At 37.2% G+C, this 72089-nt stretch overlaps 2 protein-coding genes across 2 annotated transcripts in view; both read right to left on the bottom strand.

Moving 5' to 3' along the window:
* The window catches only part of LOC149794229 (uncharacterized), a 7240-nt gene extending 1153 nt beyond the window's left edge, over positions 1-6087 (bottom strand). Inside the window, exons 1-4 of the mRNA XM_089968349.1 lie at positions 5172-6087; positions 2139-2305; positions 1041-1261; positions 642-705 (exon numbers count right to left, since the gene is read on the bottom strand). Of these exons, the coding sequence (XP_089824475.1) occupies positions 642-705; positions 1041-1261; positions 2139-2305; positions 5172-5636 (917 nt within the window). The 5' untranslated portion in view covers positions 5637-6087. The remainder of the gene's footprint in view (positions 1-641; positions 706-1040; positions 1262-2138; positions 2306-5171) is intronic.
* A 6583-nt stretch (positions 6088-12670) lies between these two features.
* On the bottom strand, positions 12671-70841 carry LOC149794228 (protocadherin-like wing polarity protein stan). The gene is made up of 9 exons (XM_089969092.1): positions 70680-70841; positions 69305-69420; positions 50276-50435; positions 48814-48978; positions 47202-47339; positions 24531-24641; positions 23482-23673; positions 21412-21599; positions 12671-12715 (listed from the first exon to the last, which is right to left on the bottom strand). The coding sequence occupies exons 3-9, from the start codon at positions 50400-50402 to the stop codon at positions 12671-12673; spliced, it is 966 nt and encodes a 321-aa protein (XP_089825218.1). The 5' UTR covers positions 50403-50435; positions 69305-69420; positions 70680-70841.
* Between the last annotated feature and the right edge of the window lie 1248 nt (positions 70842-72089).

Genomic DNA, 72089 nt, shown 5'->3' with positions numbered 1-72089 from the left:
AGGAACGTCTAATGACAAACTATAAGGACAGAAGACCAATATATTAAGTGATATTTACTATTGAATATTATAATCATCTATTACATAGTTATCATCCGATACAGTCCTAAAAATAAAAATGTCTTTGAGTAGCAAGTATGTGATCACTGATAATGAATTGTTTCAATGCCAATGTTTAAGATAAGAGAAACTTATTGAAAACCGTTTTGATTTTTTTGCCCGAAAGATGAATAGATGCACATGGATATTTATTTCTCTTGATCCATCAATAAACTTCTCAACTTTGAACTTTATAAGGACATACGTTGATATGGTCTGACATCTTACTGAAACAAACTTTCAATATTACGGCTCAATCAAGAGCGTAATCATTAGTAAAGGGAACTAACTCTGATAAATTAATGTTTCAATTGGATGATTTCTACTGTTCCTTTGTACTTTGACTTTCGATTGTTTATTTCTTGAATGCCTTTAATGCATTAATCCGCTGACGAAGTTTTGTGCAAAGTCTGATGAAATTTACAATAGATATTACAAACAATAAAGATTTTCAAAACGTTTACAGTTGGAGGGACGCAGGATAACGCTGTATTCGCAATGTCTAGCCAAATAAATTCATACAAGTTACAATTCGGACTTACACTGATAATGGTGTTATTACTTCGTTCTTTGTTGATACCTGGGGTAGTATTTCTTGATTAGGCTCTGAAACAAAGAATAATTCTTGTTAAATTTACAGTTTATTATACAATCGATGCAACTGAGTGTCTTTATTTTAATTTGCACTGTACATTAAAATTTGATTATTTTGCTACAATCCGCTAAGATGTTACATTTTTTAAAATTATCAATCCATGTTTTTGTTCAGATATAGAGAATAATATTATCGGAAAGATAGGAAAGAACTAGTATTGTTTATCATAAAGTAGTTGTCAACAGAAACCTGTTGTACAATTTGTTAATGGAAAATAATTGTCTAAATTTACACTGCCAACCAAAACAAAATTGGTGCCAGCTTTTTAATTTGTGTATTTTTTCACCTTTGCTTTCAGTTGGAGCTGGTTGAGAGTCCAGTGTTCTACTTTTTACTTTGCTGCCCGTTTCAAACACTGTCTTCGTGGGGCTTTTAGTTATTTCCGTCTTCGTAATATCTGTAGATTCTAATTCAAGAATATCGAGGGGCTTTTTACCGCCATACCTCCCCGCACGTCTCGGGGGTCGCCTTTTTTGATAACGGGGGCTTCGAGGACGGTTCCAGTTTCTGAATCAAGAAGAATACAGTAACTCATTCGGATATATGAAATGATTTACTTTGGCAAGAAAATGTATGTGCTTCCTACACGTGTCATTGCTGATAACAACTCTTCAGTTTGGAGAACAATTACGACATAGAGGTTACCATACGTAATGACGAAAGTATGCCCAGCAAATCTCGTAGAAATTCAATGTTCAACTAAGATTTACCTTTACAGTGAAAATGTTTAGAACTGAATAATTCTAGCAATGTACAAACGGCAATCACTTGAAACTCAGACGCGGGTAGTAAGTTTTCATGGACCCTAATGACATAGAAAAAAATCGCTCTCAAGCATATTATAAAGCGATCAGGGAGGTTATTTGGTAAAGTCATATATTTCACTCACAACAGTATTTGGTAAACAGTATCACACATGTCATAAAGAATAGTGATACAGGCAGATAATATGCCGTAATTAGAGGAGACAATCTGTAATGGCTAATTACGGTATTGTCAAAGTTGCGTATTGACACAATACGAGCTTATTTGTCGTAATATAGTGTCGAGTGACAATTAAGTAATGAAATAAAATAAAATTCCTGTAATCTTTAGGAAGACAACGGCTTGTGAATGAAGGTACAGTGTGAAGCACAACGTAAACATCATTACCATATCAGATCAGATAAAAATACTGGACTTTTTCTTATGCAATCCACTCTTCCAGGGATACTATGGTGAGGATGTAAAAGTATAGATGCAAAATATATGACAGTGTAAGATGGATATGAAGATGTTCATTCTTTAGGGTCTTGTTTTAATCGACATATCTGGTTTGGGTTTCCTTAGATACACATTTTAAACAGTGTTTATGACAGATAACCTAACAAAATGTTAAACATACGTCGGAGCACAACATTGTTTTATAGCTTCAGTCCTAGAAAGAATGCAGATGATGACAACAAGCAGCGTAAAAAGTGCCATGCCAGTCAATGTCATCCAAACCATGTTCCGGCCGTCTTTCTGGAACGGGATTGGGGTGTCAGTCGTGGTTGTAGTCGTTACCTGCTCCTGAAGACGAAGAAAGAAAACCTGGTTAACATTCCAACATTATGGAAAGAAAGATTTTTCACGATATAAATATGGCACCCATTAGATTGTAACATTTGGGATGATTCGGCAAACAAAATGATAAATGCAAGTCATTTACTAATTAATCTTAGACATAACCTGTTCATTCATGTTATTTACCTAAGTGTTCGGAGACATGGTCGATATTACCTCGGTTATTTACTGAATATTCTAAGTCATAGCCGATACCTACAGGTTATTTATTGATTGTTCTGAGACATAGCGGAGACATACAGGTTATTTACTGTTTGTTCTGAGACATAGCGGACACATACAGGTTATTTACCGAATATTATTAGACATAGCCGATATATTTGGATTATTTACTGATTTCTGCGACATAGCCGATACATACAGATTATTTACTAAATATTCTGAGACATAGCCGATTCATAAGGTTATGTACTAAATATTCTGAGACATAGCCGATTCATACAGGTTATTTACTAAATATTCTGAGACATAGCCGATTCATACAGGTTATTTACTAAATATTCTGAGACATAGCCGATACATAAGGTTATGTACTGAATATTCTGAGACATAGTCGATACATACAGGTTATTTACTGATTATTCTGCGACATAGCCGATACCTACAGGTTATTTAATAATATTCCGAGACACAGCTGACCCATACAGGTTATTTAATAATATTCCGAGACACAGCTGACCCATACAGGTTATTTACAAAATATTCTGAGACATAGTCGATACATGCTGGTTATATACTAGTATTCTGAGATAAAGAATATCGTATCAACAAGTAGTACAGTCATGAGTATGAATAATGTATTAGTGAATTTTTCAATGTTACACTTAAGACTTCAATAGCGACCTATGATTTATAATCAAGTTCAAAAGTCTTGTCTTTTTGCGTACGTAACTTTCGGATTAATGCTGCCACGTTAACTATTATGTGTTCACAAGTTGTTTCTGGAATACTAGCACATGTTGCAATATGTTAGTTATTCCAGTCTGAAGATCTGGGTTTTCAAAGTACATTGTTATTTCATTTGGTATATGAATGCATCCTTCCCAGGACTAATTTTAACAATGCAAAACCTCGTCTTGTCGTGTGACGACGAATATAAAATTACACCAATATATCGCTGAGTATTGCATCATATTCAAAATTGCTAAACCCACGAACGAAAGGTAATTTAGGAAGTGAAAGTGACATAAAGCTAAAAATTGGAGAGCAAGCGCATGGAACATTAAGCTTCTTTGCTTCTGAAGTAAAAGACAGTAGTTACGTATTCGACATGGTGTGAACAATCGGAGCACAAAAATCCCTATACATCAGCCTCAAACCCTGTATTGGAGTGTTGCTGGTTTAGGATCTGATATTACCTAAAAATACAACATTTAAATAATTGCAGACAGATCAGTGCACATGTCGACCAGTTTTCGTATTATTCTCGGGGCTCATGATTTACAATTGGTTGAAGGGCCTTTCAGGCAATTTTACAGCATGTTTCCACTGGAAATCTTTTGTTTGACAACTTGCAAATCCACAACCCTACCTGTCGCCGACATTTCAATTTACGTGCCTGCATCAGCGGATGATCGGCTGTTCAATGACTATCGAGAAAACACTAAGATGTGACTTCGTCCATTCAAAATAGCTGTTTCAGTCATTGGACTCGAGCATCTGTAGAATTTTCATGTGACTGTTGCGTGAGAAACAATTAAACATGTAACTATTGTCACGGTGAACAATGCGCCCAATTACAAAATGTACTGATTAGTTTTACATTATAGCCCATATTGCTCAGAAACACTGTCATTTAATCCGTCTATTTGTAATTGGACACGTTGTTCAGCATTGTTAATTGTCTCGGACGAAATATTCATCACATGAGAGTCGTATTACAAATCCAAAGACGCTTGAGTCACATGACCAGAGCGACTTTTTTGAATGAGTGAAGTCGCATCTGAATGGTTCCTCGATATTGACTGAATGTTCTTGCATGATTCCTCGATATTGACTGAATGTTCTTTTATCTTCTTCTGCAGCTAGGCAATGGAAAGGGCGATATGATGTATGGTTTGTGTTATTTAACGTGAATATACACATTGTCAAACATTGGATATGATGCGAAAGTATGCTTTACAAATCGTCAAGAGATCCTTTCAACCAAATGTACGTTTCTGAAAAACGGGCGATATGAGCACGTGCTGCATGCAGATCTACGTGCAATAGTCTAGAGGTTTTATAACTAGGCAAGATCAGACTCTAAACCACTAGCACACTAGCACACCAATGCAGGTTTGAGGGCTGGTTTACCTATCTGTGCCTAGAACAGACGCACTATCGAAGAGTGTGCAGATATTTTATATTCTGTCTTCATACAATGTTGGACCGGCATCGTCTCTGAATTATGGAGACGGAACATTGATGATAATTGTTCGCTATGCCGACGTCAGGCATTGTTTCACCATGTCGACCGTGTATGAAGTTCAAAATTCATTTACTGATGTGTTATAGAGAGGACTATAAGACACTTTAATGGTCTCAGAAACAAATCAGCAGTAAATAGCCAGAATTTAATCTAATGCATTAAATTAAAACGAGCAATCTTCAGATTGTGCTTGTCATGGCCATTAGCAAATATTTAAAAAAAATATTTAAAGTCTACTGGTAGAATACTTATATCTTTTCATACATAAAGAAGACAACACGAATTTTTTTTTCCTCATTCGGTTCTGTTTGCGGCATAAACCGAAACAGAAACAAGCTGTAACTACTTAATCTAGTATCATATAATGTCCAAATATTTTCATTGAACTATACTTGTACTTACAGCTTGAAATATAATTGAAACAGTACAAGTTGCAGCATTCCCACCCGCATCTTCCACTCGGAGTCTAAAGCTCGTGTAGCTTCCTTTGTCAAAGGTCGTGAGAGAAGAAATGGTGCTCAGTAATCTCGATGATGAGTTGATGTAAAAATATGTACTAGCAGAGTCAAGCAAAGTGTACGTGAGGTTGCCGTTAGTTGATCCGTACATGTCGCTGTCAGCGTCAGAAGCCGACACGTCACCAAGTGATGTAAAATTGGCTACGGAATTGTCCAATATGAAGAAGTAAGTATTCTTTCCACACACCGGACTATGATCGTTTATTTGGTTGATGGTTATTGTGAGATTGGTAGTTGCAGAAAGAAAGCCGGAATCTTTCGCCGTGACCACGCAATTTACGGTTCCCGGAAGCCCACTATCACGGGAATAGTCGCGAGCAAAGGTAACCTGGGAAGTGGTTATTGACATACTGAAGTATTTTGTGTAGTCACCACAATCCAAACTGTATGCTATACTATCTGCAGCATCTGGATCACTAACGACGAATCCAGGACTACTGAGGGCACCACCATACTAAAAACAAAATAAAAAGTATATAGTCATACATAGCATTATTGATCGAATACGTAATGACTCAGAAATAAATCACTATATTTTCATTTCTCAACAGAACACCCTCTTAAGTCACGATGCAAAAATAAGTTACCAAACACCATTAATTCAAGCTTGTACAAGGTCTAACTTTTTAAAAAACCAACAACCAGACAATAAAAATGAAAGGTTGTCTGTCTGTACACAGTCTAGCTCAGGCCACCATATTTATATTTCAAAAACCTATATATTAATGCAAATGGTTATCAACTTTTCTAAAGAAATCATTAATCAGTGTCATTCTCGAGTCAGGGGTAGGCCGGATATCCTTCTAGCGCCAATCTCGCCCATAGTATGGATGAAATAATTAACAGAGTATTTGCGACCAGATCTGAAGCTATAACTTACTTTGTAAAATGAAAAATTATTAAAATTAACACTCTTCGACCCCAAATAAACCACGAAATGGTCGTTAACGAGAAACCACATGTCACTCTTTAGTTTAAAAACATAATTGTGTATTAGTGCATTAAACCATAATCTATAATAACATTATTTTATACTCCCAAATTTACAACACCCAGAAATATTTTTATATAACGCACATTAAAAGAAAAGAAGTCTGGTTAGACGACGTGATCAGTTCATTGTGTATACTATACAGGTAAAGTGTCAAGAGATCAAAACACTAAGTATACTATACAGGTAATGTGCCAATAAATCAAAACACTATGTATACTATACAGGTAAAGTGCCAATAAATCAAAACACTATGTGTACTACGCAGGTAAAGTGCCAATAAATCAAAACACTATGTATACTATGCAGGTAAAGTGCCAATAAATCAAAACACTATGTATACTATGCAGGTAAAGTGTCAGTAGATCAAAACACTATGTATACTATGCAGGTAAAGTGCCAATAGATCAAAACACTATGTATACTATGCAGGTAAAATGTCAAGAGATCAAAACATTATATATTATACAGGTAAAGTGTCAGTAGATCAAAACACTATGTATACTATGCAGGTAAAGTGCCAATAAATCAAAACACTATGTATACTATGCAGGTAAAGTGCCTATAAATCAAAACACTATGTATACTATGCAGGTAAAGTGCCAATAAATCAAAACACTATGTATACTATGCAGGTCAAGTGCCATTAAATCAAAACACTATGTATACTATGCAGGTAAAGTGCCAATAGATCAAAACACTATGTATACTATACAGGTAAAGTGTCAAGAGATCAAAACATTATATATTATACAGGTAAAGTGTCAAGAGATCAAAACATTATATATACTATACAGGTAATGTGCCAAGAGATCAATACATTATGTATACTATGCATGTAATGTGTCAATAGATCAATACATTATATATACTATACAGGTCAAGTGCCAAGAGATCAATACAGTATGTATACTATATAGGTAAAGTGCCAATAAATCAAAACACTATGTATACTATGCAGGTAAAGTGCCAAGAGATCAAAACACTATGTATGCTATACAGGTAATGTGTCAGTAGATCAAAACACTATGTATACCATACAGGTAAAGTGTCAAGAGATCAAAACACTATGTATACTATGCAGGTTACGTGTCAAGAGATCAAAACACTATGTATACTATACAGGTAAAGTGCCAAGAGATCAATACATTACGTATACTATACAAGTAGTGTGTCAAGAGATCAACACACTATGTATACTATACAGGTACTGTGCCAAGAGATCAATACATTACATATACTATACAGGTACTGTGTCAAGAGATCACACCATTATATATACTTTACAGGTAATGTGTCAAGAGATCAAAACACAATGTATATTATACAGGTAAAGTGTCAAGAGATCAAAACATATATACTATAGAGGTAATGTGCTAAGAGATCAATACATTATGTATACTATGCAGGTAATGTTTCAAGAGATCAATACATTATATATACTATACAGGTAAAGAGCAAAGAGATCAATACATTATGTATACTATACAGGTAAAATGCCAAGAGATCAAAACACTATGTATACTATACAGGTAAAGTGTCAAGAGATCAAAACACTATGTATACTATACAGGTAAAGTGCCAAGAGATCAATACATTACGTATACTATACAAGTAATGTGTCAAGAGATCAACACACTATGTATACTATACAGGTACTGTGTCAAGAGATCAATACATTACGTATGCTATACAGGTAATGTGTCAAGAGATCACACCATTATATATACTTTACAGGTAATGTGTCAAGAGATCAAAACACTATGTATACTATACAGGTAAAGTGTCAAGAGATCAAAACATATATACTATACAGGTAATGTGCCAAGAGATCAATACATTATGTATACTATGCAGGTAATGTTTCAAGAGATCAATACATTATATATACTATACAGGTAAAGAGCAAAGAGATCAATACATTATGTATACTATACAGGTAAAATGCCAAGAGATCAAAACACTATGTATACTATAGAGGTAAAGTGTCAAGAGATCAAAACACTATGTATTTCTATGCAGGTAATGTGTCAAGAGATCAAAACACCATGTATACTATACAGGTAAAGTGCCAAGAGATCAATATATTATTTTCACTATACAGGTAAAGTGTCAAGAGATCAAAACATTATATATACTATACAGGTAATGTGCCAAGAGATCAATACATTATGTATACTATGCATGTAATGTGTCAAGAGATCAATACATTATATATACTATACAGGTAAAGTGCCAAGAGATCAATACAGTATGTATACTATACAGGTAAAGTGCCAATAAATCAAAACACTATGTATACTATGCAGGTAAAGTGCCAATAAATCAAAACACTATGTATACTATGCAGGTAAAGTGCCAAGAGATCAAAACACTATGTATACTATACAGGTAATGTGTCAGTAGATCAAAACACTATGTATACCATACAGGTAAAGTGTCAAGAGATCAAAACACTATGTATACTATGCAGGTTATGTGTCAAAAGATCAAAACACTATGTATACTATACAGGTAAAGTGCCAAGAGATCAATACATTACGTATACTATACAAGTAATTTGTCAAGAGATCAACACACTATGTATACTATACAGGTACTGTGTCAAGAGATCAATACATTATGTATACTATACAGGTACTGTGTCAAGAGATCAAAACACTATGTATACTATACAGGTAAAGTGTCAAGAGATCAAAACATATATACTATACAGGTAATGTGCCAAGAGATCAATACATTATGTATACTATGCAGGTAATGTTTCAAGAGATCAATACATTATATATACTATACAGGTAAAGAGCAAAGAGATTAATACATTATGTATACTATACATGTAAAATGCCAAGAGATCAAAACACTATGTATACTATACAGGTAAAGTGTCAAGAGATCAAAACACTATGTATACTATACAGGTAAAGTGCCAAGAGATCAATCCATTATGTATACTATGCAGGTAATGTGTCAGTAGATCAAAACACTATGTATACTATAGAGGTAAAGTGTCAAGAGATCAAAACACTATGTATTTCTATGCAGGTAATGTGTCAAGAGATCAAAACACTATACATACTATACAGGTAAAGTGCCAAGAGATCAATACATTATGTACACTATACAGGTAATGTGTCAAGAGATCAAAACACTATGTATACTATACAGGTAATGTGTCAAGAGGTCAATACGTTATGTATACTATACAGGTAATGTGTAAAAAGATCAATACATTATATATACTATACAGGTAATGTGTCAAGAGATCAACACACTATGTATACTATGCAGGTAATGTGTCAAGAGATCAAAACACTATGTATACTATACAGGTAATGTGTCAAGAGATCATTACGTTATGTATACTATACAGGTAATGTGTAGAAAGATCAATACATTATATATACTATACAGGTAATGTGTCAAGAGATCACAACATTATATATACTATACAGGTAATACTATACAGGCAATGTGTCAGTACATCAAAACACTATGCATACTATACAGGCAAAGTGTCAAGAGATCAAAACACTATGCATACTATACAGGTAAAGTGTCAAGAGATCAAAACATTATATATACTATACAGGTAATGTGCCAAGAGATCAATACATTATATATACTATACAGGTAATGTGCCAAGAGATCAAAACATTATGTATACTATACAGGTAAAGTGCCAAGAGATCAAAACACTATGTATACTAGACAGGTAATATGTCAGTAGATCAAAACACCATGTATACTATACAGGTAAAGTGCCAAGAGATCAATACATTATGTATACTATAAAGGTAAAGTGCCAATAGATCAATACATTATATACACTGATTTGTATGCAGATAATTATGAGCAGTATACACGTATTTCTATGTACATTAAATAAAGCCCGTAAAATCTGTTTATTGTTTAAAATAAAGAGTAACCGGCTAATAATAATTTCATAACAGAATAAATAACGTGCATAGTTAAAAGTGTTCCAGTGGTATTCCAATAAATTCTGATTTTGAATGTGTTGATGCGCCTGTTGTCTCGAGTGTGCTTAAGTGCCAATGACCCGGAATGTGCTCATGTGTTAACAGTCTTTGGATGTATCACAATAATATCATCCAAAATGCACTTCTCGGAATCAACTATAATTCAAAATTAATATTTTAGTCCCAGTGAACAAAAATTTGAATAAATATATAAATCTAATGCAATTAAAAACTGAACACAACAATAAAACTAATTCTGCTTCGGATGTGTAGGCTGAAATGAATAATCCCAATGTAAACAAGATTGTGTTCCCCTCGACTTGACCTGTGTCTCAATTACCATTTTCTGAAAATACTCTGTAAACTTAATGGGAAATTTCCTTTCTTTGGAAGTTTCGAACGTCAGAATCAAGACTGTATCTTTAACTCAAATTGAAGTAAAGAGTTTACAATTAATAATGATCATACTATTTATTCCACAATCATATACAGATATTAGCTATGTATAATAATAATAATAATAATAATAATAATGAGGACTTTGTATAACGCCTAATCTTTAGAAGCTCTAAGCGCTTTATAACATTAGACAACGTTTATAACATAAAAACATATATAATGATATTATTGCAAAAACAAACACCATAAAATTAAAATAAAACACATGCTGAAGATAATTAAGGTAGGGAACATTATTAAGTCTTTAAGTTTGTTCTTGCAGTCGAAATACATGAGTTTTAAGAGCACTCTTGAGTGGGATCACTGGCTTTGTGTCTAAGTTCAGTGGGCAATTCATTCCACGTTGCTGGGCCCTAGTATGCAAAAGAACGTTGTCCATATGACTTCGTTTTCATAGTGGGAGTAATGAGTATACGATTGTCAGAAGAGGAGCATAAGTATCTTGCTGGTGTGTACACATAGATGAGTTCGGATGGCTAGATTTGTATATTTGTGTGTCATCAGCACACAATGGGTGAGGCACTGGTTGATGATCTATGACATTTGAGAGCGGCTGAGTGTTTATAATAAAGAGAACAGGTCCAAGAACAAACCCCTGTGGAACAGTGGAACACCACAACATAGATTAACTGGGCTGGAGTGTATTCCATTTGCAGACACAATTTGTGTCCTGTTGACGCAGTAGGACCTGAACCATAGTAAGGCTGTATCATGAATGCCAAATACATGCTGGAGACGGTGAAGTAATATATCATGGTCTCTTGTGTCAAATGTTGCCGACAAATGAAGGAGGGTGAGGACTGTAATCTTACCGCTATCCGAAGCAGAGAGAATGTCATTAACTAGTTTTATAAGAGTAGTTTCGGTACTGTGGCAAGGGCGATATGCAGATTGTACATTGCTAAAAAGACTGTTTGAATTTAGATGAGATACAAGCTGGGATAGAACAACCTTTTCTACGATTTTTGATATGAATGGGAGATTAGAAACTGGGCGGTAGTTCTTTAAATCGTTATGGTCGAGTGTTGGTTTCTTCAGCAGAGGCTTTACAATGGCAGTTGTGAAAAATAATGGGAATTTCCCGGCTGAGAGAGAGGTATTAATAACATCAGTTAGTGAAGGCAATACTGGATCTAAGCACTCAGACAGCAGTGATGTTGGAATTGGATCAAGTTCATTTGACTTTGGTGCACTCTTCACAACGATTGTACGTACTATATCGATTGAGACAAGTTCAAGTACTGCTAATGGTTGCCCCTGAAATTCTGTATCCCAACTGTATGGTGACGACGAGTCAATTGAAATTGTTGTGTCAAGCTTATCCCTAATGGTTTGTGCTTTGTCACGGAAGAAATTTGCAAATAGGTCCGGAAGGCCGACTAGAGAGAAGGTAGTTGGAAGTGGAGTACATTTGTTCCTTGACATTAGCTTGTTAGTAATCTCGAAGAGCTCTTTTGCAGTTGGAACGTTCCATGATCTTAGTGCTGTAGTGTTGTTTACAAAATCAATGTTACTGTCAGTTACACCATTAACTTGATTTTGAACAGAGGTCAGGTACAAACTACAGATGTACTTAACTTATACTTATTAAGAAAAGCCAACAAACAAAAGATACATAACACCTCCACTCATTCAGAAAAAGAAAGATTTATACAATAAAGTTTTCTTTTAACTATTAGTCAAATATACATGTGATTAAACATTACATATGGTGAAGTCTTATGATTAACACAAAAAATACCCGAAGCAATATAACATTTCTATACAAGTGAAAGTGCATCTCAAATTAAATCACCAGTTTTCTTGATGTACCTGATGTCATTGTAGGTATTCCTGCAACTTCAAACTCCACTTTTGAAATCTCTAAATTGTTTTCTTCATTTTGTTAATAATTGGAGAAGGAGCCGAACTAATATACACTTCAAAGTGTTGCAAAGACAGTATCAAAACCAATCATTCCATATCTGTTATGGAGCAATTGCTCTCCTGCTTGTCTAACTGTTAGAAAAATAGCACACTGGATGATTTGTACCATTTTTAATCAATGCTCCTTCAACCCCAACATTACTTGCATTAATATACATTTTAAACGATTGACTGAAATTTGGAGCTAAAAGAACTTGTGCACTATGAAGTATGGCCTTTAACTTATTAAAAGCCTCCTGATATTTATCAGACCAATGAAACTTGGTTTTCTTACACAGCAAATACACTGTAGGTCAAAAGTTCAGCAGTTATGAAACAACTGCAGCAAAATAATTTCTCGTAATATCCAGCCATATCCCAAAATCCCATCAGTTGCTTTTTACTGATATGAACAAGGAATTCAGAGATTGCTTTGACCTTAACTTCTATAGGTTTAGCTTGTCTGTGTCCAACAATATGTCCTAGACATGTACCTTAAACACGGCCAATCTCACTTTTAATTAAATTAATTTTCAAATTTGCATCATGGAATATTTCCAAATGATCATTGCGGGTATCATCGTAAATGATGGCATCATCGATGTAAGCGTCACAATTATCAAGACCAGATTTAATCATGTTCATTAAATGCCGGAAAGTCGAAGACGAACCTTTCACCCTGAAGGGTATTACTTTATATTGATAAAGTCCACCTGGACTTACAATTTTCATTTGCCCTTTCCGTGAATGGAATTTGCTAGAATCCCTTTCCAAAGGTCAAATTTAGTTACATGTTTTGCATTTCCAATTTTGTCAAAGCAGTTATCGATTCTTGGCAATGGAAATGAATCTGTTTGGGTCATACTGTTCACTTTCTATAATAGGTGCACATGCAAAATTCATTATATGGTTTCGGTACACGAACACATGGTGAACTAGAGTAACCTTTACTTGCTTCGATGAATTCATTCTCCAGATAATACTGAATTATTTTCAAGCATTCATGTTGGAGATGGTTCATCCAGTAAGGATGCTATTTCACTGGTGTGGAATCTACATTTTCAACGTCATGGTAGATTTTATTCGTCTGTGTCGGAACATCTGGAAACAAGTTTTTAAATTTCAAATAGTAGCTGTTTTAGTTCACTGTTTTCTAGTCCGGATTTTTAATTATTTCTGATTTTCGAAGATTGGTTACACCAAATTCTCAACAGTCTGATTTAATTTCATCGTTATAATCCTCACTGTGTGGTTGTGGGTGTTTTGGATTTTTAATGTACATTTAACAACATTTCAGTCATACCGCTACGATGTGTGCAGTGTGGCAGTTTATAATGATGCACCGGGGCATCATTCCGCAGACATGTAGAATGATGTCCCACCCATACACATTATCCTGACACCAGGACGACAGTCCTAATACCAACATCTTAATGCTGAGCGCCAAGCGAGGCAGCTGTTAGTACCATTTGTATAAGTCTTTGGTATGACTTGGCCGAGGTTCGAACCAGAGACCATGGCCGGCGCTACCATATAGGCAAACATGGCAGCCGCCTAGGGCGCTGATTTCAGGAGGCGCATTTTTTTAAAAAAATTATTGTTTATAAATTCTGAAATTGATATTTTCCGGGGGCGGGGGGGGCGCAAGAATCTAACGTTGCCTAGGGCGCCAGATAGTCTGGCCGGGTCTGGCGCCGGCCCTGCCAGAGACCTACCGAGACCTACCGCATCCAAGGCGGACGCTCTGACCACTAAGCCACCGGAGCGGTTCACTGTGTGGGGCAGGTATAACTACTAAACTGACTGCGCGATTAACACGACTATATCAACATACTTCTTAAACATTTATATGGCAAAGTTGTTTTGGTTTTCGCATCACAGGAGTGTTAGTGATATAATTTAAAGATTTTGAGGTATGGCAAGTGAGCCAGAACTTTATCACCAGGCTGAAAACTCCTTTCCTTTGTATTTTTGTCATACCTTAATTTCAATTTCGAATAAGCAGAGAGAAAATTAGTTCTTACTACTTCAAAAGCTTTTGACAACTTATATTTGAAATCAGAAATATAGTCAAGAAGATTCATTTTCGTATATTTAGTTGAAAGAAATTTCTCTTTTAATAACTTCGATGGTCCACGGACAGTATGTCCAAAACTAGTTCAAAAGGACTGAATCCTAATGATTCTTAGACTGATTTCAAACAACAGTGAAAGATCACCATCGGCCCAATCCTTTCCGGGGTCAAAGCAGTATGACCGAATACTATTTTTCAACCTTTTATGAAATCTGTCCAAAGCCCCTTGACTTCTTTCATGGTGATCGGCAGAGATTTAAATTTCTGTAGGCGTCATTCATGTATAACTGGCTGGAAAATTCCAAATCATAAAATTTGAGCCCTGATCATATTGATTTGGAAGCCCAAATTGTGTAAATAAAACTTTATCAAAGCTTTCACCATGGCTTTAGTTTTAATATTTCTAAAAGGAATTGCGTCTGGAAATTGTTTGGAAGTTATACATTAGTGTCAACAAGTATTGGTTGCCTGGCATGGTCTTAGGTAAGGGACTGACACAGTATATCACTGTTCTACCGAATGGCTCGTCAAATGCAGAAATATGTTGCAGACGAGCCTTCGGTATCATCTGTTTGGTTTTTCACAATATTTGAAAAGTGTAATAAGATCTACTGTGTTTACAAAATCTCTTTTAATTCTCGGCCAATGTAAACATTTCAAGATCTGATGGTAAGTCTTATGAACCCCTAAATGTCCAGCCAAGGAATTTGCATGTGCCAGACTAAGACATTTCTGTCTATACGACTTAGGAACTACAACTCGATAGTTAACTGACCAATTGTCACTAGCGGGTACCTCATGTAGTATCCATTTCCTCTCAAGGACCCCATTTTTCACAAAATAACAAACAGGTACTTCTGTAGCTTTAGTTTCGCTAATATCCCTTTGAAACAAACATAAGATGTCAGGATATTGTTTCTGTTCGATAATGAGTGATTATAGTTTACTCTGATTAGAATAAAAATAATGGGCATTACAAATGGAATCAGTGTCATCAATATCTTTTTATTGATCCATACCAGGAGCAAAGGTGGAATCATCTAAAGCCTGACCAGTAAATGTGTCAGCTAAAGGGATAATTTCTTGATCAACTCATTCTCAAGAGTTATACCTCTCCACTTAACTTAGGTCTCCGTAACCATTTTCTGGAAATACTCTGTCAACTTAACGTGGAATTTTCTTTCTGGAACTTTCTAATGTCATAATCAGGACTTGATCTTAAACTCAAACCGAGATAAACGTGTTTACAATCAATAAGGATCTAAATGTTTAATCTATACTCATAGAGATAAATTATATATGTTACATTGCTTACAAAATAAATGTCACTGGTCATGTACACCATTATCTTGACTTTTGATCAAGGTCACGTACAAGATATATAAATATACATAACATATAATATTGGAGGAAAGCAATAAACAATGCAAATCAATTGTACATAATAATGCATATGAAGCAGCAGATAGACTTATAAATCCAGTGAGAATGACAGGAAGAGAAAAAAAGGTATGTGTGTAAGAGTCTTAATTATTACTACAAGAACACAAAAGATTGGACATTATGATAGAAAATAAAATAGACTTTATACCTGAAAAGGTTTTGCCGTTAAAGTGACAACAATAACATCACAAAAAGGTTCTTTTGTTTTGAGATTTTGAAAATATCATGGAACCAAAAAGTAACTGTAAAGAGAACCAGATAATAAATACAAGAAAGTAAATATTAAATATTATCGGGATTCTGTCTTTATCAAATCAACATTAAAATGTTAATAAAGAGAATTGTTTCAGCCTATAGTTTACAGAAGATTGGAATAAACTGTAGAAGAGTTTGCAATCAATTGCAGAAATTATCTGTGAAATAGCAAGACCAAGAAATGATGATCACCAGTGAGACTAAAAAGTATTGTAATTCCACTAGTATTTGTCGTATTTGTCAACAGGAGCTAAGTGAATAAGTTATAGAAAAACAAAACCTCTGACCAGCAACACCAAGTGTAACATAAAAGATAACGATCACATGAAGTCTTGCACATATAACTGTAATTTAATATTATGACTTCCTAAATATATACTACTAATTATTGGTAATTTCTCTGGAAACGATTTTTAGTTGATCATTACAATGTTAGTAAAAATCATTCAAAAGAACAATAAGACCAAAACGACACGAAGTCGATGTTCCATTCTGCGATAATATTCCTTTTCATTACATCTGAAACATAATTATTTAATCAGCAACATTGATTTGCTTTTAGCCATATCATTATATTTTTCAAGTGAACTATTTTGTTGGCGACTTGTGCTTCTTGTCTTTTAAAATTGTTCTTGTTTCAAAACCATATATAACACAACCTTCATGATTCCAAACATAATACAAGAAACCTATTTTTGACCTTAAGGAACTCATCTTTAGTAAAACTGAATGTAAGAAATGTAGATTTACTTGATTATTTTGAATATTTACCCGTGCATATACAGTCAAAATAAATATACATTTTGTGAGCGTATACATTTTATTTTCTGTTGATCTGCACGTGTATTCATTGCTGATCATTAGATAATATACGGATAATTCCGTGCAATCGATTATTTAAATCCAACCATATACATCCATGATCAGTGTGAAAATGAGAAACACTAAATTCTACTAAATTCCGCATGTTTGTTTTCTTCTTAAAATAAATATTTAATTGATTTAGTAATTGATGGTTCATTTTATATCCCCGTGAATAAAACATGTTTGATAATCCTTCTACAGTAATCATTATTAAATTATTGCTGAATTGAAATGGTTTTCAGAATCGGATTCTCTATCTATTGTTTACAGTTTCAAGACTCATTTTAAACTAACTCCTGGTGAAACAAGTGTGACATTTGTTAAAGTCATAATAGCAGCCACGTCAATAATCCTCTCCCTTATTATGTACTCACAAAATAAAGCAATTCCATTCCTGCACGTTTCGTTTTCGTTCACAGAATTCGCCATTTTATCATTAAGAATTGTACAGTTCTGTAGGCAAATATTTTCCTTTTTATAATGATAAGTATTTTCTGTCACATTAGGATATGTTTGAAACATTTTATGTCTTTGTTAACGTAACCTAATGTTTCGGTTCAGAAGCGAGAGGTTATCAAAATTCACCAGAACTAGGAGCAAAGCAGCAAAGAGTTAATAAAAGATATATTAATGTACCAATTACTGTGTACAATTATGTCAGTATCGGTGAATGTGGACCATTTGAGTAAAACTTATATGTTCATATATACAAAGTACTCAACTAACATTCTACATATACCGGCAAGTAGATATCCTTTCCAATGCTATGTTATATTTTATAGAAATGTAGACAGAAAAACAGGGACCAGTAAAGTTGCAAAGATTTTAATTTTTTCAGGGTTTTGATAATGCATTCTTAGCGTAAGAAATGAGTGACAAACACTTTTCTAACAGAATTCAGAAAACGTATTTTGGATTCTTCATTACAGATCTGGTATAAGATACGCGAGTATACAAAAAGAATATTATTGTCAGTGCAAGTCTTTATCGGAACCTGAGAAACATTTAATATTAGACCAACCTTTCCGTTTCAGAAAAAAACTTCTGCATTTTTTAGATGTTCTAAAAATGATTTAATGATTGGAAGAGGAAGAGATGCTAAAATGTAAAAAGATCAAAGAGTTTGCAAACTATGTCTTAAAGGAAATATCAGACGTGTAGAAGACGAGTATCATTCTGTATGCTGCATGCAGATTTTTTCCGGAACACACCTGCATACACTTTAGACACTTACCTGTATTTGATAACAGCCATATCTAGCGCGAAATTCAAAATGGACAGGACATAAGGTTGTAATAGTCCATGTGGATTTACAAATCGCCAAACATAGGATTTGCTCCGGAAGTATAACGTACATACCACCAAAAGAATCCTTTATCGCAATGTAGCTTAAGAGCTGCGAGAAATACCGGTAAGTGTATAAAATATACACCGATGTGTGGAAAACAAATTTTCTGCAGATTTTTGCAGGTTTCAATAAATAGGTGATATCAGTTCCTTAAACCGCCAGTCAATATCATCATCCATATTTATGGTAGAGGTTACAAATCTCACCATCCTTTTATATAGAAGCTTTTCTTTGAAATCTACAGCAACAAAACATAGCAATATCGTACCAAATCCCACGAAAGCTAGAGGATAATAAACAATAATGCTGTTTCTGCAATTTTCCTCAAGTAGTGGTCGCTATACCCATATCACTTGAAGCTTCCAATTTGCTAACCTATACCCTGTTTAAAGAAAAAGCATTCTTTGTACGTTTCCTAAAACCTTCATAATACTATATCTCTTTTATCAAATCATTTCGGTTTCGTTGAACTTTTACAACGTAATTTTAATGCCATTTTCAGTAAGTCTTAAAATGGAATATAACGGTGGAGCGCGTTGTAAAGTAAGTCTTAAAATGGAATATAACGGGGGAGCGCGTTGTAAAGTAAGTCTTAAAATGGAATACAACGGTGGAAAACTTTATATTTTATCTCCCAGTGAAATATAAGAAATACATAGCGTAGACTTAGGAATTATAAATACTTGTTATCTGGTTGTCGGATCCTATTACTGTTTTCACGACTTTGTTTCCTTTTCTCACAAACTTGCTACCATGAAATCTCTTCACATATTTTGATTTATGTTAATAGCATTTAAATATATCCTCCTTAGGTGAGTTAGTGGTTATTTTTGTCTCGAGTTATTTATTTTCATCATTGTTTTCATTTGTATTAACCCTTGCCCTATAAGGTAACCAATTGTATGCTGGCAAACAGAAATCGGATTACTTAACTTTGTACTTTTCTTTAATACCAGGTTGTATGGAAGATAATGTTCATCATAGTCTTTGTTTTGCTTGCCAAAAACACAACCGCTCTCTTTTAGCCTAGTGGTTAGAGCGTCCGCCTCGGATGCAGGAAGTCGCGGGTTCGAACCTGGGCCGAGTCATATAAATTACTTATAAAAATGGTACTAACTACTTCTTCTCTAGGAGCTTAGCATTAAGAGGTTAGTATTTATGACTAGTCTGCCTGGTGTCAGGATAATGTGTCTGGGTGGGACATCATGCTACATGTCTGCGGCATGATGCCCCAGTGCAAGAAGTAACTGTAAACTGCCACACTGCAGACGTCGTAGCGATACGACCGAAAAAGTTGTTAAAGCTACGTTAAAAATCCAAATCACACACAAACACACAGACGCCACAAACATTAGTAGCATTTTTGGAAATTATTTGCCTGTTCAACTATTTTAACTGATAGTCCTTCAGGTGAATTATCTCCTACAGAAGGTTTAAAAACGAAGAACGCATTGAAAATGTAATAATTCTTAATGCAACACATGCATGAACTGTCAAGTAATATACTTTGTTTCACCCATTTATATCATATAGAGGTCTTTCAGTGAGAAACGTATCTATCCTCCTTTTGCTTTCTACTCTTGTTTTAATTTTTTTGCTTTGAGTTTTTCAGAATTCTGTTAATATTCTTTCCAGCTATTTCATGGCGTATTCCATTCTAATTTTTAATTTATGTTTGTATGATCCTTCTTAATATCATTTTGCTTAGCTTTTGCAAATTACTCGTAAAGCTTCTGTCACTGTTGTTTTATCTTCTATGGAAACCTTTTTATTCAAGCTGTTTTTTTTTATATACATATTGTAAAATAGCAAATGCTGATGTAATGGGACTTACTGATTCTGCTAACAATGCCGATTTTTATGAGCTTTACGATAAAGACGAATACGATGAAAAAATCGATGAACCATATGCTGATTCTTTATCTAATGAGGGGTTTCCAGAATCTTCAACAGCCACCATTAAATACAGTTGATGAATACAAACAACGTATCGAACACGGTTTAAATATAAATGAAGATCAATATAAATTAACGAAGTAACATTTGTACATCAGAGACAGAATAGCGTATTACTTTGAATTAGGCAAAGAGTACAAATTTCTAAATGGGGTAAGCAAAATAAAATCGTTTCAGCTAACTCTGTCGATACACCAAAGATGGAAGTAAGTTTCTAGGGTCATTAGGTTAGACAAGAGAAGGAATACAAAAACATAACCAAATAAAAACCTATAAAAGAACCCCCAACAGTTTTCGATAATATAAAAACGCAAACATAAAAACAAACAGTATAGCCAACAATTAGATCTGATGATACCAGTTTAGCAAGATAATTTTAATGTACGAGAAATGCATATTGCTGTTTACTGTGACATACTATTTCTCCCACTGATATATATTTCAATATCTCATTATGAACTCTGTATAGAAAGGGAACCAGTCATATCCATTATGATGCACTATGTACAGAAAGGGAACCAGTCATATCCATTATGATGCACTATTTATAGAAAGGGAACCAGTCATATCCCTTATGATGCACTATGCAGATAATGGAGATACATTAGAATGAGATTTCCTTATGGTCTTTCCTCAACAACAAGTTTTCCCTCCAAAATCTGTGTTTTTTTAAATATTTTTTCGTAAGTAGAGTACCCAACTCAAATTAATGCTTCCTTTGTTATAGTTGGCAACTATAATTTTCAATTTTGCCAAGTATTGCTCGTGAAAGAAATGGGAGGATGTCAAAGTGATAGGCTGATGAGGCATACCACTAGTAAACCACCTTATTAAAGTCAAATGTCTTACCACGCCCTCATTTCTGCTGATGCTATAAGTGGAGCTCGCGAATGATGGCGCCTCGTTCACATTCTGGATTGCGGTTGCAAAGGTATAGTCTTGGTATGAGGAGCCATCACTGACCCTGAATATAATATTCAGGGTCGTCGACGAGATCGTGTCGTAGTCTATGTTAGCACTGAGCGTTATTACACCAGCTGAAATATACATAATTTTTGTTGACAACAGTAATACAGATGTAGGCATTAAGGAATACGGGACGTCAATTTAATCAGCATGTCAATAGTTGGTCTTACATTGGTTTCAAAGCCCTTTCTACCCTTCTGGGCATAGTTAGTTATTTAGTTTGTTTCTTTATCGTTTGGTCATTTAATATATATGATGGTTATTTAGTAAGTTTCTTTGTCGTTTGTTCATTTAATATGTATGATGGTTATTTAGTAAGTTTCTTTGTCGTTTGGTCATTTAATATGTATGATGGTTATTTAGTAAGTTTCTTTGTCGTTTGGTCATTTGATATGTATGATTGTTATTTAGCAAGCTTCTTTGTCGTTTGGTCATTTAATATGTATGATGGTTATTTAGCAAGCTTCTTTGTCGTTTGGTCATTTAATATGTATGATGGTTATTTAGTAAGTTTCTTTGTCGTTTGGTCATTTGATATGTATGATTGTTATTTAGCAAGCTTCTTTGTCGTTTGGTCATTTAATATGTATGATGGTTATTTAGCAAGCTTCTTTGTCGTTTGGTCATTTAATATGTATGATGGTTATTTAGTAAGTTTCTTTGTCGTTTGGTCATTTAATATGTATGATGGTCATTTAGTAAGTTGCTTTGTCGTTTGGTCATTTAATATGTATGATTGTTATTTAGCATGCTTCTTTGTCGTTTGGTCATTTAATATGTATGATGGTTATTTAGTAAGTTTCTTTGTCGTTTGGTCATTTAATATGTATGATGGTTATTTAGTAAGTTGCTTTGTCGTTTGGTCATTTAATATGTATGATTGTTATTTAGCAAGCTTCTTTCTCGTTTGGTCATTTAATATGTATGATGGTTATTTAGTTAGTTTCTTTGTCGTTTGGTCATTTAATATGTATGATGGTTATTTAGTAAGTTGCATTGTCGTTTGGTCATTTAATTTGTATGATGATTATTTAGTAAGCTTCTTTGTCGTTTGGTCTTTTAATATGTATGATGGTTATTTAGTTTGTTTCTTTGTCGTTTGGTCATTTAATATGTATGATGGTTATTTAGTAAGTTGCTTTGTCGTTTGGTCATTTAATATGTATGATTGTTATTTAGCAAGCTTCTTTCTCGTTTGGTAATTTAATATGTATGATGGTTATTTAGTTATTTTCTTTGTCGTTTGGTCATTTAATATGTATGATGGTTATTTAGCAAGTTTCTTTGTCGTTTGGTCATTTAATTTGTATAATGGTTATTTAGTAAGCTTCTTTGTCGTTTGGTCATTTAATATGTATGATGGTTATTATAGTTTGTTTCTTTGTCGTTTGGTCATTTAATATGTATGATGGTTATTTAGTAAGTTTAATTAGTGGGCAAAAGGACTCTCTTGTATTGAATAATATATATGGAAGAAAAATGTGCAGCATTTTCATTTTTTTCTTGAAGTTTCAAAATGCGGGATTATTTTGAATGAGATTTATTGTGTTGTTCACTATTCAGAAAATTTACTTTTGTTAAGCACACACACACACACACACACACACACACACACACACACACACACACACACACACATCGTTTGTGTGCATGTGCCAATGAGAACTAAATTTAAATATCTTCTCTCACTTATCCACCACACACTTATACATCCCAAACATTTTATACAGGAAGAAGTCGCTTCCTCTTTCTTTTTCTGGAGGGAGAATTAATTTCCCAAATATTTCTGACCTTGATTTGAGCCGCTATGAAGTAATTAAATTAGTATATATGTATGAATATCTGATTGATAATGTTAATTGTTATTGTATTGTTTTTTATCTGGAAAAAAACGCAAATGAGCTAACAGTCTTAAACAAAATTGATCTATCCCTGTTTCTATGGTGGACATACTTGTTGTGTTGACGCTGTAATAGGTAGGCACCCATAAGGGATTGTAGCCATTTACGGAAAGGGTCAACGTCTGGTCCTGGTTTAAGTCCCGAAACTGTACGACATATAGGGTAGTTCCTACTGGTGTGTTCTCCATAACGTGCATGGGATTGCTCAGTGGGAGGTTCATAATTACTGGGACGTCATTATATCCTGTAGAAAGTATTAAAGCACTTGTTAGCTTCTACTACTACTGATGATGATGATGATGATGTGATCATGATAACAAACGACTAACGAGCAGCAGAAACAATAACAATAACAACAATAGCAATAATCATCATCATCATTACCATCATGAGAAGAGAAGGAGGAGATTGAGGAAGACATAACAATAATGCATTCAAAAGTACCAGATAGATAGATAGATAGATATATAGATAGATAGACAGATAGACAGAGATAGATAGATAGATAGATAGATAGATAGATAGATAGATAGATAGATAGATAGATAGATAGATAAACAGAGATAGATAGATAGATAGATAGATAGGTAAGGTAGCTAGGTAGGTATGTGTATATATATATATATATATATATATATATATATATATATATATATATATATATATATATATATATATATAGATAGATAGATAGATAGATAAAGGTAGACTGGTGACAATAAATTCAAAGGCCCTTTTTGCCGTAATGCAGGTATCATTAATGTCACGTTTTAAAATCTAGCATTATTTTCTGTATTATTTATGGCTGACACAGGGTCTTTGCTGTTGTTTAAAACAATAGAAAATTTTGTAGAGAAAAATCATAGCTAAATGTAAAGCAGAAGAAATTGCATTCATATAAATGGTACATTTCTTTTCTTGGCAAATTCCTATTGATAAGGGTCGAAAACACATCAAACTATTTTGTTGTTTTTGCATGAAAAGAATAAAAGGGGTACGTGGGTGGCTGTGGAAAGGTGATAAAGAATGAGATGCGATACTGCAAAAAAAAAAATTAAAAAATCTACGAGCGTGGTTTTCTTCCTTGTAAACGATACAAACCTGAGACAAGTGTAGACAAGTAGGCGGTGATTGTTGTGTCATAATCGCTGACAGTAATCACTAGGTTTTCCCCCACGTTGTAAAGGGTGTTATTTGTTGTGATTACTCCATCTAAAAATAAAACAATGCAAAGCAAAAACAATAAACAAGAGAACAAAGCGAAGAAAAACTATAAAACGTAACTGTTGGGTTTTGCCTAAATATAATAACATTGCATGAATAATCCGCCATTGTGTCATTTAAATTTTGAATCAATTACAACTCATGTGGCTTCGTTTAAGTATAATGAATCAACACGCTATTAGAACCCGTGCCATTGAGTTGCCTTCTTTCCGTGTAAACACGTGCACCTTCTTGCCAATTTCAAGAAGTTCTAACAACATATTACTATGGACAAAACTTCACAAAGTCGCACAAATTAATGGAAATTGTACAAAATATCGAACGCTCAGATGAATGAGAATAAGTTTCAAGCAGTCTAACAAATATCACTTAATCAAGAACATTGATATGACGCGATGAAAGGAAATTTGCACTATACGGTCCAATATGTGTGTCCGGACGAATCCAACAAATATAGGTAGTGGTATTTTAAGATAGGCATCTGTTTCAAAAATATAATGGCGATAAATTCAAAATATCCATCATTATCTGTGCAAGTTTTACGAATCGGTATCAGTATCTCCTCGCATTAGAAAAAATATTATGACTTTCATGTCTCTGTTCTTTTATTTTCAGAGTTAGTCAAGCAAACAAGACAACGAAGAGCGCGAGGAGTCAACTGGAATATCTCATATTTTTCCGCCAATGAGCCAATTAGAAATTAACCGGAGCATCGATTGGGCATTTCCTTCAAGTCGGGCAATAACCTCGAAAGCAGTTGTACGAATACCTATCAATTTGATAGGCATCATGCGGCGTACATCACATACGTTGCGATGGCTGATGCAGAAATTGTACCAGTTGTGACATTTTCTTTTTAAGCCACCATATTGTTTTTTTTTGTGAATGAATGTAGTTCAGAATATAGTTCTCAATTGTGACAAATTGTTTTCGCGGTCTCTTTCACAATATCCGACTTGACGGAAAAGGCCGAGAATATTTTGATTACTAAGAAATACGATTGAAACATCGCGCAGCCGTTTCCGTTAGGTCGTGCAATAAGATCGGAAGTGATTATACTAATGCATATCAATACACTAATTATAACATGTTTAAAAATATAAATCGAGTTGAAAGCTATGCAGCATAAAATTTCTCACTGAATATTTTATATAATGAGAAAAATCATTTTTATCCAGTAAAATGAAAAATAATCGTTTAAACAATCATTATATCTTTAAATATGATAATCTTTATCGAAAGGCTTGGGAAAAAACAACAAAAAAGCATAATATTTTATTAGTTTGATATTTTTGTCATTATTATTTTTATGTGGCTTTGCAGTCAATATGCATTTGAAAGATATGAAATATATTACAGATGCAAATATTAGTAATACAGCGACATTACAAACGATCGATTTCTACACCTTAGAATAATTTTCCCATTCCAATCTAACGTCACATGGCCTTTTTATCAGGTGTATTACCCAAGGACATACTTCGGGAAATATAGTACAAATTTAGACATGTTCGGAGCAAACAGTTACTGTTGTTCATTTTCAATTGCGATTTTAATAGTTTCTCGCAATACTATAATATAAACTTTAAAATTCAAGTCGAGGGCACGAACCATGGCAATCTGATGATACTACAATAGCCGCCATTGCATATATACATGTATCTGTTTACCAAATGATACTATACACCACCACGTTGTTCATTACGGCAACACGATTGAAATGAGTTAATTCCTTTTGAAACATTCCTAAATTTGTTTATTCAAGCCTAAATTCACTAGAGATTGTTTTATTGAACTTGTGAGAAGAAAAAAAAAGCAAAAAAACCAAACAATCTCCGACGAGTTCACACCTTTTTACGTTGTATCATTTAATCGAGGTATTTCCGAGATAGATTTTGTTAGAAGAGCCACTAGGCGTTCCGAATAATATACAAGTAAGTCACGTGTGTTTGCTTAGGTCACACATACATTATGAGTAAGCCATGTTATGTTATTTATCCCTTCCAACCAGAAACAACGTCAACTTCGATCTGCCATCTCTTAATACAGAGATAGAACAGTTCTACGTTATTCGTTTTACGTATAAGTTCTATCGAACACCGTATGCCAGATCTACCGGCTGATCTAGGTTCGCACATGACCTTTCGACAACTGTAAATCAATCACTGTTTATTGGTTTACATTATACCGCTGACCAATTTGATTTTGAATCACCTGACAATAAATTACGCAGTTATTTATATACCGCTTGTGTGTCTAGCAAATTTCCTATTTAAACATGTACAAATTCAGCTAGCTAGAACTTTCGCTTTTTCATCAGATTGTTGCAAAATAATAATAATAATAATAATAATAATAAACTATCTTTAACGAGGATAACACATTTGGTCATGGCCGACCCATCTGCCATGCGGTCCTTAGTTTTTGCAATAAAAAAATATAAATAGAAGATCATGCACATAACCATGTATCGCCGCACACTCATTCGTACATATTTGACATGAATGACTGTGTGACTATACTGGGAAACATACACATATATATCAATTATGGATATGATTTTAAAGTTTTCTATTCAGAGCTTTTAATATGTCATTCCAGCTGGTTGCAAACGTTTCAGAAGTTATTTATATGTGCTTTCGAAGTTTGAAGGCAGCTTTTCAAAACACAATATTTAATTTCTTTAGGTTGATATGCTAACGTATAGGCAAGCAAAGTCGATAGGTCAGTTACTTGGGTATATTATATATGGGTATATACTGTATAAGATGATGTCGGTAGGAGAATTTTTCGAGTCATTTGAGTATTGTACCACTGTCATTTATTTAAAAATTTTGATAGTAACATGGTCAGACCTTGCAGAGTGATCGGAATTCTTTTTTGAGAATATCAAAATGACAGGAAAGCAATTACAAAAGCAATGACACCCACCTGGACACCCTCAAGCTCAGATGAGGTTACCATACTTCGTTACCAGTCAGGCAGCAGCAGGAGGGGCGAACCCGCCACTTTGTAGGAGCGTCCAAAACCGAAAATAAACCCTTTTATCTTTTATATTATATCTTAAGCAAATATATTTGAAACAAAAATATTAACCAACTCGAGGAAGCCTCGAATTGGTTAAATATAATTTTATCCGTGTTGATAGCGATCATATTACAAAACAAATCGACTCAACTTGAGGTTGCGCCCTCCCTGCTGCTGTTAATTAAAATAATTGTTATATCAAAATAATGGTCCATCCAGAATCTCACACAGCTAGATTAGCCCGAGAGCGACTAGAAGCAATTAAAAAATTTCTCCTCGTGAGAGATTCTTTTAGAGAAAATCTGTAAGCTCGACAAGAAGCACAAGTTGAATTCACAGAGGGTGCGGAACAGTTATTTAAACCCGTCACAAAAGTTACTGAAAGAGTTGCAACAGGTACTGAGGGTCTCCTTCCATCAGTTAAACGAATCGCTGAGCAAACTGAAAAAATAGATGCGAGAGCTAAGAAAACAAAAAGGATTTTACGAGACCTTCCAACTGAAATAGTTGTAGTTCAACCCCAACCACAACCACAAGATATTGTTGTTGACCCTGTTGCGGATGATGTTGATAAAGAAGAACCTAAAGGGGGAATTTCCTTTACGGAAAAATTTACCGATGGTGGTACACTGACAATAAAGGGATTTGCATTAAAAAATAAAAAAGGTATAATAGAATTTGGTACGTTTGATGCTTCAAGTTATCCATCACGATACATATTTTTAAAACCCGAATATGGTAAAGGTATTAGTCGTGATAAGTGGGTTGATTGGGTGTATAAAATAAACCAGGGTACCACTCGGATATTCAAACAAGAAGATAATATTTATAAAACTTTTTTAGAGGGAGTAGCATTACATGATAAATTATCATGGGAAAAAAGAACAGAAACATAAAAAAGAACGAAACATAAAAAACAAGAACAGCGAAAAGAACAGAATAAAAAAAAGCAGGATCCTTCTTATCAACTTCCTCCGCCTCTGCAACAAACGGATATTCTTAGTTCTCTTTTTTCATCAGAATCTCCAGAAGAAGAATTTCATGATGCACCTGGTGCTACTGGTAGTGGTTTCGGAGATAATATTATTTGTCCTGATAATATCCTCGATGACGTGTCACAGTTAGAAGTTCTCATAGGAGGAAAACGTGCCGGAAATAATTCACCATAAATAATTAATGAAGCAGCTGATATTTGTCAGCGATTATTTCGCGGCGGTATCATGGATATCGGTGTTTACCGGGAACTTATTGATGAGCTCGTTGATGATTAATCACCGCGATTAGATAAATGATAAATAAGATAAGATGATCATACATAATAATTATCGTAGACCTGTACCGGTCAGAGTAGTAAACTCACGACTACCAGTCTACGGAGCAATTTACGGAGATGGACTTGGTGATGTTGTACGGGCATTATTTAGAAGATTAGCCCCAAAAGTAGCACCTGTTGCAAAACAATTATCGATGAAAGCTATCGATGTTATTCGTGAAAAAGCTCCTGATGCAATTATCAATGTTGCTGGTAAGGCGTTCTCGGCGATCAAAGATAGACTAACACGATTAATACGACGAAAACGACAACCAGTAAAATTACCAAGTACTGAAGTGATGCCCGCAGATGTCAGTAAAATAATAAATCAAGCTGCAAAAAAAGAAAAAAAACTAGCAGAACTAGCAGATCAAGGACTCGGCGAATCGGGAAATAATATCTCAAGTTTAATATCCGGAAATGGAACTTCCCGATGTGGAATTTCCCGAACGTGGTAATCAACGTGTTAGACGAAAAATAATTACAATACAATGTTCAAGCGCATGTCCGACACAGCATTTGACATGGAAGCACCTGTCCTTAAAGATGAGTCTGTACGCGATTATCAGTTTTATTCTTATGACGCACGATTACCAGATCAACGTGGAAGAATTAAACTACAAGTTCATGATAAAAATAGATACATTTTACCCGCTGAGGCTTTTATTGAGGTAGAAGGTGAAATTATAAAAATGGATGATACTGTATACGCAGATGCAGTAAAAATTGGCTTTGTCAACAATGGTATTATGACATTATTTGATAGCGCCACTTATATGATTGATGGAAAAAATATCGAATCGATTCAGAAAGATGTTGACGTTGCTACAACAATAATAGGATTGGCAAGATACTCTGATGATTATACAAGATCAGCAGGTCCCACGATGATGTTTGTAAAAAATAATTCTGATAACCCTGAAAGCGATCCGTATAATATAAGACGACCAAGAAATTTTGCCAATAACGCTGATGCTGATGTGTGGCCAGTGGTTCATGGTTCTAATCCAGATTTCAACTTGGGATTTGCAACACGCCGATCAATGTTGAATGCAGGGAGGAGAAATTTTTCATGTACAATTCCGCTAACGCATATTTTTGGATTTTGTAGAAATGTTAGAAAAGTTATCTTTGGAGCTAGACACACGGTTGCTCTTGTAAGAAAGGATGATGATAAAGATGCTCTGCGGAGACCTATTGGTGATGCTGGTAAAGTAATACTAAATGACTCCAACGATCGCAGAAGAACAAAAATTACTTTCTTTTATGGACACAGGTGGTAAATCCCTGTTGTCATGGTTAACAACAAGCACGGATAGTATACAAAGTAACGCTAACGGTCAGTTTACATGGCATATAGCATCACAACAAGGTGTTTCTGCACCGCTGCATATTTTTATTGCGTTTCAGGAATATGATCGATTAAACTCACAAACTCACTCTCATATGATATTTGACCAACTAGGTATCACAAATATTTCTTTACGGATAAATGGACAACAAGAACCAACAGAAAATTTACAACTTAATTATGGACAAAATCATATAGGACGTGTATATCATCGTTTGATGTCATTCATGGGACGTGATCAAAATGTGGATACCGGTTTGCAAATATCACAACATGATCTTAAAACTTTGTATCCTATTTATTACTTTTCGCTGGAGCATCTTGATCTATCAAAACAATCTGTCGTTGATATACGTCTCAAAGCAACATTAAATACAGGTAGTGGTGTTGATTGTAGAGCTATCGCGGTCATACTCAGCGATAAAGCCATGTTATTTGAAGGTGATAGCGGTCGAATGAGAGTCATTGATGCACCAGTGGAAAATCTTTAATCATGTTATTTAGAAAAAGATATGTATATAAAAAATGTCGTACAGTCATGTTAATGTTGCTCTGACTCCCGGTCAGGTGAAGAAACTTCAATCGAAAAACGCCAACAAATGCGGAACAAAAATATCACTAAAGAGAGATCAGATTTCTAGTGGCGGTCCAAACAAATTACCGTTGACAAATAACCAGATTAAACATCTCAATAAAGCGCTCGAATCAAAAACCGGAGTTCAATTTCATCTTTCTCCGAGTGCCATCAAGGACATGGTTAAAACAGGTGGTATTTTTCCACTTCTCGCGGCCATTCCGGCATTAATAGCTGCTGCTGTTCCAGCCGTAGCAAAAGCAGACACGTTAGGTGCTGTTGGAACAGCTGCTGGAATGGATCTAAAGAAAGCAACAGGAAAGGGGTACAAAAAAGGGACGCGGCCTAAGATTGCCGGGATCTAGTTGGGGAAGAGGTCTGAGGCTTCCAGGATTACTTCATTAGACGGTCCAGCATCAAATTTTGATTTACTTAATGCTGCTAAACAACTAAAGATATCTGCCTTTAGAGTTGTTTTCATGCGAGATCAATTACCGAAACAACCGAATGAACTCGAAACGGGTATTATTAATCTTGATTCGAATTCAGGACCCGGTACTCATTGGGTATCATACGCAATTGATCCACGTGGAATCGTTTATTTTGATTCGTACGGGTTAGCTCCACCTGTTGAATTTATCAAGTATGTCGAGCCACTTCATAAAAAAGTTTGGTATTCAACGCTACCAACACAAACAATGACAGATCCGCCAATATGCGGCCGTGAAGCAATTAATGTACTTAACGCTATATCAAAATCATCCAAACCACCACATAAAGTTGTGCATGATTATACAAGTAACCGCTTCGTTGCGGGCAAGGTGTTTTAAACAGATCAAGTATATCATATAATGGTTGATATTTACGGAAGATCTTCCTCTACATGTTTTAAGAAAAGTAAGAAAAAGTCCGACATCGATTTGTCAAAGTACGCTACTAAAGATGAACTTGCCGATATTATGAATCTTGCTGGAGTTGACCGAGATGAAGTTGTTGTTTTCCAGGACCGATATAGTGTTTTAAAAACGAGTAACATCAAATGGAATGACATAGTTCGACGAGTACTCGGTGCGGTCACGGATAACATCCCTGTGTTTACTGACAGCGGAAAAATCAGAGACTCAAGCATGTCGTTTACAACCATCAGAGATGAAATTGCAAGAAGTGTTGCTAATCGCGTGAAAAACACCGGCGACACAGAGAGAACTCAGCATGAACGGGAATAAGATAGTAGTTTTGAGAGATCCAACATCCGACGAAGACGCAGCAACGAAAAAATACGTCGACGTCAACTATAACACCGTAGATGGTAAATTATCCACGTTGCGGGCCGAGTATGATGTTCACGTACACGCGTTCACAAATCTCCACAGAAATTTTAGAAAAATTAACGAAACCGCAGAGGAATTTTTTGGTACTCCGCCCATCGCTGATATAAAACTCTCTGATATCAAAACTAATATCGACACGATTAAAAAAACACTCGAAGATATCGTGGCGGGGATTCCTGAGATCGTTAACAAAATTAGTTTGAATAAAATTTCAGCGGGAGTAACTTCCGGGCATATTACCAACATCGTATACACGGTATCATCTGGATTTGCAACATGGTCAGAGAAAAATAAAACTATTAAATATACCGCAACAGTCAATGGTGTGTACAGGCTATCTGTGTTCAGTGCTGCAAAATTCGAGATATTTACAACGTATCCATGGCGTCATTCAACTGATAAGTTTTCTGGAGTTGTCTGTTGTATTAAACAAGGGAACCGAAGAAATATTTATTCTGGAAGTAGCTGATAAGAAATTAAGCGCAGCATCTTAGTGGTGGTGTATAGAATTTGTAGCTGATACACCTCAATTACTTACTGCATAAAACATGAGTACCTCAATCGACGATGCATCTTAATACAAGTATAATCAAGCGTGTGAATGCCAAACAGCGTTGAAAGATATCATCGAACAATATACGGTAAAAGTAAAAACATATCGTCGACGACTGGTTGCTGGAACAGGTCTGATATTATCAGCAATGACAATAATGGCACCAGTAGCCGTAACAATCTGTATTTCAGCAGCAACAACAATTGCAGGTGTTTTTAATAACGTAGCAAAAAAAAAATATGCACCTGCATGAATGAAAAAGTATCCGATTACATAATAAAATTACACACAGCGACGGTCGCATACTCGAAGTTATCTTCGTTGTTATCAGCAAGCCTCAGCGATTAAAATATATAACAGTGCTGTTAAAGGTACGAGTATTAATAATGACATCACAGGAGCTACTCCAGCAGATCGTGACAAACACAGCTCCACCAAAAACAACAATGATCTCGGTAAGCTCGATTAATCCGAATTTAGTGTTAATTTTCCAACTGCGATTCGCGCAAATGAAATCGCGTTAGCACAATTACGAGTATATTACAGCTGGCCAAATATCAGATCAAAATCATTTAATGGAACACCAGCAAATAATTCGCTTGTATTTGCTACCAGGAACAAACCAGATGGAACACCTGATTGGGTCGTTGTTGGAATACCAACTGGCAGTTATGAGGTCGAGGAAATCGATGAAGAATTTCATCGTAGAATAAAATCAATACCCGAAAAGAATCAAAAATATCAATTAAAGTTCATGAACCATTTTTATCAGCAACGATTGAAATACATTCACCCGATTAAGGCGTTGATATTTATCAATCATCGGTAAGATCCGTACTAGGTTGGCCTGAAATTCCTTCCCCGATACCACCGATACCACCAGAACCGATAAAGTCTGATTATGTCACGGATAGGCAATCATATCATGAAATTAAACCATCATCATCGTATCTGAGAGGTTTAAATGTTTAAAAAAAATCAACATTTGTTGAAGTTATAGTCAATGATAATACTGAAGTTTGGAGATTTAAATCAGAAGGACCAGATTTATTTATTGATCGATTTGATATTTATGATTATTTTCGGGAAATTGATGTAGAATGTGAAATACAACTAAATCAACTAAATCAATATTTTAACGAACATATTTTTGACATGTCAGCGTCATCACGTGAAAAAATCGTCACGTGTGTGGAAATATTAAATCAGCTTATATCAGACATGGAATATTTTAACAACCGAATGGTTCAAGCGATGGTTAATTCAAAAAATTCTGAAGGATCTTCAACAAAAAGATGGTTAGATTGAAATAGAGTAAAAGAATCTGATCTACCGAATTATAAATTCCTCGGATATAACGTGGATGAACTAAAAAAAATCACTCAACGATATCATCAACGAAAACTTTCCTAAAATACTCGATGCGTGGAAAAAAATAGCTCCACCCGAGCCTATCCTTAGATATAATAACAGTCAACAAAATGACGGACGTCACATCTCACCAGGAATCGTTGATATACCATCAACGATCGCAGTCAATCTTGTTTGTGACGTAGTCGATGTCAGCTATCAAATCGATCTTGGAAAGTCAAATCAGGCTCAACAAGGATATATATTATACACATTCACTCCACAAGTATCTCCTGGGAGTTTGATCGTGCAAGAGCCAACCATTCATGTTTATCTACATACACATAATCAGTATTTGTCACGAATAAATTTCAAACTCACCGACCACATAAGACGATTAATTGACCTGCGTGGGGAGGAATTAATTGTGAACCTACATGTAAAGTCTTAAAGACTTTTATCGTAATGCTTTTTAATCATAGATCTTTGATCAGAAATATTTTTATTTTTTCTGAAATATTTTTATTTTTTCTGAAATATTTTTATTTTTTCTGAAATATTTTTATTTTTTCTGAAATTGATGGGGTAGTTGGTACTCAGAATCGTGTAAACCAATCAATTTCGTAATTTTGATGGGTTAGTTGGTACTCAGAATTATGTAAAATATCAAATTTTCAGAAAAAAATAAAATATTTCTGAAAAAATAAAAAAATCTTTCAGAAAAAATAAAAATATTTCAGAAAAAATAAAAAATATTTCGAAAAAATAAAAAATATTTCGAAAAAATATAATATTTCTGATAAAATAAATTTCTGATAAAATAAAATATTTCAGAAAAAATAAAAATATTTCTGATAAAATAAAATAAAATATTTCTGATAAAATAAAATAAAATATTTCTGATAAAATATTACACGTGCTTGGTCGTTTCATCAGTAACGAAGTTACTCGCTGACAAGTTTTCTTAATTGTCTTATACGAGTACTGATTATTTTCTTTGCCTCGTATTCGTGGGATAACTCCGATCTAATTTTTTCTACTGCAGCAGAAAGAGGAACGAATTCCTCCACTTGATCATCTTCTATAGTAGCTAGCGACTGAAACATCGCAGCCTGGATTCGTTTTATGAACCTGTATTCGGATGATAGTGTGTGTATTCCTTGGTTCTTACGTTCTTGTAAAATTTCAAAATCAGAAATTATTTTTTCAGGATTTAGTTCATCAGATATATTAATACCATCTTTTCCAATTTTTTAATAGCAGAAATAATATCATTAATATTTTCGTAGTTCATTATTATACGGTATATATATATATATATATATATATATATATATATATATATATATATATATATATATATATATATATATATATATATATATATATATATATATATATATCCCCATGTGAACTCCTAATCGAGTGTTTTAGCGAGTTCAGGAGGATGTTTCAAGGACAGCACAACATGTATGATGAATGAATGAATGACGACACAACATATAATACCCTTATGAACCCCTAGTCGAGTGTTCTAGCGAGTTCAGGAGGATGCACGAAACACAATCCCCTATGAGAGCCCCTAACCAGTCAAACAACGGTCTAGAGGCTCAAGAGGGTGTGTTTGGTGAAGACAGCACAACATGTATAATGAATGAATGAAGGACAGTGCAAACATAAATTTTAATTAAGGACGGCACAAACATATACAATGAATGACTATCCCCACATGAACCTCTATTCGAGTGCTTTAGCAAGTTCAGGGGGTATACAATGAATGATAATCTTAATTAAGGACAGTACAAACATATACAATGTATGACAATCCCAACATGAACCCCTAATCGAGTGTTCTAGCGAGTTCAAGGGGTATATGAAATATATACAATGAATGAATGACAATCTTAATTAAGGACGGCACAAACATATATGAAATATATACAACGAATGAATGACATGAAATATATACAATGAATGAATGACATGAAATATATGCAATGAATGACAATCTTAATTAAGAACGGCATAAACATATATGAGGCCATTCTCTATTTTTGACACCCACCCCACATAATCAGCCTGTGGGTGATACAAAACATGTATCCACCACCAGTGACGTGGTGGGGTGGGTATCTTTTTTTCTGTTGAGTTTTGAGTGCTGGCGGGGCCCAATTAATTATAAAAATCGCTAATAAGCGTAACCACCGACAGTTGTCAGTCATGGGGACTCGATCGCCGGGCCTCGAGTTCAGAAATTCTACGCGCTATCAATAGGCCACGGAATCATCTGACAAATATATGTTTCAGAAGTTATTATATCGGTTTCTGAATGGATTGTATATATTTCTGTATGGATATAATAAAACAGCGGTTTCTGAACGGATTGTATATATTTCTGTATGGATATAAGAAAACAGCGGTTTCTGAATGGATTGTATATATTTCTGTATGGATATAATAAAACAGCGATTTCTGCCTTGAAAAAATAGTCTTTTATCGTAATAGCGAAAGCATCCTAAAATTGAATATTTTTCACCCACTGCACCATCAAATATTTTATTACCTACAGATCAGTTTCTGAACTCACTTTAAAATATATAAATGTAACAGCGTGTTCTGCCTCGATTTCTCATAAAAGATTTAAATATAACTCGCTATATTGTACGATGTAAAATACATTTATTCTTCTATTTTGTAACCTCAAAAAAGACATAAATATCTTTCTACGAGTATAATTATTGATATTAATTTCGATGTAGATGGTTAATTGACTAATCATGACCGTAAAAATCAGAAATCTACGGAAAAAGCTATATTACAGAATTATCTCCCTTTCACTGAAGTCGAAAAATAAGTAGTATACGAGTGAAAAATGGTGGAACCCCAAAAATAAATGGTTAATAAATATAATTCAAGGTAATTACTTGATAGCGATGACAGTTTATCTCATTAACAATAATGGAAGATGATTCTTTGTTTATATTTCTTGGAAATAGTAGATTTGGTTATATTTTCCGCGACAAATTGTACTGAAGGCGGATTAATATCAAAATATTTCGCAGCTGAATTTATTGATTGAAATATAATTTCTTCGCCAGTTTCTATATTTGTAGATTTTACCGCCCTCTTTCCGGTTGTTTTACATCTCCCAGTATTACCACGTATATTATTCTCGCTCTGTGTAACAGCTTGAAGGTTGGCTAAATTATTATTCTGAGGATCCTCGTCAATATGATCGGTCACAAAACCGTCTTTGATCAACCCTTTGTGACATTCATACACAAATCGATGACAGAGATAAGGTTTCTTCCAAGCAGTAAACAATAGATAACCATCATTATTAATATAACCAACTGGTACTTTCTTCTGACAATTTCTGATCATACCATCATGATTTGATTCGTAGTTTGTTATTATAGGATGTGGGACAAATTCTTGGCTCATTTATATAATAATATTATTTGTTTAAATCATAATTTGTCTGAAAACGTATTTAGATAATCCTCCACGGATTTTATAGCTCCGTCACTGACATTATTTTTTTTTATCATGATATCTTTTAAGCTCGCGATATTTTTTCCACCACAACGCGCACATAACTCTGTTTTATCTCGTACTCCAACACCACATCGCAGACACGGTTTGGGTCCTAAACAACCTTTACGAAGGCTCTGCAAGTGTTGTCCACAAAATTCCTTCCTGCAGGATTTATTACAGTGAGTTAATGATCCGATCATCAACCATTTGCACTTGTTCTGTTGAGACATTGTATATGTGATATTTTTTATTTAAATACATGTCTGAAATACAATATGGGAGAATTCGAGAGATTATCCAGAATCAAGCCCTGGAAAACAAGTAAATTCAACTTCGACAGGGTATCTTCTGATTTACAAATAAAACATCTAGTTGATAAGAAAAATAAAAGTTTGATCAATAAAGTTCACGACGCCAAGAAAGAATTTCATGCAGATGGTGCATCGCATGTATGGTCAACGTTTCAGATTATAGGCGACAAAGATATCATCGACGCTACGATGAATGACAAACGAGCGGCAGCTATTATTGAGCAGCTCGATGATAGAAGTTATCTTTTCAGAATAAAATTTGTCGTGTTAACAGAAACAGATAACTGGATTATCCGTGACAAATATGATCCTGTCCACAGTAATAAAAAGACTGTCATACTGAGTGGAAATTCCAAACCAGGAGCGCTGTCTGGTATTGACAAACCGTATTATGAGCGAGCGTATCCTGTGACAGCAGTTATTTATGGAATCTATGTGATAAATGAAAAACCCAGCATTAATAAACTGGCACCGATGAAATTTTCAAAAATAAATTGTGTGGCTGAACGAGTAATAGAACATTTTACAAACGCAGCCCGTGGAAACGGTCTGACGAATTTACGACTTGAAAAAATAAACAAATGGGCTGATTTAGTGAAGGATACTGGAGCTACAATAAACGATGTTGCTAAGTTGGAGAAAACACTAAAATTCCTAATAATAGTAAAAACTATTACGGGGAGATTTTATATAATTCGAAACATCATAAAAAAAGGAGGAGCTCCAATAAATATCGTTGATCATAACGCGCACGCGTGGACTAGCGCAGTAAGTGTTTCCACGAAATCGAACTGTTAAATACTATCGCGGAGATATGTTTGATTTTATTAACGAGATAAGTAAAAACGATCCTGTGTTAGTATGGCTGTTTCAGAGTGCTAACAACGAATCAGATATGGAAGAAAAAAATTAATTTGATCAGTTTGTAAGACTGAATGGCGTTATTTATGGAACAGATCTTCTCCACGAAAAAATGAAAAATCTTGCGCTGCAATATACTAATGATACTGACGAACTATTGAGCAACTGTTTTACTGTTCCGTCAGTTGCAGCTCATTTTTCTAGAAAGAAAAATTCGTGGAAACCAACTCGGTCTAATTTTCTTAATGATATAATACTGAGTTGTGTCGAATACGGACACGGTGGATTGTGGAATACCAAGTATAATTAGAAAGATGTTATTTCAGTTGATATGGTTGCATGTTATCCTGGAAGTTTTCTTGGATACGGAGATTGTTATGTGTACTTTGAGCGATTCGGTCATCCGACGTACGAGATGACACGAGTATCGATAAATGGACCATTACCGGATTTTGACTTAACTGGATTTGCTTGCATCGAGTCATTTGAAATGTCTAAAGATCTCCATGCGATTTGTTATACCTGGTTTGGAAAACATTTTTCAGAAAAAAATGTGGGCACCAATAGTACTCTTACGGTATATGCTCGATTGTGCGATGTTAACACTGTTGATTGTAAGTGAAGCAATTATATAATATCGGAAACAAACCGAAGTTTGGTTACCACAACAAAAGAAATATTCCGATGATGAAAACCCCGATATAACCGATTACGAGAATAAAATTACAAAAGATCTCGGTAGAAAAATAATCGGCAAGTTCACCCAAGGAGGATCATATGATCATAAACGACACTGTACAAGACTGATCATGGACGATGCTGAGTTAGATTTTATAATCGCTGATACAACGAACAGAAATACGTTTATAAGTCGAGAAATTGCTTTCTTGTCAAATGGAACTAAATTAGGTACAATTGTAAGTTATATGGACGGTGAGTCACCTCAGTATACTCATTTAAGATCATCGATGCTCGCGTACGTTTCAATAAAACTATTATCGATGATAAATAAAGTTTCTACACTCGCTGTCTGAGTCGCTACAGATTCGTTTTATATCAATAAAAAATATTCGGGATTACTAGAACAACTACATATCGGTACTTGTGCATCATGGGGTTCGTGGAGAATAAAAAAGGAAAATATACTTGATTATTCCGAATCAGCTGATGTTGCGGTTAAAGATATTTACCTGATAAATAATCAGATATCAAAATTATCATCTGCACCATCGGTGTACGATCCAATAACCAGAAATAAAACGGTTTATCTGAACGGACCGGGAGTTCTGGTAAAACCACTCGAGCGATCGAACAGTTTCAAAACTCAGATATGATCGTGCTAACACCCACACACAGACTCGCGCGAGAGATGAAACAACGAGAAGTACAATCATGTACTTATAGCTTCTTCCGATGGAAGGGTGATGCATGGACTCCTGATCGAATGGGAGAAAAATATATTCCGAGGATTATAATATGGGATGAAATATGCACGGTGCCGTTAGAAACATTAAAAACATTTCTAGATTGGTTGTTAACAAGAAGTACTGCTGTGATAATGTGCGGCGATCATGGTCAACCACCACCGTTTGTTGGACTATCTCCACATGGATGGCTAAAGAACTTTGTCGATTATTACGAAGAAATAAATCATGATCATAGAGCGCTTGATGCAGAATTAAAACAGTTCAAAAATTAAACAGACTACAGCCGAATAAAATTCAATGTGAAGTAATGCGTGGAATAATTTCAGAAACTTCAATGAACTACTTTCTGCAGACGTGGAAACCGAATGATCTGATAGTGACAAGTAGAAAAATAGTTCGTGATACACTTCAACGGGAATTGTTTCAGTAACATAAAGAAAAATTTCCAACATTGCCAGTTCCGTTATGTTATCGACCAGCTGATACGCGGCGGCAGAACATTGATGCTGATATACCAGGACAGACCGAGAAAGAATTTAGTATTAAATGATATTATCACAGTTGATGTTGATGTTGAAGATGCATTATCGTTGAACAAATCTCCGTGGATACTAGGATATGCAATGACGATTCACTCATCTCAGGGATTAACTATTTCTGATACAATTGTTTGGATTATAGATGATCGTATCGAGTGGTCAAACTTAGTTTATCTCGCAGTGTCTCGAGTCAGAAGAATATCTCAGTTGCGGAGAATTGTCTTGGACGAGTCAGTGACTAGTGATGATATTGACGATGATATAATAAGAAAAAAAATTAGCTGGTTATAAACAATCTGATAAAAATAAAATAAACGCGATTTTGATCTCGACGTTGAATTTATCAGCACGTTGAAACAACAACAGAATAATCATTGTACAAGTTGTAATTGTGTGATGTTATGGAGATATTCAAATAATAATCCAAGACAATTTACCGTGGATAGAAAAAATAACAGTCGCGGTCATACACGAGAAAATGCAATATTGACCTGTCTTGAGTGTAATCGACGTAGAGGTGCTAGTTAAGTGATCGCGGTGGTAATTGCGTATCCTCAGGAATCACCTGTAATTGTTCACGTGTAAATCCACGTTGAGGAGCAGTTGAATCTAATCTGTAGATTGCGGGTCTACCTGAAGATCTTGTCACGGTGGATATCTTATGTGTGGTAACACTCCAAATAGGATCAGTCGTTCTTTTTTTTACCACTTCGAGTTCACCGGGTTCATATAAATACCTTACAGTAACATTACCCAGTACTGGTTGCGTTGAAAAATCACGTCGTTGTACGGGTATATTTTTTTTTGCAATTGCATTAATAGGTTTCATTTTGGTCGTTCGAGTTACTTCATTATTTAACGCAGTTATCACACTTGGTAATCTTGCAACCCATTTACGAGATCTCTTTTCTTGAATAAATTCCTTCGCGTATTGTTATCCAAATAACCGCTCAGCTAGCGTTCGATTAAATCGTTCAACAATTGCCTGATCACGATGAATTGCGGTATGTCCTCTCGTATTTTGACATTATATTGCTTCATCAACGATGATACTGGACCAAGAAATTCCTTACCAGGATCAACCTGTAGCAGCTGTGGCCATTGTAGACCACATTGTGGTCCGAGTCCACGTTGATAAATTCGTTTAAACGCAGAAGCTACTTCAGCAGCTGTCTTTGTCAATAATGGTTCTGCATCTTTATATCTACTTGCAACATCAACGACAGTTAGCGCGTATTTGTACGTTTCTCTACGTACAGTATCATGTGGTAGAAACAGAATATCAGCTTGATGAACTTCATTAGGAACACTAACATCGAAATACGCGTACTGAATTTGTTTCGGCGGTGGTAGGTAAATTTGCCATATTGCCTGTTTAGATAACCATTTTTTAGCGGTAACACGTGTGACTTTGCTGCATCAGCGAGTTTACTAATTGCTGCGTTACCATTCCTGTATCCTCTTGGGGAATAATAAATCGTTTCCATTTATAATTAATTACCAGCACCTAGCGCTAATTTACCTTTCATCGCGGATCTTATTAACCAATTGGCTAATGATTCTCTTATATTTTTATTTTTTATAGAATTTAACGCATGAATTAATTTCACATCTGCAATATGTCTGTCTTGTAGACTTTTGCTTTTATACGCTACATCATGAACATGACACGCTTTGTCAATAGCGTTTATTGGTTCCTCGCCTGGGTTTGGTTGATCCTGATTGTCCAGTCTGATATCAAGTCGAGTACCAGGATCACAATAATTATATCCTGGTAGACGTTTTTCTCCTTGGTATTTAGCCCAGGGAGTTCCTGGGAACTTTGACATTAATTTAGCAATATCACCATCATCTTTTTTAGGTAAAAAAGAAAACTTTTTTCTGTTACATACTGCACATCTTCCACCATATGCTATTCTCGCATTTTTTGTTGTAACCGTGGATAGATCATTAGTTGGGGTTTTAGTTCTACAGCGTAAACAATATAGATTCATGTATTTATATAATATGGATATAATTGATTTCTCAGCAGCTCTAAAACGAGAACCTGTCAAACATCATCCTGCGTTACCGAACTCGATTAGGATGATAATAATAGGACCATCTGGATCGGGTAAGACACAGTTATTACTTAATCTTATAATGAGATGGTTGAAATGGGATAAGTTGTATTTGGTAGCACCATCAGTTGATGATCAACGACGTTATGATGTGCTTAAAGATTTTAATGAAAACGCAAGATTATTGGATAAAGATAACGATGTTGTCGAGTTTATAACCGATATTGATGAAGCACCATCAGTAGATTCCATAGAAGGATTTATTAATAATTTAGTTGTATACGATGATGTGATGCTGGACAAACAATCAAATCCAGCTAGTATATTTTCTCGAGGTAGGCATAAAAATACTGATGTGATTTATGTTACTCAGCGATACACACAAATACCAAAAGTAATTAGAGACAACAGTAATATTTTAGCTGTGTTTAATGGCGTAGACACACATACGTTGCGCAATATTCATCAAACTTGGTGTGGCGGAGATATGGATATAAATAAGTTTAGAAATTTCTTTTCACGAGCGCAAGCTACTCCACACGGATTTATAACAATAAATTTACATGATCCCAGAACACGATATCGTGTGGGTCTCGATAAAATATTTAGATGAATAGCAGCAGGGAGGGCGCGACCTCAAGTTGAGTCGATTTGTTTTGTAATATGATCGCTATCAACACGGATAAAATTATATTTAACCAATTCGAGGCTTCCTCGAGTTGGTTAATATTTTTGTTTCAAATATATTTGCTTAAGATATAATATAAAAGATAAAAGGGTTTATTTTCGGTTTTGGACGCTCCTACAAAGTGGTGGGTTCGCCCCTCCTGCTGCTCAGGCCCTATTGTACTGATGGCATGTACCTTAAAACCTTGCAGTCCCAAATATTTCAGTTAAACAGCACGTGACTTGCCTCACTAAGGAAGCTAAAGCTCCCTTAAAATGAGAGTTCTTTTAATTTCATGGATTCTGCGTGAACACTCGTACCCTCTAAATAACAAAGAAATTAACTCTTACATACAGTATTATAGACAATATTTACAAAAAACCATACGTATTTAAGGAGATCAGTCACAGTCAGCATAAACTAAATACTATACTTACGATACTGACAAAATTTACCATACTATCACATGAATTGACTATATGATACTGACATGAACTAATTGTGGACTATTAACCACTTTACAATAATAACCACTTTAATAATAATAATAATGAACCAATAACGAACCAGTTTAATAATAATAATAATAATAATAATAATAATAATAATAATAATAACAACAATAATAAGGAAGAGACAGAGCAGGCCAATGACATCAAACATGTTTAAAAATGTCGGACATTGGTATGATTCATTCCATATAGTATATCTAATTAAATAGTTAAATAGTTAGATCAGCTACAAGACCTGAAAAGAAGACAACCAATTTTCTACTATAACAAAGCAGGAATTAAACACAGAAGTTTCTGAAATGCTGTGTAAACTACCGATCATGATAAGGGGCAGGTAAAAATAATATTTTATTTTCACTGTCTGACTAATAATTATTATTCAAATCAAGGTAGTAATTACAGAATTATGTCAGCTTGTATCCCATACAGATAAATATATCACTGCTGAGGATTTTATTCCTATGTAAATACCATTACTGGAGGAACTGTGTAGAGAAGTTATATAGAACAGCCATAAGCATGCGCAACCATTTCATATGTATTTAGGTCGGTTGAATATAAGTAAACTCAGTAACGCAGCGCATACTCCGATTAAGAATGGTCCAGACATCGAGCAAGCAGTGTTTCTTACAGTGTAAGTAGACTTCGACCAAACAGTGTCACTTACAGTGTAAGTAGACTTCGACCAAACAGTGTTTCTTACAGTGTAAGTAAACTTCGACCAATCAGTGTTTCTTACAGTGTAAGTAGACTTCGACCAAGCAGTGTCACTTACAGTGTGAGAAGACTTCGACCAAGCAGTGTTTCTTACAGTGTAAGTAGACTTCGACCAAGCAGTGTCACTTACAGTGTAAGTAGACTTCGACCAAGCAGTGTCACTTACAGTGTAAGTAGACTTCAACCAAGCAGTGTTTCTTACAGTGTAAGTATACCAGATTGAAACAGATAAGATGGATTGATTCTGCGAAGAAAATTGTCAGATTTATATGTAAATCAATGAAAATTCGTACTTTTCATTCATCTTATCGTCATATGTCAGTCATACTGTAACATATGCAAATACCAACAAACCGCCAACCAATACGAGCGCTGGTAAAACGTGTTGCATTATTTTATTACATACGCAATTACTCAGGTTTGATGTTTCGACATCTAGGTTTATTATCACTATGACTATCATATACTAGTTGAAACGGCCCTAATGTCAACATTTTTAACAACTTTTCATGAATTTTCAGTTCATACGTAAAGTTATATAAAATAAAATATAAAAAATATAATATGACGACATCGTTGTTGTAGCTTATAACTATTCAAACCGATTATCTTCCCCCACCACTCCCCTCTCCCCACAAAACAGTAACACACACGAACAAAACAACTCCCACAACAACAACAAAATAAAAATAGAAAATAAAAAAAAATAAAGCGGTCTGTCGTACTTTAGTTTAGAACTGGTTTTCGATGGTGCTCAAAATGTCCACCCTCGAGTTCATAAAGAGTGTTGATGCATCCAGTTACATATGGTGGTCAATATCATACATATACTTCGTAAGCCAATTATTATTTTGAATGTATACTCGAGAACTACGTCTAGAACTATTTAGCCAATTAAGGAATCATTGGAAATGTGTCTCCCGACCACAGTGCAATAAAATACGGACTTTTACATAAAATGGCTAATGTCTATGTTGCTCTTACCACTATGTATAAAGTAGTTCCATCTTACCACTATGTACGAAGTAGTTCCATCTTACCACTATGCATAAAGTAGTTCCATCTTACCACTATGTATAAAGTAGTTCCATCTTACCACTATGTATAAAGTAGTTCCATCTTACCACTATGTATAAAGTAGTTCCATCTTACCACTATTTATATAGTAGTTCCATCTTACCACTATGTACGAAGTACTTCCATCTTACCACTATGTATAAAGTAGTTCCATCTTACCAATATGTATATAGTAGTTCCATCTTACCACTATGTATAATGTAGTTCCATCTTACCAATATGTATAATGTAGTTCCATCTTACCACTATGTACGAAGTAGTTCCATCTTACCACTATGTATAAAGTAGTTCCATCTTACCACTATGTATAAAGGAGTCCCATCTTACCACTATGTATAAAGGAGTCCCATCTTACCACTATGTATAAAGTAGTTCCATCTTACCACTATGTATAAAGTAGTAACATCTTACCACTATGAATAAAGTAGTAACATCTTACCACTATGCATGGGGCCCCGAGTGGCCGAGTGGTCTAAAGCGCTCTCCGTTACGGATCACTGCCATCTCACCTCTGTCTGCGTAGGTTCGAGTCTCGGATTGGGCCAAGGTGGGTATGTGAGAAAGCTTGCCAGTAGCTTCTCGAGGGTCGGTGGTTCTTTCTGGGGTATTCTCGGGTTCTTCCTCCACCATTAATACTGGCCGCCATGTATAGCCTATCGTGTGCTGAAAAATGGCGTTATTCCCAACAACAACAACAACCACTATGCATAAAGTAGTTCCATCTTACCAGCATGTATAAAGTAATCCCATCTTACCACTATATACAAAGTAGTTCCATCTTACCGCTATTACAAAGTAGTCCCATCTTACCACTATGTATATAGTAGTTCCATCTTACCACTATGTATAAAGTAGTTCCATCTTACCACTATGTATAAAGTAGTCCCATCTTACCACTATGTATAAAGTAGTCCCATCTTACCACTATGCATAAAGTAGTTCCATCTTACCAGCATGTATAGCGTAGTCCCATCTTACAACTATATATAAAGTAGTTCCATCTTACCACTATGTATAAAGTAGTCCCATCTTACCACTATGTATATAGTAGTCCCATCTTACCACTATGTATAAAGTAGTTCCATCCTACCACTATGTACAAAGTAGTTCCATCTTACCACTATGTTTAAATTAGTCCCATCTTACCAGAATGCATAAAGTAGTTCCATCTTACCAGTATGTATAGCGTAGTCCCATCTTATAACTATATATAAAGTAGTTCCATCTTACCACTACGTATAAAGTAGTCCCATCTTACCACTATGTATAAAGTAGTTCCATCTTACCACTATGTATAAAGTAGTTCCATCTTACCACTATGTATAAAGTAGTTCCATCTTACCACTTTGTATAAAGTAGTTCCAACTGCTGGGCACAGAGTTCATATTATACGTGATCTGACTCGGAACAGTGTTGTCCGTGTCCGTCACACTGACAGTGAATATATTGGTGTAATTGGATGTACCGATAGAAACGAAACCTAGAAAGAGAATTTATTGATACAAATAAATCACTTGATGAAAAGGCCTAAAGAAAAATAGGAGAAAAAAATAACATGCAACAGAAATGGAAGATATATATGGGGTGGGGGTGAAGCAGAGAAAGGAAAGTTTGTGTACGTTTGCATGTATGTGTGTGTGTATATATATATATATATATATATATATATATATATATATATATATATATATATATATATTTAGACGGACGAACGTAGTAATTGTTCGACACAGATACTTGACAGAGAAAAACATACTTCAAAACTTCATTTTAGGATTGACAGAGACTTATTAAAACGCAGATAAACAGAAAGAGACGTATAGTTTAGATGACGGAAAGACGAAACAAAGACAGGGTCTCTACCGACATGATGATTAATGAAGATGTATGAAGAAACTTCAGGCCTGTTATGATACAGCGATACGTATCGAGAATATGGATACGTATATGACGCCAGTATATTTCATATCGACACCTCTTTGTACAATGCGTTTAATGCAAAAGAGTTTAATGCAGTTAAAAAATTCTGTAAAGGTTGCATTTGCAAAATGAACTTACCGTCAGTACTCGCTTATAAGGCGAATCCGAATGCAAACTGCACAGACCCAGATCTGCCGGCGCATAATGCGCCGGCAGATCTGGGTCTGTGCAGTTTGATAGGAGTAACCAGTAGAATAAACAACATATACCCTAATATGCAGGGGCATTATATAATGGCAGAAGAGTATCTTTGTTGTTTGCAGTTTGATTCGACATATAAGACAATTGAAGTTGCTGACTGAATATTTTCATGTAGGACGAATTCAGCTTCAGGTGTCGTCATACCATGGCTACTGAGTACATTCGTTTCAATGGCTGGAGAGCGATTGCTAACTGAATAATACATTGTGATGATACGTTATTCATAGAACTTAACTAATGCATCACAATACACATATATTTGTGATGGATGTATTGCAGTGCTCATCGTATCGTAACATCTGTTACGATAGACGGAGAGAAAAGACCGAGATTAAAAAATGGAGGTCACAATTGACAATGAAAGTCAAACAGAACATAAGCTTAAATGACGAAAAGACAGAGACAGATGAGACCGGTTATTTAGCGGCCTAAGGGAGGTAGCAAACAGCGCCTTGAAAGTAGTTGAAACAACTAAACAGAATGATGGATACACAGAACAAACGGAAACTTGCCTGGAACTCAGAGAAAGACACAGAAAAATGACTTCTCAGAAAAAAAGGTGTGAGAAAGACACGAACAGATAGATAAGGAGCAGGTACAATCACATGAAAGCAGACAAACGGGAACATAATACGTTCATGAAGATGAAATAAAGATACCGATACAAATATTCTGATTGAGAAATAGGTTCCCAAAACGGGATACAGGGATAATACGTAACTGAGAGAGAGAGAGAGAGAGAGAGAGAGAGAGAGAGAGAGAGAGAGAGTTACCTGGAAGGTTGGTAAACACAGGTGGGTTATTTTTCGTCACATCTACGTGTAGAGCGGAGACTGAGGAACCACCCTTTCCATCAGTACAAGTTACTTCAATACGAAAATACGGTGTTGCGTCATAGTCGTATTGGGAACCTCCTCCATTGTCACTGATGAGGTTTCCTGGAACGACAGGTATGCCAGGATGACTATAGTTTAATCTGCCTTATTTTATGTCCATTGTATTACACGTTTTGTAAATTTTGCAACTAGAGCTGGATGACTCGCTATATCAAATCCCCACTCTATTACATGTCCTCTTACTCCCCTCTCCCGGGACTACGACCTTCTCAAGGCCGTGACCCAAGGGTCGTAACCCAAAACCCGTTGCATATATTATGTTTCTCCCCCTCCTAAAATGCATGTGCTAAGTTTTTGGTGCAAAATTATACAAACATGTCTCTGAAATTGCAATTTGTTTATATATGACATTAGGATGTTCCCATAAATGCCATGGAAGGAACCAAAACAGATCAGCAACCTGTGTACCATGTTTGGTGATATTTCAGTCCATTGGACGAGGAAATGGGTCACTGACGGACTACAGTTGGATGATATAGCAATATCCCCTTCTTACATCCATGCTTAAACATGATGATGAATGCCAAGAGCGTTTACAACGGATAGAGCAAACGAGTAAACAACAATACAAGTACCATCAAACCACATCAAAACGATGTTGTTTCTAATATCAGATAGTCATACATAAATTGTAAGGTGATGATAGTGTATATTTAACTGTTTTAACAGGTAAAAATTTGGCGTATTAGACGCGGTTGCTGGTTGCGTTACAAGTAATACTGTTGCAGAAAACGGACTGTATAGACTTTGATTATTGACTGTCCAGGTAGTAGCATCATTTAGATGTTGACATAACGAAAACTACAAAAATGTGAGAAAATCAGCGAGTTCGAATATATATATATATATATATATATATATATATATATATATATATATATATATATATATATATATATATAATTGTCCCATACACTAGCATATGCTTGCAGAGAAGTCTAATCAGAAGCCGCTAAAGTGAAAGCAAATGTTTCAACAGTGCTCAAAGAGATTGAATACTAAAAGCTAATTCACAGACGAAAATTGAATATGTTTTATTGTGAAAGACGTTGAGATCCGTATCAAAGGAAACAGTTCTGCTATTAATATTTCTTCACATATTTTTACTCTCTTTTCTCCATCGGAGATACAGTATTTTAATGGCTCCAGATTTATGACTGAAAATAGTTCCATATAGTAACTGATTAAATAAGGAATTTCCAGGCTCCTACAATACAAAAAGAGACGTATCGAAACTACTATAATTGCACAATTTCTTGTAAAAAATAATCCAATACTCATCATCATGATCATTAACGACAAAAGAAATGTCATCAACCTCTCCTGTCCATAATCTCACCGGAAATGCTGTACGTTCTGCTAGAGGGCGTTATTGTGCTTATAGAGCAGGTTACAGTGTCTCCATCGGCGTCTGTCACGGTTAAAGTGAAAATATTTTCGTTGGCTGCATTGTCTTCACTTCTCATAATACAGGCCGGCAGATTGGTAATTGTCGGTGCCTAAAATAGAGTATTAGCATCAACGAAGAAATTAGAAGCATCGAGACCACGTTTATAGCTTTGTTTAACTTAACAAGTATGGAAATACGACTCTTTGCAGATAGCCATTCTTCAATTTTGGTTAAACAATTTTGGTCAGCTCAGGCACCAAAAGGTAAGGCAGAGGTAGGCCCATTATATCGCATACAAGTCCAATGTAGAGATAACATTCGCATAATATGACACGAAGAATTTTATCTATAAAAGATGAACAATTTCGGCACCGTATGTAAAACAAAATAGCTTTTCTCCGAATGACATTAATAATACGTTAATAAACATAAGTGCCTCCTTCTCCCCAAATGCATCATAAAACATCGATCGCACAAGAGATGTTACAACCAAATAAACATGTTGCATAAGTTACATCATAAAACATCGAACGCACAAGAGAAATTACAACCAAATAAACATGTTGCAACAGTTACATCATAAAACATGACCGCACACGAGACGTTACAACCAAATAAACATGTTGCAACAGTTACATCATGAAACATCGATCGCACAAGAGACTTTGCAACCAAATAAACATGTTGCAACAGTTACATCATAAAACATCGACCGTACAAGAGACGTTACAACCAAATAAACATGTTGCAACAGTTACATCATAAAACATCGATCGCACAAGAGACGTTACAACCAAAAAATCGTGTTGTAGCAGTTACATCATAAAACATCGATCGCACAAGAGACTTTGCAACCAAATAAACATGTTGCAACAGTTACATCATGAAACATCGATCGCACAAGAGACGTTAGTAGTATATGGGGTGAGATTAGCGACAATGGGAATTAGCATTACAGACCCCCCCCGGGTAAGATTAGCGACAATGGAAATTTAACATTAACCACCCTGGGTAAGATTAGCGACAATGGAAATTTAACATGGGCAAAAAACCCTGGGTAAGATTAGCGACAATGGAATTTAACATTGGAAGAAAAAGACGTTTGGGTCTGTCTAGGGACAAGGGGAATTGAACATGGGGAATAGAGTTTGGGTCTGTCTAGGGACAAGGGGAATTGAACATGGGAATAGAGTTTGGGCTTGTCTAGGGACAATGGGAATTGAACATGGGAATAGAGTTTGGGCTTGTCTAGGGACAATGGGAATAGAGTTTGGGCTTGTCTAGGGACAATGGGAATTGAACATGGGAATAGAGTTTGGGTTTGTCTAGGGACAAGGGGAATTGAACATGTTAGAAAAAAACTACTTTAGGGACAAGGGGAATTGAACATGGGATTTTTTTTAAAAAAAAATTTTAAAAAAGGGTAGGCAATGGAAAGTCAATCTCTTTTCGAGAAATGTGGGTGGCCCTGAAAAGGGCCTTTGGTTTCATGTTAATATTAACATAGACGGCATCTGTCACATCTTCTTCTTCTTAAACTCCTTCTAACTGCAGGTCCATACACAAGTACCCTCTTGAGGCATCCTTGTCTTTCTATGTAAACTCTTCTCATCCATAGACTAGTATCTGTCCTATCGACAACAGTCTACTTGGACCGGACATACATGGGTATGTCCGTCCTGAACATCATTGTTGACACAAGGGTGGAAGATTGAACGTCGGTCCACATCTTGAGGCTCCGAGAACAGGTGAGTGATTGCACCGAACTGCGCTTATTCATAGGGAGAGGAAGGATTGAAACGGATTTAGTTCATTGACCAATCCAAACACGCGTGACAAAATTCAGTCAGCCCGCATCCAATCCGAAGAGAGCAGTCTGTGACGTCACGTGGTCTATATAGATTCGCTAGCGCCTGTGTGCAGTCAATCTATGCGACAGTGATTCAACATGACGGAAACTCAGGAAACGATTCACTGGGGTGCACCAGCAGTGGAGACCGACCAAGGGAACCCGGACTTACTTTCAGAAGAGGTACATTGGAATTTTGAGGATTTTCTTACCTCGCAAGAATTTGTTCCGGAACCTTCGTCTCATTCTTCATTACCGCAAGTGGAGAATTTTAGACAGAGACAGAAAGAAGAATTGGAGAAATTTATGCAACGACAAAAGGAAGCGGAACAAGCTTTTCTCCTACAGCAACAGCAACAGCAACAAGAAGAGGTAAGAAATAAACAACAACAAGAAGAAGTATCAGCAAAGAAACAAGAGGTGAAAATCAAATGGCCACGGTACTGTTGGACATTTTAGCGGAGTTAAGAAGTCTGAAACAAATGTATCAGACTTCTTTATCACGACCGAAGAGAATACGACCTTCCCGAGCTAAACACGCCAACCCTGTGACTAAGCCTACCGTACCACCCTTAGTGATTTCAACCCAATCATCATCATCATCAACATTACGCAGTCCGGAAGTAGGCCTTGGCCGTGGCAAAGGCTTAAGGCAGTTAAAGTTGATTGCTTAAACTCACCCCTATACCAAAAAAGGCCCTTTTCAGGGCCACCCACTTCTCTCGAAAAGAGATAACCTTTCAATTTGCCAATAACTCAAAACTCAACAAAAAAAAACCCCATTTTACCCTTATAGTACGTGTCTGTGTATGAGTGCGTGAGTGTAGCTTCTTATTTAAAATCAAAACTCAAAGACACTTACCTTATATAATTAATGTATTCTTTTCTCCATAGTTACAATCCAATTCACAATTCACAACAGAACACTTTATAAATTACATTCACTTCTTCTGTTTCTTTTTTTTTACTCTCTCTGTTTTTTAAATTTCTTCACCGTCACAGTCTTTTCCTCCTCTTCCTCCTCACTTTCTTCCCTTCTTCTTTTCTTCTCCTGTTTCTTTTTCTTCACCTGGCTGCTTTCTTCCTCTGAAGAATCTCTCTCTTCTTCTGAAGAATCCCTCTTTTCTTCTGACTCCTCTTGTTTCTTTTTTGGGCAATCTGGAGATCAATGTCCTTTTTCTTGACAATAATAACAGGTATCTTGACTTTTGTCTTTTCTAGCCCTTGTTTTTTTTTCTTTTTTGACGGTCTGGACACTCTGAAGACCAATGCCCTTTCTTCTGACAGATATAGCAAGTATCTTGACTTTTATCTCGAAAGGAAGGAGAGTAGTCCGTCGACTGGTCTGAAGAGAATTTTCTAATGACCCCTCGCAAAGCTCTGATGAAACGTTCCATCTGGGTAGTCTCTTCCATCGTTGTGCTCGGTTTGAGAGTGAAATGAATAGTGAAAGGACAAGACACACACCCTTTTTATATACGCTGGTTTGCCATGACTATAAATTAGTCTATGGTGTTTAAACTTGAGTCATTTGACGTTTTGCACTCAAGATGAAACGATCCTATTCATTCGAGAAGAAAGAAGAAGAAGAAAGTAAGAGGCAGAAACATGATCTATCGCCTCGTACCAGAGCTGAAGTCTTGGCACAAATTCATGCCAGTGATTTTGAAGAGGACATGAGTGAACCAGAATCTGAACCCTCTAAACAATGTTCACCACCCTTAGTCAACAATGAAAAGTACTATTCCATTCGAGAGACGGAAAAGCGCTCCTCTAGAAAATTTAGAACCACGGCTTACACCTACACAGTGAAGTTTAAAGATTTCAAGTCCGACGTACCATTGGAGAAAGCAGAAGGGTTTATCATCGAGATGTGGGATTCTTTGCTCACCGCACTCAAGCGACAATGTCAACCCAAAGAAGACGATCGCTTGACACTATCCATAGATCACGACAGCTTGAAATCCCCTGTTTGGATCGAGTTTAGCAGACCCGAAGAACTAACCCCTTCCAAAGTCATGGACAAGATTCAACACATACAACAATCTAATGATCAGTTTGACATCACCGATGGAAAAGCCACACTGAAAATGGCCCACGTCTCTCCTCCTCAAGGGACCGGACAACGCAATAAGGTGTTATTGGTGAACGACCTTCGCAGCACCAAAAAGAGTCTCGTCCAAATTCACAATTCTCAAGACCAGATGTGTTTAGCCCGAGCCATCGTGGTGGGACGAACCTATGCCAACAAGAACAACACGGTAGAATGGAAAAGAGCCTGGAAAACTATTCAACGATCCGACCGAGCCAAACAACGAAACGAAGCAGAACTCCTGTTACAATAAGCCGGACTGTCCAAAGACACACCCTGTGGCATTCCTGAGATGCAAAAATAGCAAGATGTCCTAGCTCCACTCTACACCTTGAAAGTGCACCCCCAAGAAATGCGCGGACCTCTGTTGTTTCGAGGCCAAAACTTTAAGGACGGAAAATACATTCATGTCTATTATCACGATGACCATTTCGATACCATTACCACTATCACCGGATTCCTGGGATACAGTTATTACTGTGAGAAATGTGACTGTGGCTATAACAATCGAGAGCAACACAAACATTGCGGATGGAAATGCTCAGGATGTTTGGCCTCTCCACCCTGTCTGAGCGAAGGACAAGAAAGAGTACATTGTCCTGCTTGTCTGCGCACGTTTGTCAGCCCTGCCTGTTACCAACAACATCTGAAGACGCAAGGTTCACAGCAGAAATGTGCTTGTCAACTCCTGAGATTGTGCCCTACGTGTGGACAAGGCCTACGTACCAACAGTGCCAAGACACACGTATGTTCAGGAAAAAAAATGTCACATTTGTCACCACATCGTGGACTTGGAACATCAATGCTACGTGCAAAAATACCAACCCCCACCAGAGAAAGAGGATGGACACAAGAAGAAAGGCAATTTCATCTTTTTCGATTTCGAATGCATGCAAGTGACTGGCATTCACGTTCCTAATTTCTGCGTGGCTCCTCGAGCGTGCGAGAAGTACATTCAAGAACCTATCTTCAGTCATTGCCCTCACTGCAGCAAGATTCCTGGAGGACGGGAAAAAATCTTTCGGGGACCGAACACGTTAGCCGATTTTGCCCAATGGGTCTTAGACCCCATCGACATGACGTGGAGCCAAGAGGACATTGAACGTTACGGAGATTGTCATCGTCATGCCACAGTGATGGCTCACAATTTCTCCGGATACGATGGACAGTTTCTTTTGAGGTATTATACGGAACAAGGCATCGAACGTCCTAAAGTCACTTTGAACGTAGCCAAAATCATTTTCATGCAAGTGGGACAAGTGCAGTTTAAAGATTCGATGAGTTACTTGGCCATGCCTTTGAGTCGAATGCCTAAAACGTTTGGAATGACAGAAATGGCTAAAGGGTACTTTCCACACTTTTTCAATATGGAAGCCAATCAACACGCCGTTCTACCCCATTTACCTGAGGATCACTATTACGACCCCGACAACATGCGTACCGAACAACGAGAAGCTTTCTACGCTTGGTACCAGGCTCACGCCTCCGACTCTTTTGACTTTCAGGAAGAAATGTTAAAGTATTGTCGTTCCGACGTGGACATTTTACGGCGTTGCTGTGGAAAATTTCGAGAACTGTTCATGGAACACGGAGGGGTCGATCCTTTGAAAGAAGCTTGCACCATTGCCAAAGCGTGTTCCTTAGTGTATCGACAACGATTCATGCCTGAAAACACCGTGGCTGTCATCAGCCCTCAAACGACCCACTATGTCAAACGTCAGTACTCGGTCAAAGCCCTGCATTGGTTACATTACTTGTGCGATAAGGAAGACAAATGGATTCAGCATGCCCGCAACGGAGGAGAGGAGGTGAAAAGACCATCGGAACGTATTCGGTCGATGGCTGGGACTTAGAAAACCCCAAGATCGTGTACGGGTTTAACGGTTGCTTATTTCACGGATGTCCCGTCTGTTACCCTGATCGTAGCACTAAAAATCAGTTTTTACAACGAACCATGGAAGACTTGTACCAGGACACTTGTCAGCGACGCCTAAAGTTAGAACAGGAAGGATACCAAGTGGTGGAAATATGGGAACACGAGTACGATCACCGTATGAAAACCGATCCTGAGTTTAAACGCCTCGTGGAAAGTTACAAGCTGATGGACCCCTTGAACCCGAGGGATAGTTTGTACGGAGGAAGGACCAGTGCCACCTGTTTGCTGTACCAAACCGACGAAGAGAAAGGAGAAGAAATCAAATACTTGGACGTGTGTTCGCTGTATCCTTACGTGTGCAAATATTGTCACTTTCCTGCAGGGCACCCGCAATTGCTGACGGAACACATCGACCTGAAAAACATTCGACAATACGAAGGCTTGATCAAGTGCAAAGTTTTGCCTCCCACGAACCTATACCATCCCATCTTACCTCACCATTGCCAAGGCAAACTGATGTTTCCTTTGTGCCGTACTTGTGCCGAAACGTGCGACCAAGACCAACCTTGTCAGCACACCCAGGAAGAACGGGCCTTGACGGGGACGTGGGTCAGCGTAGAATTGTTCAAAGATCTGGACATGGGATACCAACTGTTAGAAGTGTACGAAATTTGCCACTTTCCCAAGACACAACAATACCACAAGGGTGACCCCAGTCAGAAAGGCATTTTCGCAGACTACGTGGATGCCTTTTTGAAACTGAAACAAGAAGCCAGCGGCTATCCTTCCTGGTGTCACACTCCCGAAGACCAAATACAATTCAAAGTGAAATACTATGAACAAGAAGGAATCTCTTTAGACCAGATCGAGCAAAAACGAAGGCAGGCGATCGTTTGCCAAAGTGATGTTAAATTGCTTGTGGGGTAAAATGGCACAACGACCTTGTTTACCCAAGACGGAATATTTGACAGAACCTTCCCGCTACTTCCAGATGATTCACGACAAAACCAAATACATGAAACACGTGGACGTCGTTCGTGAGGATTTGATCTTGGTCAATTACGAAGAAGATCTGGACTTTGTACAAGACGACCCCTTTGGAAATGTCATCATTGCGGCTTACGTGACAGCTCATGCTCGCTTAAAATTGTACGAAGCTTTAGAACTGTTAGGAGAACGTGTCCTGTACTTTGACACGGACAGTTGCATTTACATCCATCACCCGAGTCAGCAGAACCCTGACATCGAAGGAGACCGTTTAGGAGCCTGGACAGACGAGCATCCCGACGACAAGATTCTAAGTTTCGTCAGTGGCGGTCCAAAAAATTACGGCTACGAATACCGGGACCCAAAAGGAGAAGTGCACACGACGTGCAAAGTGAAAGGATTGACTCTGAATTATCGTACCAGTCGTGTGGTCAACTTTGGGGTCTTGAAAGAAGCCTTGCAATCCGGAGAGGATGAACACTTTAAAGTGACCACCTATCAACCGACAAGATTGTACGTTTACCCACTCATCACATCGTCAGTCGACCCTTGGAAAAAGTCTATCAAATCGTGTACCAGAAGCGAGTGCGACTTCCCAATCATTTCACCTTACCTTATGGACACGTCGGTATTGGTCTGTATATAAAAAGGAACCCTAGGCAAGATCGATAGTTCATTGTGACTACCAAGACCAAGTGAACAAGATGAATACTTTCAGAGAAACACAAAACAAGTTTAGAAAGTCTCAATTCAAGTGTGGGGCTTCTGAAGTGGAATGCGATTGTGAGCCTTGCGACTTTTCAACCTGTGTTAGTGACAGTACCAGAAGAACCCGTCACCCAGGACAGGACTGTCGTGGACATCCCTGAAAGACCCTTTCGGGAGGACACTTGTGTGACCTTACCCCTTATAGACCTGGTCAGAACATTACCCAAAACATGTTGTACAGACACTTGTGTTTATTCCACGTTGATGGTTATCATGTGCCTTTTATCCTTGTACTTAAGCCTTTGGCTTTTATGTATTTTTTGTCTTTCGTATTCATGTTTAAAACATTCAATAAACGTGTTCTGAAAAAAAAAGTATATAAACTCTCGTCTTGTTTGTTTTTGTGTCACAAGTGACATTCCTAACACTATGGCTACCCCTGCTGTCTCTGCTCCCTCTTCCTCCACTGTCAAAGTCATCGACGAACACTTAGATCGTGCCAGTTGGGAGGCTTTGTATCTTCGTCATCCCTTTAACATGCTCATTGCTGGACCTAGCGGTTCAGGCAAAACCGAATTCGTCAAACGTTTGATCGAACATAAACATCATTTGATCGATCGACCACCTCAGCGGATCGTGTGGTGTTACAAAGAGTGGCAATCGGCGTGCAGCCTCTTGCGAGAAAGTCAAGGCGATTCCATCGTGTTTGTGGAAGGCATTCCTAAAGAAGACGACGGCATCGTCTCTGACTCCCATCAAACCCATTTGGTCATTTTTGACGACATGTTAGGAGAAGACGAAGAAGAAATTAAACTGGTTCACGCGCAAAGGACATCACCGTAATGCCAGTGTCGTTTACATCACCCAAAATTTGTTTCAACAAAGTAAAGCCCATCGCACCATCAGTCTCAATGCGCATTACGTGGTCTTGTTTAAAAGCCCTCGAGATAAATCGCAAGTGCAAGTCTTAGCCAAACAGTTAGGGACACCTTGGCTGACTCAGGCGTACGACGATGCCACTCAAACTCCACACGCCTATTTACTCGTCGATTTGAAACCTACGACCCCCGAGGATTTGCGATTTCGTACCCACTTGTTTCACCACTGGGGCCAAGACGGAGGGCCTGTCCTGTACACGTCTCCGTCCTCCACTTAATTTCACTCCACAAAAAAATCTATAAAAACCTCAGACCCTTTTCGTCTGTCTCACACACATTTTGAACATGACGTCCCTTCAGTCGCATCTTCCCGTCAAATTGATTCGTGCCTTGTATGGCATCAGTCGAGAAAAAAATCCACAAACACGCGCTCGTGTCTTAGAAGCTAGTCTCAAAGAAGTCTTACGATGGTTCACGGTGACGGCATGTCAATTACTCCAAGGAATCATTCAGATTCCTCATCAAACCAAACGTTCTTTTGATCGAAACAAAGTCGCTTGGACCCAACTGACCGATCCACGCATCGACACTTAAACCAAAAAACAAATCATTTTGAAACCTGGAGGGAGCGGTACTCTAGGAGGGGTCATCATTCTCTCCCTCTTAAGATGGGATCCTAATGCCCCCAAACTTCTCCCCAAGAAAAAAGTCAAACGAAGCTCCAAGAAGAAGAAAAAGACAAGGTCCCCAAGGAGAACTTCTCCAGTGGCGGGACCCTCCTCTTACCAGACGCCACCCCGGAAAAAGAAAAGAAGCCCCCAGAAAAAGAAAAGTCCACAGAAGAAAACTAGTCGCAAGAGAGGCACTTCGGCCAGGACGCAACTTTACACTCGCAAACCACGACCTGCCACGGGGGTGACCGTGTCTCCGGCAGCCTCAAGTTCGTCCACTTCTCCGCTGATGACACCAAGAACTGAAGAGTACTTGGAGACGTTGATCACACCAAGAACTTCTCCGTTAATGACCCCAAAAAGAACTTCCCCAGTGGCAGGACCCTCCAATTTAGTGGCAGTGGCTGCTGCTCACAAAGTACCTTCTCCCAAAATCAAAGTCCATGAAAGATCGGGCATGTTACAAAGTTTACTGGATTTGTCCAAGCAAGAACTGGCTCGATTTAGTCCGTTGCGTACCCCTGCACGACGTGTCATGCCTGTCCTCAAATTGATACGATGTAAAGACAATCAGTGGCGACGCGTTCCAGTATAAAAAAGGTGAGTGACCAAGTAGGGTATCAGTGTTTTTTGGTGCTACTGAAGACTCAAAGATGTCACCCTCCAGAAAACATCCCTCTTCTAAACATCCCCAAGGAAAGAAAAGGAAAGGACTGCCTCCTCGTTTAGTCAAACATGGGGATATGTTATCTGTTCTGTCCAAAGCTTCTCCACCTCTACGAAAAAAACTCATTCAATCAGCCTCCAAAGAGGTCATCGATACCGTGTGCGAATGCTGTTTGAACGTCTTGAAAGGCACGATCCCTTTGTCCAAACACCAGAAACAATGCTTAGGCAAACATCGTCACGTTCTTCGCCAAATGGTTCAAAAGAAAATTCCCCTTCGTCAAAAGAAGAAGATGTTGGTCCAACGTGGAGGCATTTTACCCCTCTTGTTAGGTCCCTTACTGAAAGGAGTCTTGGGAACCATGTTGGGAGGACTGGTGGGAGCAAGATAAAAGGTCCTCGGAAGTCCCAAGATCTCAGAATCGACTCCTGACAACCCCATGGAAGGACGAAAACTAGCTTTAGTGCCTTACAAACGATGGATGGAATACCATCGTTGGCAAGAACAACGCACCCCGCATTTACCTCCCAATCCCCATTTGAGCGAGATGTCCCAGTTACAACACGAATTGCAGTCCTTGATGGATCGCCAAGATTTGTCCGAAAGACAAAAATCGCAAAAGTACGGTCAACTCTTGCAACGACTGCAACTCTTTCACCAGAAAGCTTTAGACGAAACAGCTCTACACACTCTGAAAGATTTTAAGACCTTGTTGAAAAGTCCAGCACCATCACCAGTACCACCACCACTACCAGTGACCAAGACAGAAAAAGGAGAAGAAGAAGAAGAAGGGTTTCAAACTACACCAGAAAAAGTACGCAAGTTAACAACACCACCTACCTCCAGAATTGGATGGATTAAAAAGATGATGGTCACCCCTTCTTCATCACAAGAGAAAAAGAAAGTGAAGACAGAAGTGAAGACAGAGGTGAAACAGGAACCGATATCCCCCGCTGAGACATCCTCCTCTTCAACACCTATTGCCGGTCGCACACGCAAAGCATTGCAATCCAAGAAAGTACCCCAAGAGAAAAAGAGTAGCATCCTCCAAGAGTGGGTGTCTTATTAACACACAAACACAAAAAAATGGAAAAAGTCTTAGCTAGCATTTACTTCGATCCCTCCCATCCTGCAGGTTACGCAGGAGTTAAAAAATTGTATCGTGCTGCCAAAACTCGACTAAAAAGTCTCCGTTTACCTCAAGTGCAACGATGGTTACAAGAACAAGCTACCTACACTTTACACAAACCCATTCGACGCAAGTTTGCCAGAAGTCGCACCCGAGTGGAAGGCATCGATCGTCAATGGCAAGCCGATTTAGCCGATGTCTCTCATTTGGCCAGCTACAATCGTGGCTACAAATATTTGTTTTGTGTCATCGACGTCTTTTCCAAATTTGCCTGGGTCGTGCCCTTGACTTCCAAATCGAGCAGCGAGTTAGGGCGAGCCCTGCAACGGGTGTTGAAACAAAGTGGTCGTCACCCTCTTCGATGGCAAACGGACAAAGGCACCGAATTTCTGAACCAAGCTTTCCAAAAAGAATTAAAGAAACGTGACATTCATTTTTTTACCACCGAGAATCCCGAAACCAAAGCTAGCATCGTGGAACGTTTTCAACGCACTTTGAAAGAACGCATGTGGAAATATTTTACGCATCACCACACTCTGAAGTACATCGACATCTTACCGCACCTGGTGCAAGCGTACAACCAATCTTACCATCGAAGCATTGGACGTGCCCCGCAAAAGTGACTCCCGACAACGAAGTGTTGGTGTTTGAGCGCATGTTTGGTACGTCCCCGACGAGGGCTGTCCCCAAGAAAAGTGGAGAGTTGGCCGTAGGAGATTGGGTGTGCATTGGCAAAACCAAACGCACTTTCGACAAAGGTTACTTACCTAACTGGACGACCGAATTGTTTCGTGTCACTGGACGAGTGCATGGCCGTCATCCTACCGTCTATAAATTGGAAGACATGAACGGAGAAGTGCTCAAAGGAACGTTTTATTTGCCCGAGTTACAACGTGTGACCAAAAAAGAAGACGACGTGTACGACATCGAAAGCATTCTCGAACGCAGAACCCGTAAAGTGGGCAAACGACGTGTCAAAGAAGTCAAAGTACGTTGAAAAGGATATCCACCCAGTTTTGATTCTTGGATCGACGCTTCGCAAGTCATCGACTATAAAAAGAAGTGACCATCATGCCCTTTCACACAGACGCAGCTACGTCGACCACTCCTTCACCCAGTTCTTCTCTGCAAGATTTACAAAAAGAACCCTTGTGGGTGTGGTGTGGAGAACGTGTGCCTAAAACGCAAATCGTCTTTTTCCGACAAATCTTCGTGGTGTATTGTGTCATCAGGGCAGACATTGCAAATTTGAGTTTGCAGCAAGGAGACAAACAATTGTGGACCATTTTATTGAGCAGTTGCATCGGTTACCTGCTTCCCAATCCCTCCCTGAAATTCTCTTCCAACGGGAACCACGGGAACCTTGTGTCCAGTGCCAGTGCCAGTCACCACTCCAAGAACAACCAGAACCCCATTTTGGGTGGAGACACGCCTCTGACGTCCAGTAACCCCTCGGACAGCCACAGAACTCTGGAATTATGAGTCACCAAAACCAATTTTACTTAACCTTACCCAGTGACAGTTCCATGGAGGTGTTTCCCAACAACACGTTGTGCTGTTACACGGCCAAATTACCTTAGACCATGCCATTAGATCACGAAGCCCATTGGGAAGTGGCTTTAGTAGAAATCATTCACCCGACCCAAGTCCTCAATGTCCTTCCCAATCAAAATGTTTTTGATGTAGAATTTCATGACGAACAATTGCAACAGTACTTGGATACCTATGGCAAATATGGCAAGAAAACCCCTGGCACAAAAAATCAAAAGTACACCACCTATCACTTGTTCATTCCTCCAGGCTATTATTTTTGTGGTCAACATTTGGTTAGCACCATAGCCTCCAGATTTAATGTCGTGTTTCTGAAAGCTTTGGAGAGTGTCAAAAAAAGTGTCACCATGGAATACCACAAAACAGGTCGTCGCTTCTCGATGAAATTTGACGGGAGTAAAATCCTCTCCATTTTATTTTGTCCTGAATTGTTTGACATGTTGGGCGGAGACATGGACATGAGAATGGTCATGCTCAAGAAAAACGAATTACCAATCGTTTACGACAACGAGTCTTTTAGCAAGTTATTTCGTGCCCCGGTAGAACTGAATCAAGGACTGAATTTGATGTTCGTGTACTCCGATGTGGTGGAGTACAACGTGGTGGGACACACCTCTGTGCCGTTACTGCGTGTCATTCTTTTCAAAGTGAATTCTGCCACGGTCACTGACGAGGAAGGTGGAAACACTTATCACGTTCACCGCGAATTTGTCCATCCTCACTATTTGCCTGTCAGCAAGTCGTATTTGGACTCGGTCAACATTGCTATAAAAGGAGATCTGGGACAAAATATTCCATTCACCAAAGGAAAAGTCACGGTGAAACTCCATTTTCGAAAACGGTTCTCTCACGACTCGTAAGTCATGTATCCAGTATACCGAGGGGTTGCTCGACAGCGAGGACACGGTTTAGGAGATATGTTAAAATCGGCTTTTCGTTCGGTGGCCCCGGTGTTGAAACCGATGGTGACACGCAGATTGCACGCCTTGAAAGATGCGGCACTGACGCAAGGCAAAGAATTTCTCCAAAATGTCACCATCGACAAACAAAACCCTAAAGAAGCCTTCATGAGGGCAGGCAAAAATGTCTTGCTGCAAACGGGCAAAGACCTTTTGGACCGACGCGAAACACCTATAAATGCCCTGCACGCTACCGAGTCAAGCATTCAGCAAGGACAAGGCAGAAAGAGACGACGAAGAAACCACCCTTTCACCAGACTTCACACGTCTAAAGCTAGAAAGACAAAGAAAAGAAGAACCGTTCGAGACTTAGACGTTTTCGATTACTGAGACACAGAACAAAATGATGCACCGAGAGTCTTGTGCTTGTTCCAAGTCGGAACTGGATCTCTTTGCCATGCCCCCGACCATGATGACGATGCAAGAATCCCAATGGGTGGAATTTCATCCCGTCTCCTCTTTGACGGATTCCGCTCCCATCGAGTTTGAAATCAAAGGACAACCCGAAGATTACATCGATCTAAATAGCAGTTACCTGTATTTGAAAGTGAAAGTGATCAAAACGGACAACACCAATCCAGGAGGCGATGTAGAGTAGCTCCTGTCAACAATTTCATGCATTCCTTGTTCAGCGAAGTGGACTTGTACTTGAATAACAAACTGGTCAGCAGCAGCATGGATACTTACCCATATCGTGCCTACTTGGAAAATCTCTTGACGTACGGAAAAGAAGCCAAGAATACTCATCTGGATGCTTGCGTGGTATGGAAACCTGACACGGCAGGTGTAGGCACGTTTAGCGACACAGTCCTGACAGAAGATGACAATCCTCACAATGTGGGGTTTAACGACCGTCTTAAGAAAATTCTGCAAGGGCGAAGTTTAGAACTGATGGATCGTTTGCATTTGGACATGGGGTTACAAGAAAAGTATTTGCTGAACGGGGTGGATATCCGTCTGAGACTGAATCGTAGCAGTGCCGCTTTCCATTTGATGGCCCATGCCAACGAATACAAAACTATCATTCAAGAAGCCCGACTTTACGTGCGTCGTGTGGAAGTGTTACCTAAAGTGGGAAACGACGTCAGTCAGACGTTGAGCAGAACGGCCGCCAAGTATCCGATACGACGCGTAGAAGTGAAAACGTTCACCATTCCCGCTGGACAGCGATCTATGATCGAAGATCATCTGTTCTAAGGACAGTTACCCAAGCGTTTGATTGTTGGTATCGTCAGGAATTCAGCCTTCAACGGAACCCACGATCAAAATCCTTTTGAGTTTCAACATTACAATGTGTCCCAAGATCGAAGTCAGTCGCGACAGCAAGACCTTGTGTACCCGACCCTTTGAGCCCAACTTTGGTGTCACAAAGAATTATTTGAGATCGTACTTGTCCCTGTACGAAGCCACGGGACAGCTAGGAACCAACACCAGTCACGGTATTTCGTACGACGATTATGCAGGAGGCTATGCTTTGTGGGGTTTTGATTTCACTCCAGACCAAGGCAGCGACGAGGGACATTTCCACCCTATAAAATCGGGCCAGATTCGTGTGGAGCTTCAGTTTGCAAATCCACCTCCAGATCACACAGTGAACGTCCTCCTGTATGCAGAATTCGACAATACCATAGAAATCAACAGTTTGAGAGAAGTCATTCTAGACTATTAGAAGCCATGGAAGACTGTTATCCCCCTTTGCCTAGTGGAGAAACTTTAGACATGAAATGTGAGGAGACCGTGGAAGGAGAATCCCAAGACAAAGACGAAAAGGACATCGTGATCAAGTCGAGATGTCCAGAACAAGAACAGCAATTGGTCTCCTACTGTGCTACATACCTGGCAGACACAGTTACGAGATGAATGAAGCATGATTACTATGGATGTCAAAACATCAGTCAAGAAGAAAAATTCAACGAATATCTGGACGAAGCTTGGAGTCTGTTTAAAAAAGACGTGTTACGTTGGTGGTATAAAGACTTGCGTGAACATTTCTGTCCTCCATTAACGACTCAAGAAATCCATTACATCAAAGCCCTCTTTGACAAATTCAAAGAGAAAGTCGAGATCGAAATTGATCACTTATTATCAGCAAAAGAACATTTAGTGACTTATTTTGATCGTGATTTTTCTAGAAACGATGAGAAAGTAAATCGTTGATTTTGTGACTAGTATGCTTATTTTGTTGTCTTCAGCTAGGAAACGTAGTGTCCATCCATGACTCAGTGACTTGCAACAGTGGAAATCTCAATTTCATTCACTATGTTGTCTACCTAAAAGAGTGTGAAAAAATGTTTGTTATTGAATTGAATGATTATTGTTGAAAAAATGTTTATTGTTAAATTGAATGATTATTGTTGAAAAAAATTGTGAATTGTTAGTGTTAAGTGATTTGAATAAAAATGTTGTGTTTTGAAAAAAATGCCTTTGTGGTTTGTTTGGCTATAAGAATGTTGATTTATGCTCTTTGACTTCTTACTATCCCTCTCATGACACTCATTGAACGTTGCGGCTCGAAAAAAACCGTGAAGGGATGTTTTCCTTCACGTCCGCGCTTTGACTTTAAGAACCGGGGCAGTTTCCAGTCTAACCATCCATTGTCGACTCATCGTCCTACGAAGATGTGCTCCAAACTAGCTAAGCTAAACGAAGCCTACGTGAATTTGCACAGGGTCAGACACAGTCTGATACCGAAGCCAGAAGAGATAGAGAATGTGAGAATGCTAAGAGTCACTGAAGACCTGATAGAAGAGCTCTTCAGAGAAGAAGTGAACAGGGAGAAAGAAGAATGGACAGAGAAGTACAGACTTCAGAGACAGCAGCAACAGCAACAACAACAACAGCAGCAGCAACAGGAACCTGAACCTGAGAGAGGCTTTGTCGATTGTCGTATCGACACCAAAGAGTTCTTCTTCTCTTTCCGAAGAAGCAGACCTATCGTCAGAAAGTCTATCCTCAGAGGACGTCGCATTCTTAGAAACTAAAAGATTGCCATAGCAAACAAAAAAAACAAAAAAAAAAAAAACAAAAAAAAAAAAAAAAAAAAGCCCTTTTCAGGGCTACCCCAATACTCTAGAAAAGAAATAACAATCGATTTGCCAATGTGTGTAGGTAGAGTAGTGTAAATATAAACACTGACTCTTTTTCATAGTGTGAGTGTATGTGTTTGTGTGTTTGTGTTTGTGTGTTTGTGTTTGTGTGTTTGTGTTTGTAAGTGCTCACGTACGTTTGTGTGAATAGTAGATTATGGATTTGTTTATTGTTTCTTAGCGTATGTGGAGAGTATAGTTTGGGTTTTGTAACCGCTCACGTACGATTGTGTGGATAGTAGATTATGGATTTGTTTATTGTTTCTTAGCGTATGTGGAGAGTATAGTTTGGGTTTTGTAACCGTTCACGTACGATTGTGTGGATAGTAGATTATGGATTTTGTTTTAATGATTTGCGTGTGTAAATAGTAGATTTGGGGTTTGTTTATTGTTTCTTAGCGTATGTGGAGAGTATAGTTTGGGTTTTGTAACCGATCACGTAAGATTGTGTGGATAGTAGATTTGGGGTTAGTTTATTGCTGATTCACTTATGTGAATAGTACATTATATAAAATGAGAAAAGTAGGGGATGTTTTCCTTCACGTCCGCGCTTTCACTATAAGAACCCACAGTATTCGTCGTTCAAACCATTCTAAGGAATAAACAAAGAAGATGGAGGTGACAAAATCATTTAACGATTTGGGACATAGCTATTTTTGGATCATGGATGGAACTTATGTAGTAGAAAGATTGAATAAGGAAGGAAGATTTGAAGGTAGCCTGAACAATGTGAAGAATCTTGGAGTAGCAAAAGATCAAATAGGGGGAATGATTGAGGAAGAAGTAGAAAGAATCAGAGGATTCATTGACCCACCTTACGTGAGAATAGGTACTTTAAAGGAAGCCTTGGATCATATCACAGAAGTCAGGAGCTTCCTAGAAAATAGCTTTCATTGGACTGACTGGTGGTACGTAAAGTGGGGTTGTAACCAGTTGATAAAAGCAGAAGAACTAATTAGAGAGGTTATGAAAGTAGAAGTGATGAAGATAAAAGAAAAATGGAGCAAAGAGAGAAAGGAAGAAGAGAATAAGAAGAAGAAATTAGAGTTTGAAAGATTGAATAACAACTGGATGAAGATACAGGCCAAGTTCCGAGCCATGGGTCACCCGGACTGGATACCGGAAACAGAAAAGAAGAAGAAGAAAGGAATGATGGAAAAAAAAATAAGAGGATGGCTACAGAAGTGGAGGAAATAAAAGAAGAAGATGATGATGAAACCAAAGGCCCTTTTCAGGGCCACCCACATTTCTCGAAAAGAGATTGACTTTCCATTGCCTACCCCTTTTTAAAATTTAAAAAAAAAAATCCCATGTTCAATTCCCCTTGTCCCTAAAGTAGTTTTTTCTAACATGTTCAATTCCCCTTGTCCCTAGACAAACCAAAACTCTATTCCCATGTTCAATTCACATTGTCCCTAGACAAGCCCAAACTCTATTCCCATGTTCAATTCCCATTGTCCCTAGACAAGCCCAAACTCTATTCCCATGTTCAATTCCCCTTGTCCCTAGACAGACCCAAACTCTATTCCCCATGTTCAATTCCCCTTGTCCCTAGACAGACCCAAACGTCTTTTTCTTCCAATGTTAAATTCCATTGTCGCTAATCTTACCCAGGGTTTTTTGCCCATGTTAAATTTCCATTGTCGCTAATCTTATCCAGGGTGGTTAATGTTAAATTTCCATTGTCGCTAATCTTACCCAGGGGGTGTCTGCAATGCTAATTCCCATTGTCGCTTCTCTCACCCCATATACTACTAACGTTACAACCAAATAAACGTGTTGTAGCAGTTATATCATAAAACATCAATCGCACAAGAGACGTTACAACCAAATAAACATGTTGCAACAGTTACATATTTATTTGTTTAGTGTCTCTGTAATTAATAAACTTTGTGAAACATAATTACAATGAACGACGACTTAACTAATATTGGCACATATAAATCTAAACTATTATCATCTGCCTACCTTTTAGGTGTAACAAAGCGATCAGACTAAGGCAAACAATTTTTCGCGCATAATGAGGGATCTGCAACGTGTATTGAAAGGAAAGATCCATTTGGGCTCAGACAAATAATTCAAAACACATTGACCGTAATGGTAATATGTGGCGAGATTACTATGCTTTCCTTGTGACATTGGCAAAACACACTTAATGTTATCAACGATCTATCAAAGAGGAAGATTGTTAAAAGATAAAATGAAATGCTGCGGGCCTCGTTTTTGATAAAAACGCACCTGTAGATGCCCACTACAAAACTCCGGCCCGTGAGATCTCGACATTTACATTCAGTAAGACTTATGCGACGACAGCGACAAAATTACAATTGTTTCAAGTTCAAGCTGACTGTGTTGCGTAAAATGTTTGACAACTGCCAACAATATGAGACAAATAATGGTTTTCACTGAAGTTTGCTTTTCTATCTATTTATATATCCATCTATCTATCTAATTCTCTCTCTACATGCATGCCTGCCTACCTACCTACCTACCTACCTACATATATACATTTAGTATATACCTACATGATTAAAAGCGACGATAGAAATGCTTTGTGTTGAGCTACTGCCTTTTTCATCCGTGACTGTGGCCGTTACAGAGTAACTTATCTGCGACAATGTTCCCGATGTCCTGACAGTACCTGGGCATATTTAAAAGTATCAGATAGAAATATCAATAGAACAGTGTGAAGTAGTAATTCATTTGATTATATATATATATATATATATATATATATATATATATATATATATATATATATATATATATATATATATATATATATATATATATATACATACAGAGAGAGAGAGAGAGAGAGAGAGAGCGTTGTTATTGTCTCAAAATAAAGACTATTGTGTATCTTAAGCATAGCCAACACAAAGTAGCATACATTTTGTATCACGTGGGGAAAAAATCGACATTTATGTTTATTATTTTAGACAATGTACTCCACGTTAATATAAAGGTAGATTCATTCTTGTATAAATGAATCAAAATAATTTCAAAAATTAGCTTTATGCCCCACCCACGCTTATTTACAAAATAAGCTCTTCCTAGATTCTCGCCTCCCCGCCCATGAAAACAATATTAGTTTACAGACACATTACATGAAAGACACCATCAGGATTGGAGTAAATGAAAGCAGTGGTGTCTAGATACCTTGGTTGATACATATTCCTTGGTTCATACATATTTCCTATCTTTTAGTCCAGTTTGTGGGAACACTTCCCACAATATGTGCATACTAACACCAGGCTCGATCACTGTGCACTGTTCGTTGGCCTCAGGAAATTAGATAAATAGATGCTCTACAGTGCTGATGTCTCTAATGCTTATACGGTATTATTTTGTGGAATAGAAAGGTGAATAGAAGCAAACTACAAGAATTTACAGACTGAATAAGAAAAAAAGCGAGTGTCTATAGGTATTCCAACTGCCTATCTTAGATAGTCGACAATGTAGGCTGTTTGAGTTACACGTCGCTGCCAACAAGGAAAGCTGTTCTCTTCAGGGATCCGATTTTCTGTTTGGTGTTAATTAATGTAAGATGAATACCGATGTCACCCTGATTCACGTTAGAAGGGTGTTGTGCCAGGATATATATTTTGACATCGTCTTGATTACCTAACAATGTCTATCGTCTATAAACATTGGCTACTGAGAATGTGACTCGTTATATCAGAGGTGAATATATTAGAGTTAAATATTTAAATTCTTGTTAGATGACGATAATATTTTCTATACCAATATACACCTAACTGCAGCTCATGTGTAGCATATGCCACATAATTTTCCAGCCCAACCCGCCAATTTAGAAATATGTCGGTTGATCTATATCTTTATCTTCACTTTTAAATTTTAATGTGTTTGCAGTTAGAACATGGTCGAATAACCTACCAGAGGCAGAGCTGAAACTTAAGCCGGTGCTAATACTTGGCGTCGAAAGAGTAAGAACTTCGTTAGCATCCCTGTCCTTGGTTGTTAATGTGAACAAGGTAGTTCCCGTGGATACGGTGCGGTCAACTTCCAAAGCAGTTAAGATGTTCGTGAATACTGGCGGTAGGTCTGAAAAACCCAGAAGAGTAAAGTTATCATTTGACATCGTGTAGTAACGAGACTTAATTTTCCACTCATCTACTTTTGTGATTATAAAAATCATACACGATTTGCCGAGTTCCAGTTTTCACCAGAACTTGATGGAAGAGTTTGAGGCCGAGGTAAACTCGATAGTTTAAAATACAACCATGTAATTATGACCGCTATTAACAAATAAAGAATCAGTTCAGAACTAAACATTCTAACTAATCACCGGCAAAAAGGAGATAAATGAAAACCAAAACTATACTCAATAGTCAAGTGCATTTCCTATATTTGAGAGCAGTTCGTGTCACAAACACACACGTTCATATGTAAGCATGCCCGTTCCAAATCCGTTTCAGCGCGATTGCAGACTTCTCTTGATCTTGGTCAATAAAAATATGTAATAATGCTTATATGCACATGCAAATCTATTATTATTATTAATTATTATTATTATTATTATTATTATTATTGGCTTCGACTTTTATAACGAATAGGTTGTTAGTAGGTACGAGGGACGTTAAGAGGGAATGGGAATTTAACATTATGGGGTTGGTGGAGGGTAAGGGGCCTCTAATAATTAAAGATCACGGCAAAATTTGGTACGGAATGGAGGTTAATTGGAATTGAATATTACGGCAAATGGTTTTGGGGCCTATGGGAATTTTAACATCACAGCAGGATTTTGGACGGTGTTAAGCCCATGACTTTACGATTACTGCAGAATTTGGGTCGGAATCAGGTTCTATGATAAAATTAATATTGAGGGGAATTTAGCATTAGAATGACACTATGGGAGGGCGGAGCGGTTACATTAATATTGTTACCATAGTTCCTATGGGAATTGAAGATGTTAAGTCATATACGTATATTTACTATCCAACATATAATTACATATACATAAAATGATGGGATGAGAAGGAGGAGGGGTCAGCTCATATATAGTTACTATCCAACTCATCAATACCCATATACCAATGGAAGTGCACAGTTCTCACACTTACCAGCCACCACATCACGAAACAAACAAAGGGAGAGGTTATGTTTGCTTTTCATAGATACAGTATCACATATACCATCAGGCATACAAAGAGTCAGATGAGTGGGGTCTATTTTTGTTACATACATGCATAAATGCAATCACACATACACAAAAGGAGGGGTGGGATATTTTTAGTCACATGCGTAGTCGCACAAATTGCTAATTTCCCATTAGGAAGACTCTGT

Source organism: Sinohyriopsis cumingii, chromosome 8 (assembly GCF_028554795.1).
Source record: "Sinohyriopsis cumingii isolate HCF-2022 chromosome 8, ASM2855479v2, whole genome shotgun sequence".
Lineage (NCBI taxonomy): Eukaryota > Metazoa > Mollusca > Bivalvia > Unionida > Unionidae > Sinohyriopsis > Sinohyriopsis cumingii.
The sequence above is the reverse complement of the archived record's forward strand: the minus strand, read 5'-3'. Positions and strand labels throughout refer to the sequence as shown.

Bases quoted from the DNA above. Each gene is read 5' to 3' on its own strand.
- LOC149794228 (XM_089969092.1), bottom strand. From the start codon at position 50,402: ATGAGAAGTGAAGACAATGCAGCCAACGAAAATATTTTCACTTTAACC. The intron at 24,642-47,201 runs GTAAGATGGAAC...TTTTATTTTTAG, and splicing joins GAACTACTTTATACAAAGTG to ATGGAGTAATCACAACAAAT. The intron at 12,716-21,411 runs GTAAGACATTTG...TTTTTCTAACAG, and splicing joins TCAGCAGAAATGAGGGCGTG to TTAGACAAGCAGGAGAGCAA.